The following is a 71,236-nucleotide window of genomic DNA, read 5'->3' on the forward strand; positions in this document are numbered from 1 at the left end:
CCACATTCTCTCGGCACTCGCTTTCCCACCCCGCCTCCAGAGCCAAACTGCTCAAAACTCATCCCTTTCTATGGAATTTAAAAAATCACTCAGTGCTGCAACATCCCACTTCTTTTTCTTTGTTGAAAAGGAAACAGCCTCCAGGTTTTCTGCTGAAAAACTCCCAGTCCTCCCAGCTGGCAGGGCTGCCGCTGACTCCAGCCTTACTGGGAGGCCCGTCTTGGTTTCTGGAAGGCAGCCGGTTTCCCTTTGGAATCGTTAAGGGCTAGATAAAAACGTTCCTTTGAGGTTTATTTTGAAAAATACAAGCCTTGAGAAGCCCAAGGAGAACGTTCCCACACGCCTTCTGCTTTGGGGACAGGAGTTTATCGAGGCCCAGACCTGAGGATTGGTCCTTTCAAGAGAAAAACAGAACCAAAATATAGATTATTTTTCTTTCCACTGGACATGAATATTCAGCAAAAATTAAACAAAGTTATCAAAATCTGGTGGCTCGGAAACAAAAAAATCAGCCTTTTTTATACTGTTGGGAGAGACAAGATGCCTTTCTTTCCATTTCCTTCCTTCAACTAATCAAACCCTCCATGTTCCCTCCCAAATGCCATGTTAATTTATGCAAATAAGCACCAATTAATAAAATAAACATGCAACGGGTGCTTTAAATACGACCGAGATGCCTTGCCCAGAGCAAGGACTAGTCCCTGCAGAGAGCGAGCAACCAGTGCTCCCCCAAACTGACCGTCGAGTCACAAGGTCTCGCTTGTGTCTAGAGATCCAGCCGTGGTTGCTACCCGGTCGAAGGCTGCTGTTAAAAAAACTGTGGGCACCCAGACAGAGGCCCCACGCAAACATATGGGCAGCCAGGCCTCTGGCTGCAAAGAGTGCCGGAGCCTGGCACTCGCCATGGAGGGCAGCAGAGACAACACTTGTGTCAGATGTGAACAGGTAAATGATCTGCTCATTCTGGTGGCTGAGCTGAAGGAAGAAGTGGAGAGGTTGAGGAGTATGAGAGAATGCGAGAGGGAGAGTGACTGGTGGACCCGCTCCCTGAGAGAAAGGGAAGAGGGTGAGGCCCCACACAAGTCAGAGGACCCCCTCCCCTCTCGTCACCAGGCAATAGGAGGGGATCGCAGAGACGAGGGGGAATGGAAACCGGTCCCTGCGCGGGGAAGCAGGAGAATGCCCTCCCGGCCCCTCCCACCTTCCCAGTTACCTTTGCAGAACAGGCATGGAGTCCTGCAGGAGGAACTGGCTGTTGGAGAGGAGGATGATACACCCAGGCCAGGAACGTCAGAAAGACCAAGTCGCCATGGACCCAGCATCACAGCTGGCTCCAAAAGGAAAAGCAGACGGGTCATTGTGGTGGGTGACTCTCTATTGAGGGGGGCGGAGGGGCCAATATGCCGTCCAGACCCACTTCACAGGGAAGTCTGCTGCCTCCCTGGGGCACGGGTCAGGGATGCGTTAGGCAAACTTCCGGCCCTAGTAAACTCCTCTGACTACTACCCCCTCTTAGTATTTCAGGTGGGTAGTGACGAAGTGGGTAGGAGGAGCCCAAAATCGATTAAAAGAGATTTTAGAGCCTTGGGGCGACGGCTTAAGGGGTCAGGAACACAAGTTGTATTCTCCTCTATCCCTTCAGTGGCAATCATGAATGAGGAAATTAACAGGAAGAGGCAACAGGTCAACCCGCGGCTCCGGGACTGGTGTTATTGGCAGGGCTTTGGGTTTTTTGATCACAGGCTGCTATATGAGTCACCTGGCCTGCTGGTGGCAGGTGGGACGCACCTGTCCCAGAAGGGGAAAAGAATTTTGGGGCAGGAGTTAGCAAGGCTCATTGACAGGGCTTTAAACTAGATATGAGGGGGGAAGGGGAGACAACTGGGCCTGTCAGGAATAAATCCAAGGGAGGCATGCCAGGGCTTGAAGGATGGTGGGCTAGCGAGGACTCTCACTCTGACATTTCATTGGAGAGAAGGGATAGACGCTTAGAAATCATGGAAGCACCTGAAAGGGGTCTGGTGGGAAATGGGGCCCACACTCACAAAAAGGTGCTGGAGTCATTAGCACATCTGAAGTGCATCTATACCAATGCACGCAGTATGCGCAACAAACAGGGGGAGCTTGAAGCCATGATGCACCAGGGAAACTATGACACAGTGGCTATCACAGAAACGTGGTGGGATGCCTCACATGACTGGAGTGCCACAATCGATGGCTACAAGCTCTTCAGGAGGGACAGACAGGAAAGGAGAGGTGGAGGAGTGGCCCTGTATATTAGAGAATGCTACGAGAGCTCAGAAATCGAGTATAGTGATGACGGGGTGGAGAGCGTTTGGATTAGGTTAAGGGCCGATAAAGCTGCTATCGCTGTGCGAGTCTGCTATAGACCTCCCAACCAAAGCAGTGAGGCGGACGAAGCTTTCTATAAGCAGCTGGGGGAAATCTCGCGATCACTTGCCGTTGTTCTTGTGGGGGACTTTGACCTCCCGGATATCTGCTGGCAATACAGCACAGCTGAGAGGGAACAATCCGGGAGGCTCCCGGAATGTGTGGAAGATAACTTCCTCACACAGCTGGTAAGTGAGCCCACCAGGGAAGGTGCCCTCCTGGACCTGCTTCTTGTGAAGAGGGAAGAACTTGTAGGGGAAGTAAAGGTTGGTGGCCGTCTAGGGCACAGTGATCGTGAGATGATTGAGTTTCTGATTCTTGAGGAAACAAGGCGAGGGGTTAGTAAAACTGCCACCTTAGACTTCCGGAGGGCAAATTTTGACCTGTTCAGAAGACTGCTGGACAAAGTCCCTTGGGAGGCTGCCCTGAAGGATATAGGAGCCCAGGAAGGCCGGACGTACTTCAAGAGAGAAGTCTTAAAGGCACAGGAGGAGGCTGTCCCTGTGTGCCGAAAAACAAGTAGGCGGGGAAGGAGACGGGCCTGGCTAAATAGGGACCTTTGGCTGGACCTCAAGAACAAAAGGAGAGTCTATGACCTCTGGAAGAGGGGGCAGGTCTCTCATGAAGACTGTAAGGATATAGCGAAGCTATGCAGGGAGAAAATTAGGAGAGCCAAAGCGCAGCTCGAGCTCAACCTCGCTACAGCTGTTAAGGATAACAAAAAATGTTTCTATAAATTCATTAACAACGAAGGGAGGATTAGGGAAAATCTCCCTCCCTTACTGGATGCAGAGGGAAACATAGTCACAAAGGCTGAGGAGAAGGCTGAGGTGCTCAATGCGTACTTTGCCTCAGTCTTTAGCAGTGGAACTAACTGTTCCCTGGGCACCCAGCCTCGTGAGCTGGGAGACAGGGAGGGGAAGCTGCACGAGGCCATCGCAATGAAAGAGGAAGTGATCTACGACCTGCTACGCCGCTTGGATGCGCACAAGTCTATGGGACCGGATGGGTTACATCCAAGAGTGCTGAAAGAGCTGGCAGACGTGCTCGCCAAGCCACTTTCCGTGATCTACCTGAAGTCATGGCTAACTGGGGAGGTCCCAATGTGTGGGAGGATTTTTAGTACAAAGGGGTCATCCTGTGAACACTCCAAGCACCGAAGAATTGTTAACAACTGTGTAGGCCTTGTAAGTTTGAAGGTTATGTGAAAACATTGTAGCGGTGTTAGAAATGCTGAGACAAACAAGATAGGAGAAAGTGTGCTGAACTCAGCGTGCAAAATGCAGAACTTCGCCCAGGATATAGGAGGGGTGATTGTTCGCGTGGACAGATGTTCTAAGGCAATTATACTACGTTGCTTACTGCATGTACAGCTGATGCAACCAATCAGCAAATTGTCGGCGCGTGATGCGGAATCAGAACATCTGTAATTACTGAGCTATCTGTGCAATAAAGTGGCATTAACCTGATCATATTGGTCGTGGTGTTACTGTCCGAGCCTTCTGCGTCGACAAGTGGCGCCCGAACAGGGACCCTCAGATCAGTGTTGGGATCAGCGAATACCCGATGAGCAACCAACGGACGGAGGGGGCAGAAGAAGCCGGTCGATAGGTGAGTGCTGCCCCGGCACTCGGGAAGACGCTAGCGCATCAAGTTAGGGAATCTCACTCTGGCCAAGCGAGCGGCCGGGGAGGAGATGTGGTCTATGCACTCCAAAGAAGAAGAGGCGGTAGTTAAGCTCCTCCAACATATACTCTCTACGAGAGGACTGAAGTATGATACGCCTACCTTGAAGGCGCTCTTAGCATGGGCGTGGGATAAAGGACTTATCCCCACTGTTGCTGCCGCTTTTGCTCAAGATACGTGGGCTAAAATAGGAGCGGTGTTGTGGGATGAAGTAAGTAAAGGATCCAAGGAGGCACAGAAACTCTCCACCGTGTGGAGGTTAGTATCAGAGACTTTGAAAACAATGCAGGCAGAACGTGCTGCGGCCGCCTCTGCCTTTGCAGCATTAACACCCAGAGTTAAGGATGTTTCCCCCACGAGCCTTTCTTTTGGGGGATCGCCAGAAGCTGTCGTCCCTCAACCCCGGGGCTGCAGAATAACACAGGGGAATGTAGTGAGTCATGCCGTTACTGCCCCGAGCCAGCCTACTCCCGCTACAGACCCTCTTGAGACGCCTGTTTATGAAAGTGGAAAAGAGGAAGAAACTACGTTTCCTCCTCCCCCTCCCAAAGACACTGTTGTCGAAAGTACCGAAGGAGACCGCCCTGAGGATTCCAGGGATCAGCCAACGCCGTACCCTCCTCTGCCGCCCTCTACTCCGCCATCACCTGGCAGCAGCACTAGAGTACCACCTGGTGGACTGACAGACCTTCAATTCTGGGAGTTGTTAAAAAAGTTGGAAGCGTTGGAAGCTCGTCTAGACGATCAATCCAGTTCACGAGCTCCTCCAGCTTACCCTGCTCCTTTGCCACTGCCTCATCATGCCTTGTCGTGGCCGCCATTGTCGGGATTTGAGGGGCATGGGGGAGCGGTAGGAGGGGAGGAAGGATTGAAAAACCGATGGAGGGGAGAAATTAGAGACGCGGCAATTGAGGGCGTGTTTCTTGAGCCTATGGCGTTTCCGGTGTTTGCTAATGCTGGGGGTGGAAAGGATTGGGAACCGTTTGATTGGAAATTGTTAAAGGAGGCGAAACAGGCTGTTAGTTAATATGGACTAGGCTCTCCCTATACTAGGGCTATAGTGGAGCATTTATTTACTGCAAATTTACTCACACCACATGATTCAAAGCAGATTTCTCAAATGTTGCTCACCCCTTCTCAGCAGTTGCAGTTTTTCAGTGTGTGGCAGAACCTATGTGATCAGGCTGCTGCCACCCGGCGTCCTCAAGGTGATCCTTTGTATGGGGTACAGACACAGATGTTAATGGGGACGGGACCTTACGTTCGAACTGACTGGCAAGCTAATTTTGCTGTGGAGGTTTTGCAACTCAGTCAACAGCTAGCTCACAGGGCTTTGTTGGGGATTAGAGGGGAAAAAAACCCTCCTGCTTTTACAAATGTTCGCCGAGGACCTACGGAGCCTTATTCTGGGTTTGTTGATAGATTGCATGCAGCTATTTCTGCTCACCCTGACCTTGATGAGACCATGAAAGCTAAGTTTTTAGACTTACTTGCTTTTGATAATGCGAACGATAAAACCAAGAAAGCTCTTAGTACCCTACCTCGAGGCAGTACCACTGCTCAGCTGCTGGAAACAGCAGAACGGGTGCTTTCCCAAGAACAGGCTACCGTTATGGCTGCTGCTGTTGGAGCGGCGGTACGTCCGTTGGTGCAACAGCAATCAAAAGGAAAATGTAATAATAATGATAAGAAATGTTATAATTGCGGAAAATCAGGTCATTTTCGTAAAGAGTGCAGAAACGCAAGTAAGGGACAAGCGAGCGGGCAAGTAAGCTCCCCACGTCAGAGTGGAGGTAGATGGTGTGTGAATTGTCGAAGCGCCACCCATAATTCTGCGGAGTGTAGGCGATCGGGAAACCGGGTACCAAGCGCGATGCGTCCTCCTCGCGCTATGACACAAGTACAGGAGGCGGTATAGGGTGCCTGGACCGTTGCGCCAGCGCCACTGCAGGAAGCGTGGGAATGGACCTGGCAACAGCAGTAGATACCACTTTAGTCACAACGGCGGTCACTCTAATTGATTCAGATCAACGAGGACCGCTGGGCCATGGACTGAGTGCTCTGTTAATTGGGCGCTCCTCCGTGTCCCGTCAGGGCATTTTTATTGTATCGAGCCTTATCGATGCTGATTATACAGGGATTATAAAGATTATGGTATATACGCTGACCCCCCCGATTACCATTCCTCAGGGGTCAAAAATTGCACAATTGATATTATTTCGATTAATGGTCCCAAGGTCGCTGCCAAAACAGAGGGGTGCCGGAGGTTTTGGCTCAACAGGGTCTCCTGACGTCTTGTTAGCTATTGATATTGCACGAGGCAAGCCTGAAGAAAAGGTGGTTGTGACGCATCCTTCAGGATCGTCTATTACCCTGACTATGTTGATAGACACAGGTGCTGATGTTACGATTGTGCCTATTTCTAGCTGGCCATCAGCGTGGCCCCTTGTTCCTGCTGCGACGAGTGTAGTCGGGGTAGGGGGTCCACAAAGGACAATGATCAGCCAAACTTTAGTTTCTTTTACATTTATGGATGGAACCGTAGTCTCAGTCAAGACATACGTGATGCAGCTACCTGTCACCTTGATAGGTAGAGATGTGCTTTCTCAGCTTGGGGCTCGACTTGTGACATCGCCTTTTTAGGAGCGGTCACGGTCGAGCAGCCAACATTGAAGCTCACCTGGACCACTACAAGTCCTGTGTGGGTGGACCAGTGGCCGCTAAAAGAGGATCAGCTGCATATTGTTCAAATGTTAGTACAGGAACAGTTGGAGGCAGGTCATATTGTACCCTCAACGAGCCCTTGGAATACCCCTATTTTTACTATTCCAAAAAAAAATCAGGAAAATGGCGCCTATTACATGATCTCCGAGCCATCAATGCGGTAATGCAGGATATGGGGGCATTACAGCCAGGTTTACTATCACCTGCGATGATACCAAAAGAATGGAACTTGTTTATTGTAGATTTAAAAGACTGTTTCTTTACTATACCGTTGCATCCGGAAGATGCAGAAAAATTTGCCTCTTCCGTGCCATCAACAAATAAGAAAGAACCAGCTAAGCGGTATCATTGGGTTGTTCTGCCACAAGGAATGAAGAATTCTCCCACCTTGTGTCGAATGTTTGTGGCCTGGGCCTTACGTCCGTTTAGGGAAAATAATCCATTTTTGCTTGTATATCATTATATGGACGATATTTTAGTGGCAGGCCCAAATTTGGATGTTGAAGCAACCTTGAAGGAGTTAACTGAAACCATAGAGCAAAAGGGTCTGAAAATTGCTCCTGAAAAGGTACAAAAGAATGCACCATGGCACTATTTGGGTTGGATTATTACTCAAAGTACTGTTAAGCCTCAAAAGATTCAGCTAACGACCAAAATTAAAACTTTAATGGATGTACAGAAATTAATAGGAGATATTCAATGGGTGCGATCCGTATCCGGTATCACCAATGATGACCTGGCTCCTCTGATGGCATTGCTAGGCACCTCTACACAGGCTGAAATTTGTCGGCAACTCTCACCAACTCAAGAAAAGGCTTTAGATTTCATTGTTCAAAAAATCATGACTGGGTGCGTGCAACGCTTAACAGGAGTTCCCCTACAATTGATTGTGATAAATTCTGGGTCTGGCAGAGAACATTTGATAGGTTTGTTAGTACAACAGGTCAATTGTACGGTGTCTATAATAGAATGGGGTTTTCTATCTTACCAACCTAAGAATACTGTCTGCACTCGTATATAAATGTTTGCAAACCTTATTATAAAGGGCAGATGTCGTATCGTTGACTTAACTGGACATGAGCCAGAGGTTATATACGTTCCAATTACCCAGAGTTATCTGGATTGGCTTCTCTCTTCCTCAGAGGTTTTACAATATGCATTAACGGATTTTTCCGGACAGATAACTAATGCCTACCCACTAATGAAATTTTTGCCATTAATTCGAAATCAAACTTTTGAAGAGACTCCACGACGTTCGAATTCTCCGGTGTCTGGACTCACGGTATTTACAGATGCCGGAAAGAAATCAAAAAGGGCAGTGGTTACCTGGTGCCTTAACGGACAATGGCACTCCAAAGTACTAAATGGTGTTTTACAAGATTCTTTACAGACTTTAGAACTACGGGCAGTGGTGTGGGCTTTTCAAAACTGGCAGAATGAACCGATTAATGTTGTTTCAGATTCTATGTATGTGGTCGGTACTGTTATGAGACTGGAACGATCGATGCTTCGATCTCTTCGAAATTCTGTCTTATATCAGTTATTGTTACAATTGTTACATTTGTTAAATCAGAGAACGTATCCTTATTTTATAGTGCACATACGTAGCCATCAGCCTGATTATGGCCTGGCCATTGGTAATAATCGTGCTGACCATTTGGTTGCAGCAACCTGGGAGAACCGTCAAACCAACTTATTTGAACAAGCTCGAGTGTCTCATGAATTTTTTCATCAATCGGCTAGAGTATTAGCAAGGCAGTTTAATTTACCTATTTCTGAGACATGTGGTATTGTGCAATCCTGTCCGGATTGCCAAGGAACTGGTTTTGGGCTTGGCCTGGGCGTGAACCCACGTGGGTTGCATTCCTTGCAATTATGGCAAACGGATGTTACCCATGTTCCTGAGTTTGGAGGGCTCAAATATGTCCATGTAAGCATTGACACCTATTCGCACGCCATCTGGGCCACAGCACAAACTGGAGAAATGGCCAAACATGTTATTAAGCATATGTGTGCAGCTATAGCAGTTTTGGGGGTACCCCAGGAAATTAAAACCGATAACGGACCTGCCTATGTTTCTCAACGATTTGCTAAATTCTGTACTCCATGGGGTATACGTAAACATACTGGAATTCCTCATTCTCCCACGGGACAGGCCATAGTCGAGCGTGCACACACTACGCTGAAGGCGCTTTTGCAAAAACAGAAAGGGGGAGAAATTACCTCTTCTTCTGCAGAACGCCTTGCAAAAGCTTTAGATGTATTGAACTGTTTGCGGTTAACTGGAGAACGTGACTCACCTCCAATAGTGATTCATCACATGTCATTACGGTCTGGTTTGCAAGCAACCACACCAGGACGGGTACAGTATAAGGACTGGCAATCAGGGCAATGGAAGGGTCCAGTGGAGATAAAAATGATTGGTCGCAGATATGCTTGTGTTTTGACAGATCAAGGTCCAAGATGGGTACCAGCACGTTGGATTAAGCCGTGGAGGGAACCTAAAATGCAAGAGAGTGGAACGCGAGACGGTGATATGACCACGTGAACTCACCACTCTGGCTCTCGCAGGCTTGGCAACTGTCATATGTCCAGCTTGTAGAGGGTGTGAACCGTGCGTTCTTTGCGAGTGTAACGAGTGCAAGAAGCAGCTCTATCAACGTGCCGGATTAGCAGGGTTTTGGTGTTCGGCTTGCCTGGAAGTTCAGTATGCAAGGATACAACAGGCTGTTCGTATAGCCATTTTAACAGGGCATGACGTCGACGAGAATCATAATCGTCGGTTAGCTTGGGAAACACATTGTTGTGTGAGAGCAATTTGGAAGTATCAGGATAACTATGATCCTTTAGTAGTCAAGTGTAGCAAAGATGTTTTAATACCCCGCATTTGGAAGGTAAAACCGGAAGAGTGGGAGAAAACGAAGAAAAAGTGTGCAAGGCGATTTGGTTGGAAGCAAAAGGGAAAACCATAACGGCAACATGGGTTGGATAATTGGGATAATGATTATTGGTTTAGTGGGACCGGGAGTGGAAGGTATTACAAACATATCCCCTAGGCAGAACGTATGGGTAACATGGGCAAATCAGACAGGCAACTCGGCCTTTTGCTTATCCATGGCCACTCCATCAGATCCTTTCCGAACATGTTTGATTGGTTTTCCATTCCTGCGATTGGAGGATTTTGAAGGCTATGTATCCCAAGTCAATTTAACAAATAGTTTGCTGTTAGAATCAGAGCAGGTTAACGTCACTTGTAACCTGTTGTGAGGATCTGCAGACAGCTATTGGTGTCCAGAAGGAGTAGGACCCCTATTTCAAGGTCATCTCATTAATCATTTAAACCGATCATTTCCTCTCCCTTTGCAGGAATTGGATCTTTTGGGGTCACTTCCAGCAGTGGGACATCATGCTGGAAATAATACTGGCAGGCATATTGGCAACTTTAGCTTAGGATGTATCGAATTGGGAGGGCAAAATCCAGTATTATATAGAGGTTATGGGTTTAATATGACAGGTGCTCTCACTGGTATGCAAAATGTTACTCCCACTGTTTCATTTATTAAGAGTAATTATTGTCAAAACGGAGGTGCTGACCTAGGACTGTCGTATGGAGGGATTTGGAATAATGCATCTTTTCCTAAGCTACTTCCACCTGGGTATTTTTTGATATGTGGTGACCGAGCTTGGGGAGGCATCCCTAGTCGTTCAGTAGGAGGACCGTGTTATTTAGGCGGACTTACCTTGTTTGCTCCTGACAGGATTAGTCTTATTAGTCTTAGGAACCAGTCACGGCGATCGCGACGAACGATTACCGATTTTACCCCTGAGTGCAGTGACCGCATCGAGTTTTGGCATCGCCCGTCAAAAATTTTTGCAGGCTTTTTAGCTCCAGGTGTGGCTGCAGCCAAGGCTTTAACGGATCTAGAAAAGCTAGCCTGTTGGAGTATAAAACAGTTTAACCTGACTTCTGAGATGATTTCTGCTTTATTAACAGATGCTGAGAGTATACGACATGCTGTGCTGCAGAATCGTGCTGCTATTGATTTTTTGTTAGCACAAGGCCATGGTTGTGAGGATTTTGAAGGGATGTGTTGTATGAATTTGTCTGATCGCTCACGCTCCATTCATGACCACTTAGCCCAGTTACAGCACAATATGCATAAGCTCACTCAGGGTCATTCGTGGTTGGAGCAATTGTTTAATTCTTGGGGACTGGCTGGCTGGGTACAAGATTTGTTGAAACAGGGCCTTGTAATTTTGATTGTTGTAATGATATTGCTGATCATTTTACCTTGTTTGTTTTCTTGTCTACAAAGATCTTTAGAAGTGTCTATAGAAAAAATGTTTTCAGGTGCTTGGATTGTTCAAAAACAAAAAGGGGGGTCTGTGGGAGGATTTTTAGTACAAAGGGGTCATCCTGTGAACACTCCAAGCACCGAAGAATTGTTAACAACTGTGTAGGCCTTGTAAGTTTGAAGGTTATGTGAAAACATTGTAGCGGTGTTAGAAATGCTGAGACAAACAAGATAGGAGAAAGTGTGCTGAACTCAGCGTGCGAAATGCAGAACTTCGCCCAGGATATAGGAGGGGTGATTGTTCGCGTGGACAGATGTTTTAAGGCAATTATAATACGTTGCTTACTGCATGTACAGCTGATGCAACCAATCAGCAAATTGTCGGCGCGTGATGCGGAATCAGAACATCTGTAATTACTGAGCTATCTGTGCAATAAAGTGGCATTAACCTGATCATATTGGTCGTTGTGTTATTGTCCGAGCCTTCCGCGTCGACACCAATGGACTGGAGGGTAGCAAATGTAGCGCCCATCTACAAAAAAGGCAGAAAGGAGGATCCGGGAAACTATAGGCCTGTCAGTCTGACCTTGGTAGCAGGGAAGGTCATGGAGCAGATCATCTTGAGTGCCATTACAACTCATCTAATGGACAAGCAGGGGATCAGGCCTAGTCAGCATGGGTTTAGGAAAGGCAGGACCTGCCTGACAAACCTGATCTCCTTCTATGACAAGATGACCCGATTATTGGATGAGGAAAAGGCTGTGGACATTGTCTACCTAAACTTTCGAAAAGCATTTGACACTGTCCCCCATAGAAATCTCATGGAAAAACTGGCGGCTCATGGCCTGGATGAGCATACGATCTGCTGGGTCAAGCACTGGCTGGATGGGCGGTCCCAAAGAGTGGTGGTCAATGGAGTTAAATCCAGCTGGCGGCCGGTCACAAGTGGTGTCCCTCGGGGCTCAGTGTTGGGACCGTTTCTGCTCAACGTCTTTATTGATGACCTTGATAAGGACATAGAGTGTATCATCAGCAAGTTTGCAGCTGACACGAAGCTAAGCGGGAGTGTTGATCTACATGAGGATAGGGAGGCTCTACAGAGAGACTTGGATAGATTGGACCGATGGGCCAATGCTAACGGTATGAGCTTCAACAAGGCCAAGTGCCGGGTCCTGCACTTGGGCCACAACAACCCCATGCATCGCTACAGGCTTGGGGAAGTGTGACTGGAGAGCTGCCTGGCAGAAAAGGACCTGGGGGTTCTAATTGACAAGCGGCTGAACATGAGCCAGCAGTGTGCCCAGGTGGCCAAGAGGGCCAAAGGCATCCTGGCTTGTATTAGAAATAGTGTGAGCAGCAGAAGGAGGGAGGTGATTGTCCCCCTGTACTCAGCACTGGTGAGGCCGCACCTTGAGTATTGTGTCCAGTTCTGGGCACCTCAATACAAGAGAGATATCGAGGTGCTGGAGCGAGTGCAGAGGAGGGCAACGAAGCTGGTGAAGGGCCTGGAGAATAAATCTGATGAGGAGCGATTGAAGGAGCTGGGACTGTTTAGTTTGAGGAAGAGGAGCCTGAGGGGAGACCTCATCGCTCTCTACAACTGCTTGAAAGGCCATTGCAGAGAGGTTGGTGCTGGTCTCTTCTCACAGGTAATTAGCGATAGAACAAGAGGGAATGGCTTCAAGCTGCAACAGGGTAGGTTTAGGCTGGATATAAGGAAAAAATTCTTCACGGAAAGAGTGGTCAGACACTGGAATAGGCTGCCCAGGGAGGTGGTGGAGTCACCATCCCTGGATGTGTTTAAGGCTCGTTTAGATGTGGTGTTAAGGGATATGGTGTAAGGGAGAACTTTGTAGAGTGGAGATGATGGTTGGATTCAATGATCCCAAGGGTCTTTTCCAACCTAAATGATTCTATGATTCTATTCTATGACCCGGGGGTTTGGGGGGGACACGGGTGTTTGGGGAGTCGCGTTTTGGGGGGACGCAGGGGGTTGGGGACAGGGGTGGTTGGGGGGACTGAGGTGTTCAGGGGGGACTCAGGAGGTTTGGGAGGACCGAGGAGATCGGTGAGTTGGATTGTGGCCCCTCACGCACCATCCCCCACCCATCTCCACGCTGTACACCCCACCTCTGCCCCCGCGCCCCCCCCCAATCTTCCAGCCCCCCACAAACCCTCGTGCAAGACCTCACGTGAATCTTCATGTGAGTCTCTGTGCGAGCCCTCGTGCAAACACCCTCGTGCACTACCACCCGTCCCCTCCGCACTCCCCCACCCCCAAGCCCAACCCTCGACCCCTCCCCAAAACCCCAACCACCCCCAGGGACCCTTGTGTGAATCCTTGTGGAAATCCTCGTGTGAATCCTCGTTCAGGACCCCCGCACGCACACCCCCCGGCACTCCCCCTCCCTCCAAATCCCCCTTCAACCCCCTCCTTCATCCCCCAAATCACTGCTCCCCCCCAGCACCCTACAACAAGCCCTCGTGGAAGTCCTTGTTGAAGGCCTCGTGCAAAAATGCCTTGCACAACATCCATTCCCTTCCCCACCCCCAAATACCCCCTCAAACCCATCCCCCACCCACAAATCCTTGTGCAAACCCTTGTGTGAATCCTTGTGTGAGGCCTCGTGCGAATCCTCCTGCAAAACCCCCTCATGGGCCACCGTCCATCCCACTCCCCCCTCCCCCACGCCCTAAGTCCCCCCTCAACCCCCTCCCCAGCCCCTACAAACCCTCGTGCGAATCTTTGTGCGAGCCCCCTCGTGCCTCACCCCCAGCTCCCACACCCCTCCCCCACCCCCAAAGCCACCCCACCCCGTCCCAATCCCCTCTAAGCCCCTCCCCCAACCCCCCCAGTCCCCTAGGAACTGCCATGTGAGTCCTTGTGCGAGGCCTCGAGCAGAATCCCAATCCCACGCCACCAGTCCTGCTACGAACCCTAGTGCAGGGTCTCGTGCGAGCCCCCCCGTACCCCACGTCCTACCCCTCCCACCCCAAATCTCCCCTTCCACCCTCTCCCCCACCCTTGAAACACCCCCAGCCCTACAAACCCTACAAACTCTTGTGCGAGTCCATGTGCAAAATACCCTAAATGCCACCATCCCCCATCCCCCCTCCCCAGCCTCTGAACCCCCCCAAACCCTTGTGCAAACCCACCACCCACACCCCCCAAATTCCATCCAAAAACCTCCCCCAGCCCCCTACAAACCCTCGTGAAAATCCTCCTGCGACCCCCTCATGTGCCAACCCCCAACCTCTGCCCCCACCCCCCGAATCCACAGTGAACCCCCTGCCCCACCCCTTCAAGCGCCTTACAAAGCCTCGTACAAATCCTCGTGCAAACGCTCATCTACCATCAGACTCCCCCACCCCCTCAAAATCCCCCTCAAATCCCTCCCTCACCCCTCAACCCCCCCAGCCCCCATGAACTCTTGTGCAAACACTCGTGTGAGACCCCTGCCCTACCCCCCAATCTTCCAGCTCCCCACAAAACCTTGTGCAAACCCTCGTGCGAACCCTTGTGCAAGCCCCTCCTGTGCCACCCTCCCCAAATCCCCCCTCACCCCCTCCCCCCCCACCACGAACACTTGTGCAAACCCTCGTGCAAACCCTCGTGCAAACGCTCCTGGGAATGCTCCCCCAGCCTCTCAACCCGCCCGAACCTTCGTGTGAACTCACCACCCCCCTCACACGTGTCCCCCCTCAACCCCCTCCCCCACCCTCTACAAACACTTGTGTGAATCCTGCAAGGGCTTGTGTGAATCCTCGTGCGAGCCCCCCTCACGCGCTTCCCCCCCTACTCACCCCCACCCCCCGCCCCCTCCCAACCCCCCAAACCCCTCCCCCACCCCATCAAGTGTCCCCTCAGCCCCCGACGCACCCTCGTGCAAACCTTTGTGCAATACCCACCACGCATCAACGCCCACCCCACCCTGTGCCCCGATCCCCCTCCACCCACCTCCCCCGCCCCCCTCATTTCCCCCCAGCCCCTGAAGAGCCCTCGAACAAACCCTGGTGTGAGGCCTTGTGCAAATCCTCGTGCCAAGTCCTGGGGTAAGAAAGGCAGGTATTGCTTTTGCAGAGGAGAAAAGCCGTTGCCATCAGAGGTGACACGATAAGGGAATGACTAAGACAACGAGGCTCCAGCAAAGGCTTGTAGAACATCTCTTATCACACAGACAAAAGGACAAACTCATTCCTACTGCATTAGTGTCTAGAAGGGCAGTCAAACATTCAACCAGGGCTAATGACATTGAGCAAGTTTTTTGTTACCAAAAAGGAAGGAAATAAACTAGTCAGATAATCCCTTTGGGTGTAGCATAGAGGGAAGTAAACAGAGGCAGGACACCCGGGAAGAATTTTAGGCGCCTTGGACAGACTGTGAACCCTGCAGTACCCAACCAAGGGGAAACAGGGGAGGGAAAAATTCGGCCGGGATTAGGAAATAAAAAGGTGTGTTTCAAGAACTGAAAGTGTGCCTACTTGCTAGGTCACCCGCTCTTGCAAGAACGTGAATAAAAACGTGCTTCACAGAGGATTCTGCCTGAGCCTATTTCATTCGGACCGGAACTTATTTCTCACAATCTGGGGGCTCATCCGGGAGCAGAAGTCATCTTCTTGGGAGTCCCTGTCGCCGAAGGATGGGAAGACGCGCCCCGTTGATTTCAATGGTCTCATGGATCGTCGGCGGGGATTCCGGGAGGAATCGACTAAGATCTCAAGACCCAGTTGGACGGCAGACTCTGTGAAGCACAGGGGCAAAAGGGATAGGTGCAGTAGGCACAGAGAGTATGACCATGACCAGGCAACTCCGTGCACGGACCAAGGTAAGGAAAATCGGACTGTTAAAGTATTGCCTTGGTGGTCGGGACATTCTAAGAGACTTGTGTGTGAGTGACTGAGACGTACTGCGGTACGAAGCGGGTGTGGAGTCCGGATCCGCGGTTCTGTAGTCCCGCGAGGGGCGCAGCCGGAGAAGGACGAAGCGAAAGGAAGGGGTGTAAGAAAAGTCTCTGTTCAGAATGGGAAATAAGGGTTCTAGGCCTAGGGATGAAAAAGGGGATACTAAGAAAGACCCCGGGAACATTCCCCCAGACAGTCCTTTAGGGGAGAATGTTGAGGTTTCAAAATGATTCTTCTTGTACAAGGGATAAAGATAAAAAGAAAATGATTTGTTCTGTTTGGACCGCATCGTGGAGGGGCCAGGGGTGGATGGGGGGGCCGTGGACATCCTGGGAAGGGTCTCAGGGGTGTCCTAGGGGTCCTGTGTCTGTCTTCGAGGATCCCAGAGGTGTCCCAGGGGGGACATGTTTGCATTTGCATTTGAATTTGTTTGGACCAAAGAACCCATAAGATCTCCTAGTGTATTTTGGCCCAAATTTGGATCTGATGAAGACTGGGTCTGTCAGACTTTAAACATGTATGTGAATAATAAGGAATAATAAGGAATTAGAAGAAGGTGAATATGCTTTTTGCCGGGTCAAGATGAATAGATTCAGGATTCAGGGATGCCCAAATCCATTTTATATGTTCCCAGCCCGGGCTGTCGCTGATGTTTCAATCGACAAAGAAATTGAATCCCCGAAGTGGGACCCCTTAGACTATTACTTGGGGGCGAGGAAGAGGGGTGAATAACAGGGGACGAGGACTGCCCCGACCACTCCTACCAGCAGCTCGGGGTTCACCGGCAGGGTGTTATCATTGTGGGAAAATAGGCCATTTGAGGCGGGAGTGCCCTGACTTGAGAAGGGAGGAACGAGTGTTGTCGTTGATGGATTTCGATTATGTAGCATAGGGAAGTCAGGGGTTCCCCAGCTCGAGGTCCCACCGGGAACCCTTGATAAATTTAAAGGTGGGACCTCGGGAAGAGGAAGCAGTCGTCTTAGTCGATACTGGAGCTTCTAGAACTTCTTTGAATTTTATACCCCAAGGGGCAAAATTGTCTAATCAATGAATAGTTGTGTCAGGAATAAAGGGTGAAGGTCTCTCAGTCCCTGTTTTTGAACCCATGATTGTGGGAAGCGAAACTGAAAAAGTGATGGGAACTCTGCTATACATACTGGAAGCTGGGAGTAACCTCCTAGGTAGGGATCTTATCACTGGTTTAGAATTAAAGATAGAAACTTTAAGAGAACAGATAATGGTACCTATGAAGTTGCTAACAGAACAGGATGAGCAAAAGATAAGTCCCGAGGTATGGGTGAGTGAAGGGAACCGAGGAGGGTTAAAAATAGAACCCCTCAGGGTAAAACTCATTCTGCATTCAAATGTGATTCGACAAAAGCAGTACCCAATTCCCCTTGAGGGAAGGCGAGGGCTGCAACCAGTAATACAAGCACTAGCCAAAGATGGGTTAATAGAACCCTGTATGTCCCCTTTTAACACTCCGATCCTGCCAGTACGAAAAACGGATGGTTCATATGGCTTAGCGCAAGACTTGAGAAAGATTAATGAAATAGTGCAGGCACGACATCCGGTGGTCCCGAATCCCTATACGCTAATGAGTAAAATTCCTCCTCATCATAAATGGTTTAGTGTAGTGGATTTAAAAGATGCTTTTTGGGCTTGTCCTCTAGATGAAGGGAGCAGAGATCTATTTGCATTTGAATGGGAAGATCCAGATACAGGGAGAAAGCAACAATATAGATGGACAGTGCTACCACAGGGATTTACAGAATCTCCTAATTTGTTTGGGCAAGTGTTAGAACAAGCGCTTGAACAATTCAAACATCCATCGGGAATAGCCCTGCTTCAGTATGTGGATGATTTGTTAATCTCGGGAGAAGAAGAAAACAAAGTAAAAGAAGCTACCAATGAGTTATTAAATTTTTTAGGTCAGCAGGGGTTAAGAGTCTCAAAACCAAAATTACAGTATGTAGAATCAGAAGTGAAATATTTAGGAGATTTGATTAGTGAAGGAAGCCACAAGATAAATCCTGAAAGGATTAAAGGAATAGTGGAATTACCCTTGCCTGAGACCAAAAAGGAATTGAGAAAGTTTTTAGGATTAACCGGGTACTGCAGGCTGTGGATAGAAGGGTATGCACAAAGGACTGAAGGACTGTATTCTAAATTATTAGTAGATGAACCAAATATATTAAGATGGACAGAGGAAGAGAAAAATTTGATATGCGAATTAAAGCAAAGCCTAATAACTGCTCCAGTTTTAGCTTTACCATCCTTGGAGAAACCATTTCAGTTGTTTGTGACTGTAGAAAAAGGGGCTGCACTGGGAATATTAACTCAAGAACGGGGGGATAAACGACAGCCAGTAGCATATTTGTCAAAGCTTCTAGACCCAGTTTCTCGAGGATGGCCCGAATGTGTGCAGGCAGTAGCCGCTACTGCTTTATTAGTAGAAGAAAGCAGGAAGCTTACCTTTGGGGGAATGATAGAAGTTAGCACCCCCCACCAAGTCAAAACCATTTTAGCCCAAACTGTGGGAAAATGGCTAACTGATTCAAGAATACTGAAGTATGAAGGAATTTTAATTGAAAAGGATGATTTGATTTTAACTACCAGCCCTTGCCTTAACCCAGCGAGCTTTTTGTGAAAAAAAAAAGAGGCAAAGGATGAAGAACTTACACACGAATGCATAGATGTAATTGAGTACCAGACTAGGATACGGCCTGACTTAAGGGAAGAACCCCTATCTGGGGGTCTTCATTTGTTCGTAGACGGTTCTTCAAGAGTGAAAGAAGGAAAGAGGTGTAATGGATATGGGGTGGTGCATGGAGTGAGTTAACTGTGGAATTTGGATAATGAGGTGAAGTGTCTGTGCTCAAAGAGAAATCAAGACTGACTGGCTTTGCTATCTCTTGTGCAGCCCAGGGGAGTGAAGGCCTGTCCGGCTATCACAGGATACATAAATGGTAGTCTTGGGGAGCCAGGACAGCCCTGCTTTTCGTCAGCAGAGACAGTAAAATCAAGATAACAGAGCCACCCCTGTCCCCACTACGAACCCTCGTGCAAACACCCACCATCATCCATCCCATCCCGCAACCCCCAAATTCCCCTCAAATCCCTCCCGCAACCCCCATCCCCCATGAACCCTTGTGCAAACACTCGTGTGAGCCCCCCTCCCCAGCCCAACACTCCCAGCCCCTGACTCTTTGCACGAGGGTTTGCACGAACCCTGATGTGAATCCTCGTGTGAGTCTCCTCACCCACCCCACCCCCAAATCCTCTGCAATTCCCCCCTGAAACCCCTCCCCCACCCTTTCAAACCCCCTGCGAACCCTCGTGCAAATCCTCCCGCAAAAGCTCCTCATGTGCCACCCCCTCCCCACCTCCAAAATCCCAAATCCCCCTTCAAAACCCTCCCCCACCCTTCAATCTCCCAGCCCCCCACAAACCCTTGTGCAAGCCCTTGTGCAAGGTCTCGTGCGAATCCCTGAGTGAATCTTTGTGCGAGCCCTCCTGTAAATCCTTGTGCGAACTCCTGTGCAAGTCCTCGTGAAGGCCCTTCATGTGCCACCCCCAAATCCCCCCTTTTCCCACACCTCCAACCTCCCCCACCTGTACGAGCCCCTGTGCAAACCCTCGTGCAAATGCTCGCGTACCACCCTCCACTCCCTCCCCAACCCCTAAGTCCCGCCTAACCCCTCCCCAGCCCCCTGCAAATCCTTGTGCAAATCCTCGTGTGAGCCCCCTTGTTCCCAACCCCCAGCTCCCCCACCCCAAAATCCTGTATCTCTCCAACCTGCCACCCCCCCAGCCCCCTACAAACTCTTGTGCGAGTTGTCGTGCAAGACCTTGCACAAATTCTCATGCGAATCCTTGGGAAAGTCCCCTCATGTCCTGCCATCCACCCCCATTCCCACCCCCGGAGCCCCCTTAACCCCTCTACCACATCCCCCCACCCCCCATGAATCCTCGTGCAAATCCTTGTGCGAGCCCCCTCCTGTGCCACCACTCACCCTGTCCCCCCTCTTCCTCCCCTCGAACCCACCCTCAAACCTCTCCCCCACACCCCCTGAAAAACCCTCATGCGAACCCCCATGCAAAACCTGCTCGTACGCTCTCCACACCCCTCCCCCACCCCTAAAATCCCCCCCAAACCCCTACCCACCCCCAAAACCCCCTCATTCCTCTACGAACCCTTGTTTGAAGCCTCATGCGAATCCTTGTGCAAAATGCCCTAAAGTCTCACCACCCCCTTCCCCCCTCCCCAGCCTCTCAACCCCCCCAAACCCTTGTTTGAACCCACCACCCACCCCCCCATTCCCCAAATCCCCCCAAAGCCCCTCCCCCACCTCCAACCCCCCCGACCCCCTACAGACCCTTCTGTGAACCCTCCTGCAAATCCTTGTGCGAGCCCCCTCATGTGCCAACACCTGACCTCTCCCCCTCCCCACCCCCAAATCCCCCGTGAAACCCCTCCCCCACCCCTTCAAGCCCCCTGTGAAGCCTTGTGCGAACCCTCCTGCAAACCCTCACGTACCATCATCCACCCCTTCCCCCACCCTCAAATCCCTGCCAGCCCCTCCCCCCCTCCACCTCCCCATGAACCCTCCTGCAAACCCCCGGCCCAGCCCCCACCCCACCAGCCTCCCTGCCCCCTCCCCCCACAGCCCCTCGCCCAACCCCCATCAACCCTCGTGCAAACCATGGTGGAAGGCCTTGTGTGAACCCCCGCACACCATCATCCGCAGCCCTGCCCCTTCCCCCCACCCTCCAAATCGCCCTCAAACCCCTCCCCCAGCCCCCTGCAAGGCCTCGTGCGAATCCTCGTGTGAATCTTTGTGCAAATCCTCATGTGTAAATCGTAGTGCACCACAGCCTGTCCTCCTCTAAGGTCACGCCCCCCAAAACCCCCCCAACTCCTCCCCAAACCCCCCTGTCACCACGCACAACCCCCCACCCCACTCCCCAAATCCCCCCTCAACCCCCTCCCCCACCACCCCACATGCCCACTCCCGTCCCCCCAGCCCCCTGCAACAAGTCATCGTGGAGATCCTCGTGTAAACCCTCGCGCAAAACCCCCTCGTATGACCCCCCTGTAATAAATAAAATCATGTTTGTTAATCAAACCAGGCTTTCTTAAAGGCTGGTGAAAAATTACAATGTTTTGACCCTTCACATACTTAAATCACAGGCATCCGCTGCGCTATCTGGTGCGCTTTGACACCTCAATACCTAAATCGCAGGCATCTGGTGTGCTTTACCACTTCAAAGGGAAGAGCTAAGTTGTGCGATAAGCTGAAAAGAGTCACCCAAAGGACACCGATAAAGATGAGGAGCCTTCAGCCTCACGACCACCAGGAGGCGGACAAGACCGACCCCCTAGCAACACGTCGCTCAGACACAGAATATACCAGGATTGACACATATACGGGAACCAGAAGAGTATAGAATCAGCTACTTTCGGGAAGTGGGTGCGCGCCGTTGGCGGAGCAAAGACTCCCCGGCCGCCCAGCGCTGTTTTGCTTGCTGCCGTTTGCTTAATAAACTAATTTGATTAATTGGACTGGTTCCTGTCAATTATTGGGCCACAATCTATAACAAATTTGGTGCCGTGACTCGGATAGAGGCAATTTGGCTGTAAACCGCTGAGTAAGCGGCCCCTGTTGGGGGTTTTTACACCCAAAACCTCTACCGACGAACTCGAAATTCAGCAGCAAGCAAATAAAAGCCGGCAACCCGTAAACTTTGTGCACCGAATGAAGACTCAGGAGTGAGTAAGTATGGGCCGGTGATCCGTTCGGTTGGGGTTGGGTATCCCGGAGTGTGCCTGTGTGAGACGTCCACTTGAGGACGAAGCAAGTGCGGACCCCTTAGTAGTGCGGTTCCCATCTCCCGCGAGGGACTGGGCCACGAACAGGGGGAAAAGATTGTGTGTGTGTGTGAAGGCACTCCGGAAGATGGGACAGAAGAAAAGCAAGCCTTCTGATCCCATGGGTGGGTCGGTGCCTGAGGTTAGGTTACCCCAGATACCGCCAGACAGTCCGTTAGGATTAATGATTAAATATTGGGATGATTACCCTTCTAGGCAGGGTAAGGATAAAGCAAAAATGATACATTATTGTATGGAAGTTTGGGGTGGGAAACAAATTAGAAGTGACCACCTGTATTGGCCCGTTTTTGGGTCCTTTGAAGATTGGATATGCCAGGCTTCGCATATTAATGTTAATTCTAAGGAACCCTTTAGCCTGGAGGAGAGTGAATATGCACACTTGTGGATAAGGTCAGAGACTAGAGTAAATCTATATCACTTGAGAGAGAAGAAACAGGGGGGTAGGAAAAAACCCCGGGATGAGGATGAAATCCCTACCTCACCCCCCTCTTATGTACCACCAGCACCACCGCCACAGCCTTCACCGCCCCCAACAGCGCCAGACTTTTTCAATACAGATTCTCCCTCTGGTTCTTCTGAAACTAGACGAGTAACTCGAAGTCAAACTAGGATGGGGGAGGATAAAAGTAACTTATATCCGCTTAGAGAAGTTGCATTGGGGGGAGCGCAACCTGGCATGGGATATGTTTCTGTCCCTCTGAACTCCGGGGACGTTAGGGAATTTAAGAAAGAAATGGGAAACTTGTTAGAGGATCCCCTAGGAGTTTCAGAACGGGTAGACCAGTTCCTAGGACCCAACATTTATACCTGGGATGAACTGCAGGCCCTATTGGGCATATTGTTCACTGCAGAAGAAAGGGAAATGATCAGGAGAGCTGGGATGAGGATTTGGGACCAACAACACCAGCAGGGTCCTGCGGCAGATATCAAATGGCCTCTTCAGAGACCTAATTGGAATAACCAAAAGGAAATAGACAGAGGCCATATGCAAGATCTGAGGACCATAATTGTCCAGGGGATAAGGGAATCTGTCCCTAGGGGACAGAATACAAACAACGCCTTTAGTGAACATCAAAAGAAAGATGAAACCCCTACAGAATGGTTAGAGAGATTGAGAAAGAACCTCCAATTGTATTCAGGGCTGGACCCTAGTACACCGGTAGGGCAAGCCTTGTTAAAAACCCAATTTGTAGCTAAATCATGGACGGACATTAGAAAGAAGCTGGAGAAAATGGAGGATTGGCAGGATAGGGGTTTGGATGAATTGTTAAGGGAAGCCCGGAAAGTGTATGTCCGCAGGGAGGAGGAAATACATAAGAAACAAGCCAGAATGTTGGTAGCTGCAGTCAGAGAAGGGCAAAGGACGTCAACCCCTGGAAAAGGGTTTGAAGCTCGCCAGATAAGACAGGAGACCCGAAAACCTTTAAGAGGGAGAGAATGGGGAACTGTGGTTTGTTTTTATTGTGGAGGAAAAGGGCATGTTAAAAAGGACTGCAGAAAGAGAATGATGGATGAGAAAATGTTCAAAGAAGACTAGGGGTGTCAGGGGCTCTATTTGCTGGGAACCCGAGAAAAAACAGAGCCCTTGATAAAACTAAAAGTGGGTCCCCAGCAACAAGAAATTGAGTTCCTAGTGGACTCGGGAGCAGAAAGATCTACCGTTCAAAAATTGCCCCAAGGATGTAAAATATCCTCGGCGACTATACAGGTTATTGGAGCAAAAGGAGAACCTTTTGGAGTACCCGTAATAAAGGATGTTGTTATAGTTGAATTTAAAATAAATCAAGTCCGAAATAGATTCAATAAATATTTATTGAGGTAGGAAGGCAAAAGCAGCGCTGGGCGGCCGGGGAGTCGCAGCTCCACCAAAGGCTCGCAAATTCAAGCAAGCTGAGCAGCTCTTTTTATCTTCACGGAGGTCGGTTTCGGTTTCGACATCTTCGGTACGCCCCTCTGTAGCTTCTTGCTTGAGGTAGTTTAGATAAAATGTTGGTCACAGAATCAGCTTAAAACAATACATTCTGATAACATTGTGGTTAAGCTTTTTGTCAAACAGGAGTTCCCATGTTGGTGTAGCAAGATAACATTGTGGACATGTCTCTTCTGGTTAAACAGGGAGTTCTCAAGACTGCCACAATGGGTTCGTTCCTCTTGCTTAACTTGTTCGATCAGCAAATCATCTTTAGTTACTTATTACAATGTGTTTTTTGAAACCCATTCTAAGGAAGGGATGGGGTCCCTGCTACTCATGCCTGAAGCAGACTATAATTTATTGGGCCGAGATTTGATGATTGAATTAGGAATTGGCTTAGAAGTAAAAAATGAAACACTAAGAATTAAACTGTGTCCCTTACGAGTAATAGATGAAGAGAAAATAAATCCTGAAGTCTGGTACACCCCGGAAACAGTAGGTAAGTTAGATATTGAACCCTTTTCAGTAACAATAAGGAACCCAGAAATACCAGTCAGGATAAAACAATACCCCCTTCCTAGAGAAGGGAGGCTAGGTTTGAAACCTGAGATCCAAAGATTACTTGAAAAGGGCTTGCTAGAACCCTGTATGTCTCCTTTTAATACTCCCATCCTGCCTGTAAAAAAAAAAAGCCGGATGGAAAATATAGGTTAGTACATGACTTACGAGAAATTAACCAGAGAACAATAGCTAGATTCCCGGTGCTGGCGAATCCACACACCCTCCTGAGTCAAATAGGGCCCGATAATCAATGGTATAGTGTAGTAGATCTGAAGGATGCATTCTGGGCATGCCCTCTCAAAGAAGATTGCCGAGATTACTTTGCTTTTGAATGGGAAGACCCAGATAACCATCGGAAACAACCATTACGGTGGACGGTATTGCCCCAAGGGTTTACCGAATCTCCGAACTTCTTCGGACAAGCCTTAGAACAAATCCTGAAGGGGTATGAGTTAAGTGAAGGAGTCACACTGGTCCAATATGTGGATGATTTGCTCCTAGCTGGTGATAGCAAAGAAAAAGTGAGGCAGGAGAGTATTAAGTTACTAAATTTTTTGAGTTTACAAGGATTGAAGGTATCAAAATCAAAACTACAATTTGTTGAGAAAGAAGTAAAATATCTGGGACACAGATTAAGCGAGGGAACTAAGAAATTAGACCCCGAAAGGGTGAATGGCATATTGTCATTACCGGCCCCTAGAACTAAAAGACAGGTTAGGCAATTATTAGGTCTCTTTGGCTATTGCAGGCAATGGATTGAGAACTATAGCAAAAAGGTGAAGTTCCTCTATACCAAATTAACTAAGGATGGATTATTGAAATGGTCGGAGGATGATGATAAACAATTAGAAACACTAAAAACTGATTTAGTAAATGCCCCAGTTTTGAGCCTGCCAGATGTAAAGAAACCATTTTATCTATTTATCAGTGTTGATGAAGGGACCGCATTTGGGGTATTAGCACAAGAATGGGCAGGAAGAAAGAAACCTGTGGGATACTTATCTAAACTCCTGGACCCCGTAAGTAGGGGTTGGCCTACCTGCCTTCAAGCAGTTTTACAGTGCAGGAAAAAGATAAGCTGACTCAGATGGGAATCAGGGAGACAGAAAAAGGAAAGCGGAAACTCCCGGATGGCCGGGAAGTTCTCCCAAAGCCTCTGGCTTTGAAAATCATGCAAAAATTTCATGAGAACACCCATTGGGGAACTCAGGCGTTAGTGGATCAGTTTGCCACAAAGTATATGTGCATTGGTGTATACAATATAGCAAAGAGAATAGTTAGCGAATGTATGACATGCAAAAGGTCAATAAACATCAGTTACGGGAAAAAGCCCTGGGGCGAAGAGAACTGGCTCACAGACCATTTGCTAAAATCCAGCTAGACTTCACTGAACTTCCAAAGGTGGGACGATATAAATACTTATTAGTAATCATAGATCACCTAACCCATTTTGTGGAAGCATTCCCGACAGCTAGAGCCACCGCTCAAACCGTAGTGAAGACTTTGCTGGAAAATATAATCCCTAGGTATGGATCCATTGAGGTAATAGACTCTGATAGGGGCTCCCATTTTGTTTCAAAAATAGCAAGGGAAGCTCTCTCCTCTTTGGGGACAAAATGGAAATATCATACTCCCTGGCATCCACAAAGCTCGGGAAAGGTAGAAAGAGTAAATGGGGAAATAAAGAAACAGCTCACAAAATTGATGTTAGAAACTAAGATGTCATGGGTAAAGTGCCTCCCCTTAGCACTATTGAATATAAGAACACAGCCCCGAACTGATGTAGGAATTTCCCCCTTTGAAATGTTATATGGGATGCCATACAATTTAGAAATTCCGCAGGACCACCCCCAACTTGAAAATTCACAAATTAGACCTTATATAATTCAACTCATGGCTAGGAGAGTAAAGCTGCGGAATAAGGGCTTAGTAGTACAGAGACCCCCCTTGGATGTAGCCATGCATAACATAAAGCCAGCAGACAAAGTGCTAATCAAATCATGGAAAGAGTCCTCATTAACCCCCCCCCCCCGTTGGGAAGGGCCCTATCTCGTTTTACTCACCACAGAAACAGCCATCCGGACAGCAGAGAGAGGCTGGACCCATGCGAGCCGCGTAAAAGGACCATTAAAAGACTATTCTTGGGAAGTGACAAGCCCGCCTGGAGATCTGAAGATTGCCTTCCGGAGGTTGTAAATGGACACACGTATAACTGTGGTACAAGTGAGCGACTACAGCATATCGGTGGGGTACGGTTATGGTGATACAGGGGACATAAGAATCAAGTGTGACATTCTGAGCTGTAACTGTTATCCTTTTTATTTGTTTTATTTGTAAAGGGTGTCGAGAACGGAGGGGGACCCATTGCCGTTACGGGATACCCCCTCGAGGGGTTTGCCAACCTTGTGGGGACAAAGAGCGTGAGCTCACCAAATTGGCTCTAGACATAAAAATATTTAATGGTGAAATCCAGGAGCAATCTAGTGAATGGCGGTAGATTATTTGCATGGGGTATTAAACCCGAGTACTATTGCTATCACCCTAGCGAGCCTGCTCCATTTGTAATTGACATTATTAAAGTGTGTTGTCGCAAGGTGTCCTCGCACAAGGATTTGCAGGAGGGTTCACAGAAGGGTCTGTAGGGGGTCGGGGGGGTTGGAGGTGGGGGAGGGGCTTTGGGGGGATTTGGGGAATGGGGGGGTGGGTGGTGGGTTCAAACAAGGGTTTGGGGGGGTTGAGAGGCTGGGGAGGGGGGAAGGGGGTGGTGAGACTTTAGGGCATTTTGCACAAGGATTCGCATGAGGCTTCAAACAAGGGTTCGTAGAGGAATGAGGGGGTTTTGGGGGTGGGTAGGGGTTTGGGGGGGATTTTAGGGGTGGGGGAGGGGTGTGGAGAGCGTACGAGCAGGTTTTGCATGGGGGTTCGCATGAGGGTTTTTCAGGGGGTGTGGGGGAGAGGTTTGAGGGTGGGTTCGAGGGGAGGAAGAGGGGGGACAGGGTGAGTGGTGGCACAGGAGGGGGCTCGCACAAGGATTTGCACGAGGATTCATGGGGGGTGGGGGGATGTGGTAGAGGGGTTAAGGGGGCTCCGGGGGTGGGAATGGGGGTGGACGGCAGGACATGAGGGGACTTTCCCAAGGATTCGCATGAGAATTTGTGCAAGGTCTTGCACGACAACTCGCACAAGAGTTTGTAGGGGGCTGGGGGGGTGGCAGGTTGGAGAGATACAGGATTTCGGGGTGGGGGAGCTGGGGGTTGGGAACAAGGGGGCTCACACGAGGATTTGCACAAGGATTTGCAGGGGGCTGGGGAGGGGTTAGGCGGGACTTAGGGGTTGGGGAGGGAGTGGAGGGTGGTACGCGAGCATTTGCACGAGGGTTTGCACAGGGGCTCGTACAGGTGGGGGAGGTTGGAGGTGTGGGAAAAGGGGGGATTTGGGGGTGGCACATGAAGGGCCTTCACGAGGACTTGCACAGGAGTTCGCACAAGGATTTACAGGAGGGCTCGCACAAAGATTCACTCAGGGATTCGCACGAGACCTTGCACAAGGGCTTGCACAAGGGTTTGTGGGGGGCTGGGAGATTGAAGGGTGGGGGAGGGTTTTGAAGGGGGATTTGGGATTTTGGAGGTGGGGAGGGGGTGGCACATGAGGAGCTTTTGCGGGAGGATTTGCACGAGGGTTCGCAGGGGGTTTGAAAGGGTGGGGGAGGGGTTTCAGGGGGGAATTGCAGAGGATTTGGGGGTGGGGTGGGTGAGGAGACTCACACGAGGATTCACATCAGGGTTCGTGCAAACCCTCGTGCAAAGAGTCAGGGGCTGGGAGTGTTGGGCTGGGGAGGGGGCTCACACGAGTGTTTGCACAAGGGTTCATGGGGGATGGGGGTTGCGGGAGGGATTTGAGGGGAATTTGGGGGTTGCGGGATGGGATGGATGATGGTGGGTGTTTGCACGAGGGTTCGTAGTGGGGACAGGGGTGGCTCTGTTATCTTGATTTTACTGTCTCTGCTGACGAAAAGCAGGGCTGTCCTGGCTCCCCAAGACTACCATTTATGTATCCTGTGATAGCCGGACAGGCCTTCACTCCCCTGGGCTGCACAAGAGATAGCAAAGCCAGTCAGTCTTAATTTCTCTTTGAGCACAGACACTTCACCTCATTATCCAAATTCCACAGTTAACTCACTCCATGCACCACCCCATATCCATTACACCTCTTTCCTTCTTTCACTCTTGAAGAACCGTCTACGAACAAATGAAGACCCCCAGATAGGGGTTCTTCCCTTAAGTCAGGCCGTATCCTAGTCTGGTACTCAATTACATCTATGCATTCGTGTGTAAGTTCTTCATCCTTTGCCTCTTTTTTTTTTCACAAAAAGCTCGCTGGGTTAAGGCAAGGGCTGGTAGTTAAAATCAAATCATCCTTTTCAATTAAAATTCCTTCATACTTCAGTATTCTTGAATCAGTTAGCCATTTTCCCACAGTTTGGGCTAAAATGGTTTTGACTTGGTGGGGGGTGCTAACTTCTATCATTCCCCCAAAGGTAAGCTTCCTGCTTTCTTCTACTAATAAAGCAGTAGCGGCTACTGCCTGCACACATTCGGGCCATCCTCGAGAAACTGGGTCTAGAAGCTTTGACAAATATGCTACTGGCTGTCGTTTATCCCCCCGTTCTTGAGTTAATATTCCCAGTGCAGCCCCTTTTTCTACAGTCACAAACAACTGAAATGGTTTCTCCAAGGATGGTAAAGCTAAAACTGGAGCAGTTATTAGGCTTTGCTTTAATTCGCATATCAAATTTTTCTCTTCCTCTGTCCATCTGAATATATTTGGTTCATCTACTAATAATTTAGAATACAGTCCTTCAGTCCTTTGTGCATACCCTTCTATCCACAGCCTGCAGTACCCGGTTAATCCTAAAAACTTTCTCAATTCCTTTTTGGTCTCAGGCAAGGGTAATTCCACTATTCCTTTAATCCTTTCAGGATTTATCTTGTGGCTTCCTTCACTAATCAAATCTCCTAAATATTTCACTTCTGATTCTACATACTGTAATTTTGGTTTTGAGACTCTTAACCCCTGCTGACCTAAAAAATTTAATAACTCATTGGTAGCTTCTTTTACTTTGTTTTCTTCTTCTCCCGAGATTAACAAATCATCCACATACTGAAGCAGGGCTATTCCCGATGGATGTTTGAATTGTTCAAGCGCTTGTTCTAACACTTGCCCAAACAAATTAGGAGATTCTGTAAATCCCTGTGGTAGCACTGTCCATCTATATTGTTGCTTTCTCCCTGTATCTGGATCTTCCCATTCAAATGCAAATAGATCTCTGCTCCCTTCATCTAGAGGACAAGCCCAAAAAGCATCTTTTAAATCCACTACACTAAACCATTTATGATGAGGAGGAATTTTACTCATTAGCGTATAGGGATTCGGGACCACCGGATGTCGTGCCTGCACTATTTCATTAATCTTTCTCAAGTCTTGCGCTAAGCCATATGAACCATCCGTTTTTCGTACTGGCAGGATCGGAGTGTTAAAAGGGGACATACAGGGTTCTATTAACCCATCTTTGGCTAGTGCTTGTATTACTGGTTGCAGCCCTCGCCTTCCCTCAAGGGGAATTGGGTACTGCTTTTGTCGAATCACATTTGAATGCAGAATGAGTTTTACCCTGAGGGGTTCTATTTTTAACCCTCCTCGGTTCCCTTCACTCACCCATACCTCGGGACTTATCTTTTGCTCATCCTGTTCTGTTAGCAACTTCATAGGTACCATTATCTGTTCTCTTAAAGTTTCTATCTTTAATTCTAAACCAGTGATAAGATCCCTACCTAGGAGGTTACTCCCAGCTTCCAGTATGTATAGCAGAGTTCCCATCACTTTTTCAGTTTCGCTTCCCACAATCATGGGTTCAAAAACAGGGACTGAGAGACCTTCACCCTTTATTCCTGACACAACTATTCATTGATTAGACAATTTTGCCCCTTGGGGTATAAAATTCAAAGAAGTTCTAGAAGCTCCAGTATCGACTAAGACGACTGCTTCCTCTTCCCGAGGTCCCACCTTTAAATTTATCAAGGGTTCCCGGTGGGACCTCGAGCTGGGGAACCCCTGACTTCCCTATGCTACATAATCGAAATCCATCAACGACAACACTCGTTCCTCCCTTCTCAAGTCAGGGCACTCCCGCCTCAAATGGCCTATTTTCCCACAATGATAACACCCTGCCGGTGAACCCCGAGCTGCTGGTAGGAGTGGTCGGGGCAGTCCTCGTCCCCTGTTATTCACCCCTCTTCCTCGCCCCCAAGTAATAGTCTAAGGGGTCCCACTTCGGGGATTCAATTTCTTTGTCGATTGAAACATCAGCGACAGCCCGGGCTGGGAACATATAAAATGGATTTGGGCGTCCCTGAATCCTGAATCTATTCATCTTGACCCGGCAAAAAGCATATTCACCTTCTTCTAATTCCTTATTATTCCTTATTATTCACATACATGTTTAAAGTCTGACAGACCCAGTCTTCATCAGATCCAAATTTGGGCCAAAATACACTAGGAGATCTTATGGGTTCTTTGGTCCAAACAAATTCAAATGCAAATGCAAACATGTCCCCCCTGGGACACCTCTGGGATCCTCGAAGACAGACACAGGACCCCTAGGACACCCCTGAGACCCTTCCCAGGATGTCCACGGCCCCCCCATCCACCCCTGGCCCCTCCACGATGCGGTCCAAACAGAACAAATCATTTTCTTTTTATCTTTATCCCTTGTACAAGAAGAATCATTTTGAAACCTCAACATTCTCCCCTAAAGGACTGTCTGGGGGAATGTTCCCGGGGTCTTTCTTAGTATCCCCTTTTTCATCCCTAGGCCTAGAACCCTTATTTCCCATTCTGAACAGAGACTTTTCTTACACCCCTTCCTTTCGCTTCGTCCTTCTCCGGCTGCGCCCCTCGCGGGACTACAGAACCGCGGATCCGGACTCCACACCCGCTTCGTACCGCAGTACGTCTCAGTCACTCACACACAAGTCTCTTAGAATGTCCCGACCACCAAGGCAATACTTTAACAGTCCGATTTTCCTTACCTTGGTCCGTGCACGGAGTTGCCTGGTCATGGTCATACTCTCTGTGCCTACTGCACCTATCCCTTTTGCCCCTGTGCTTCACAGAGTCTGCCATCCAACTGGGTCTTGAGATCTTAGTCGATTCCTCCCGGAATCCCCGCCGACGATCCATGAGACCATTGAAATCAACGGGGCGCGTCTTCCCATCCTTCGGCGACAGGGACTCCCAAGAAGATGACTTCTGCTCCCGGATGAGCCCCCAGATTGTGAGAAATAAGTTCCGGTCCGAATGAAATAGGCTCAGGCAGAATCCTCTGTGAAGCACGTTTTTATTCACGTTCTTGCAAGAGTGGGTGACCTAGCAAGTAGGCACACTTTCAGTTCTTGAAACACACCTTTTTATTTCCTAATCCCGGCCGAATTTTTCCCTCCCCTGTTTCCCCTTGGTTGGGTACTGCAGGGTTCACAGTCTGTCCAAGGCGCCTAAAATTCTTCCCGGGTGTCCTGCCTCTGTTTACTTCCCTCTATGCTACACCCAAAGGGATTATCTGACTAGTTTATTTCCTTCCTTTTTGGTAACAAAAAACTTGCTCAATGTCATTAGCCCTGGTTGAATGTTTGACTGCCCTTCTAGACACTAATGCAGTAGGAATGAGTTTGTCCTTTTGTCTGTGTGATAAGAGATGTTCTACAAGCCTTTGCTGGAGCCTCGTTGTCTTAGTCATTCCCTTATCGTGTCACCTCTGATGGCAACGGCTTTTCTCCTCTGCAAAAGCAATACCTGCCTTTCTTACCCCAGGACTTGGCACGAGGATTTGCACAAGGCCTCACACCAGGGTTTGTTCGAGGGCTCTTCAGGGGCTGGGGGGAAATGAGGGGGCGGGGGAGGTGGGTGGAGGGGGATCGGGGCACAGGGTGGGGTGGGCGTTGATGCGTGGTGGGTATTGCACAAAGGTTTGCACGAGGGTGCGTCGGGGGCTGAGGGGACACTTGATGGGGTGGGGGAGGGGTTTGGGGGGTTGGGAGGGGGCGGGGGGTGGGGGTGAGTAGGGGGGGAAGCGCGTGAGGGGGGCTCGCACGAGGATTCACACAAGCCCTTGCAGGATTCACACAAGTGTTTGTAGAGGGTGGGGGAGGGGGTTGAGGGGGGACACGTGTGAGGGGGGTGGTGAGTTCACACGAAGGTTCGGGCGGGTTGAGAGGCTGGGGGAGCATTCCCAGGAGCGTTTGCACGAGGGTTTGCACGAGGGTTTGCACAAGTGTTCGTGGTGGGGGGGGGAGGGGGTGAGGGGGGATTTGGGGAGGGTGGCACAGGAGGGGCTTGCACAAGGGTTCGCACGAGGGTTTGCACAAGGTTTTGTGGGGAGCTGGAAGATTGGGGGGTAGGGCAGGGGTCTCACACGAGTGTTTGCACAAGAGTTCATGGGGGCTGGGGGGGTTGAGGGGTGAGGGAGGGATTTGAGGGGGATTTTGAGGGGGTGGGGGAGTCTGATGGTAGATGAGCGTTTGCACGAGGATTTGTACGAGGCTTTGTAAGGCGCTTGAAGGGGTGGGGCAGGGGGTTCACTGTGGATTCGGGGGGTGGGGGCAGAGGTTGGGGGTTGGCACATGAGGGGGTCGCAGGAGGATTTTCACGAGGGTTTGTAGGGGGCTGGGGGAGGTTTTTGGATGGAATTTGGGGGGTGTGGGTGGTGGGTTTGCACAAGGGTTTGGGGGGGTTCAGAGGCTGGGGAGGGGGGATGGGGGATGGTGGCATTTAGGGTATTTTGCACATGGACTCGCACAAGAGTTTGTAGGGTTTGTAGGGCTGGGGGTGTTTCAAGGGTGGGGGAGAGGGTGGAAGGGGAGATTTGGGGTGGGAGGGGTAGGACGTGGGGTACGGGGGGGCTCGCACGAGACCCTGCACTAGGGTTCGTAGCAGGACTGGTGGCGTGGGATTGGGATTCTGCTCGAGGCCTCGCACAAGGACTCACATGGCAGTTCCTAGGGGACTGGGGGGGTTGGGGGAGGGGCTTAGAGGGGATTGGGACGGGGTGGGGTGGCTTTGGGGGTGGGGGAGGGGTGTGGGAGCTGGGGGTGAGGCACGAGGGGGCTCGCACAAAGATTCGCACGAGGGTTTGTAGGGGCTGGGGAGGGGGTTGAGGGGGGACTTAGGGCGTGGGGGAGGGGGGAGTGGGATGGACGGTGGCCCATGAGGGGGTTTTGCAGGAGGATTCGCACGAGGCCTCACACAAGGATTCACACAAGGGTTTGCACAAGGATTTGTGGGTGGGGGATGGGTTTGAGGGGGTATTTGGGGGTGGGGAAGGGAATGGATGTTGTGCAAGGCATTTTTGCACGAGGCCTTCAACAAGGACTTCCACGAGGGCTTGTTGTAGGGTGCTGGGGGGGAGCAGTGATTTGGGGGATGAAGGAGGGGGTTGAAGGGGGATTTGGAGGGAGGGGGAGTGCCGGGGGGTGTGCGTGCGGGGGTCCTGAACGAGGATTCACACGAGGATTTCCACAAGGATTCACACAAGGGTCCCTGGGGGTGGTTGGGGTTTTGGGGAGGGGTCGAGGGTTGGGCTTGGGGGTGGGGGAGTGCGGAGGGGACGGGTGGTAGTGCACGAGGGTGTTTGCACGAGGGCTCGCACAGAGACTCACATGAAGATTCACGTGAGGTCTTGCACGAGGGTTTGTGGGGGGCTGGAAGATTGGGGGGGGGCGCGGGGGCAGAGGTGGGGTGTACGGCGTGGAGATGGGTGGGGGATGGTGCGTGAGGGGCCACAATCCAACTCACCGATCTCCTCGGTCCTCCCAAACCTCCTGAGTCCCCCCTGAACACCTCAGTCCCCCCAACCACCCCTGTCCCCAACCCCCTGCGTCCCCCCAAAACGCGACTCCCCAAACACCCGTGTCCCCCCCAAACCCCCGGGTCATAGAATAGAATCATAGAATCATTTAGGTTGGAAAAGACCCTTGGGATCATTGAATCCAACCATCATCTCCACTCTACAAAGTTCTCCCTTACACCATATCCCTTAACACCACATCTAAACGAGCCTTAAACACATCCAGGGATGGTGACTCCACCACCTCCCTGGGCAGCCTATTCCAGTGTCTGACCACTCTTTCCGTGAAGAATTTTTTCCTTATATCCAGCCTAAACCTACCCTGTTGCAGCTTGAAGCCATTCCCTCTTGTTCTATCGCTAATTACCTGTGAGAAGAGACCAGCACCAACCTCTCTGCAATGGCCTTTCAAGCAGTTGTAGAGAGCGATGAGGTCTCCCCTCAGGCTCCTCTTCCTCAAACTAAACAGTCCCAGCTCCTTCAATCGCTCCTCATCAGATTTATTCTCCAGGCCCTTCACCAGCTTCGTTGCCCTCCTCTGCACTCGCTCCAGCACCTCGATATCTCTCTTGTATTGAGGTGCCCAGAACTGGACACAATACTCAAGGTGCGGCCTCACCAGTGCTGAGTACAGGGGGACAATCACCTCCCTCCTTCTGCTGCTCACACTATTTCTAATACAAGCCAGGATGCCTTTGGCCCTCTTGGCCACCTGGGCACACTGCTGGCTCATGTTCAGCCGCTTGTCAATTAGAACCCCCAGGTCCTTTTCTGCCAGGCAGCTCTCCAGTCACACTTCCCCAAGCCTGTAGCGATGCATGGGGTTGTTGTGGCCCAAGTGCAGGACCCGGCACTTGGCCTTGTTGAAGCTCATACCGTTAGCATTGGCCCATCGGTCCAATCTATCCAAGTCTCTCTGTAGAGCCTCCCTATCCTCATGTAGATCAACACTCCCGCTTAGCTTCGTGTCAGCTGCAAACTTGCTGATGATACACTCTATGTCCTTATCAAGGTCATCAATAAAGACGTTGAGCAGAAACGGTCCCAACACTGAGCCCCGAGGGACACCACTTGTGACCGGCCGCCAGCTGGATTTAACTCCATTGACCACCACTCTTTGGGACCGCCCATCCAGCCAGTGCTTGACCCAGCAGATCGTATGCTCATCCAGGCCATGAGCCGCCAGTTTTTCCATGAGATTTCTATGGGGGACAGTGTCAAATGCTTTTCGAAAGTTTAGGTAGACAATGTCCACAGCCTTTTCCTCATCCAATAATCGGGTCATCTTGTCATAGAAGGAGATCAGGTTTGTCAGGCAGGTCCTGCCTTTCCTAAACCCATGCTGACTAGGCCTGATCCCCTGCTTGTCCATTAGATGAGTTGTAATGGCACTCAAGATGATCTGCTCCATGACCTTCCCTGCTACCAAGGTCAGACTGACAGGCCTATAGTTTCCCGGATCCTCCTTTCTGCCTTTTTTGTAGATGGGCGCTACATTTGCTACCCTCCAGTCCATTGGTGTCGACGCGGAAGGCTCGGACAATAACACAACGACCAATATGATCAGGTTAATGCCACTTTATTGCACAGATAGCTCAGTAATTACAGATGTTCTGATTCCGCATCACGCGCCGACAATTTGCTGATTGGTTGCATCAGCTGTACATGCAGTAAGCAACGTATTATAATTGCCTTAAAACATCTGTCCACGCGAACAATCACCCCTCCTATATCCTGGGCGAAGTTCTGCATTTTGCACGCTGAGTTCAGCACACTTTCTCCTATCTTGTTTGTCTCAGCATTTCTAACACCGCTACAATGTTTTCACATAACCTTCAAACTTACAAGGCCTACACAGTTGTTAACAATTCTTCGGTGCTTGGAGTGTTCACAGGATGACCCCTTTGTACTAAAAATCCTCCCACAGACCCCCCTTTTTGTTTTTGAACAATCCAAGCACCTGAAAACATTTTTTCTATAGACACTTCTAAAGATCTTTGTAGACAAGAAAACAAACAAGGTAAAATGATCAGCAATATTATTACAACAATCAAAATTACAAGGCCCTGTTTCAACAAATCTTGTACCCAGCCAGCCAGTCCCCAAGAATTAAACAATTGCTCCAACCACGAATGACCCTGAGTGAGCTTATGCATATTGTGCTGTAACTGGGCTAAGTGGTCATGAATGGAGCGTGAGCGATCAGACAAATTCATACAACACATCCCTTCAAAATCCTCACAACCATGGCCTTGTGCTAACAACAAAAAATCAATAGCAGCACGATTCTGCAGCACAGCATGTCGTATACTCTCAGCATCTGTTAATAAAGCAGAAATCATCTCAGAAGTCAGGTTAAACTGTTTTATACTCCAACAGGCTAGCTTTTCTAGATCCGTTAAAGCCTTGGCTGCAGCCACACCTGGAGCTAAAAAGCCTGCAAAAATTTTTGACGGGCGATGCCAAAACTCGATGCGGTCACTGCACTCAGGGGTAAAATCGGTAATCGTTCGTCGCGATCGCCGTGACTGGTTCCTAAGACTAATAAGACTAATCCTGTCAGGAGCAAACAAGGTAAGTCCGCCTAAATAACACGGTCCTCCTACTGAACGACTAGGGATGCCTCCCCAAGCTCGGTCACCACATATCAAAAAATACCCAGGTGGAAGTAGCTTAGGAAAAGATGCATTATTCCAAATCCCTCCATACGACAGTCCTAGGTCAGCACCTCCGTTTTGACAATAATTACTCTTAATAAATGAAACAGTGGGAGTAACATTTTGCATACCAGTGAGAGCACCTGTCATATTAAACCCATAACCTCTATATAATACTGGATTTTGCCCTCCCAATTCGATACATCCTAAGCTAAAGTTGCCAATATGCCTGCCAGTATTATTTCCAGCATGATGTCCCACTGCTGGAAGTGACCCCAAAAGATCCAATTCCTGCAAAGGGAGAGGAAATGATCGGTTTAAATGATTAATGAGATGACCTTGAAATAGGGGTCCTACTCCTTCTGGACACCAATAGCTGTCTGCAGATCCTCACAACAGGTTACAAGTGACGTTAACCTGCTCTGATTCTAACAGCAAACTATTTGTTAAATTGACTTGGGATACATAGCCTTCAAAATCCTCCAATCGCAGGAATGGAAAACCAATCAAACATGTTCGGAAAGGATCTGATGGAGTGGCCATGGATAAGCAAAAGGCCGAGTTGCCTGTCTGATTTGCCCATGTTACCCATACGTTCTGCCTAGGGGATATGTTTGTAATACCTTCCACTCCCGGTCCCACTAAACCAATAATCATTATCCCAATTATCCAACCCATGTTGCCGTTATGGTTTTCCCTTTTGCTTCCAACCAAATCGCCTTGCACACTTTTTCTTCGTTTTCTCCCACTCTTCCGGTTTTACCTTCCAAATGCGGGGTATTAAAACATCTTTGCTACACTTGACTACTAAAGGATCATAGTTATCCTGATACTTCCAAATTGCTCTCACACAACAATGTGTTTCCCAAGCTAACCGACGATTATGATTCTCGTCGACGTCATGCCCTGTTAAAATGGCTATACGAACAGCCTGTTGTATCCTTGCATACTGAACTTCCAGGCAAGCCGAACACCAAAACCCTGCTAATCCGGCACGTTGATAGAGCTGCTTCTTGCACTCGTTACACTCGCAAAGAACGCACGGTTCACACCCTCTACAAGCTGGACATATGACAGTTGCCAAGCCTGCGAGAGCCAGAGTGGTGAGTTCACGTGGTCATATCACCGTCTCGCGTTCCACTCTCTTGCATTTTAGGTTCCCTCCACGGCTTAATCCAACGTGCTGGTACCCATCTTGGACCTTGATCTGTCAAAACACAAGCATATCTGCGACCAATCATTTTTATCTCCACTGGACCCTTCCATTGCCCTGATTGCCAGTCCTTATACTGTACCCGTCCTGGTGTGGTTGCTTGCAAACCAGACCGTAATGACATGTGATGAATCACTATTGGAGGTGAGTCACGTTCTCCAGTTAACCGCAAACAGTTCAATACATCTAAAGCTTTTGCAAGGCGTTCTGCAGAAGAAGAGGTAATTTCTCCCCCTTTCTGTTTTTGCAAAAGCGCCTTCAGCGTAGTGTGTGCACGCTCGACTATGGCCTGTCCCGTGGGAGAATGAGGAATTCCAGTATGTTTACGTATACCCCATGGAGTACAGAATTTAGCAAATCGTTGAGAAACATAGGCAGGTCCGTTATTGGTTTTAATTTCCTGGGGTACCCCCAAAACTGCTATAGCTGCACACATATGCTTAATAACATGTTTGGCCATTTCTCCAGTTTGTGCTGTGGCCCAGATGGCGTGCGAATAGGTGTCAATGCTTACATGGACATATTTGAGCCCTCCAAATTCAGGAACATGGGTAACATCCGTTTGCCATAATTGCAAGGAATGCAACCCACGTGGGTTCACGCCCAGGCCAAGCCCAAAACCAGTTCCTTGGCAATCCGGACAGGATTGCACAATACCACATGTCTCAGAAATAGGTAAATTAAACTGCCTTGCTAATACTCTAGCCGATTGATGAAAAAATTCATGAGACACTCGAGCTTGTTCAAATAAGTTGGTTTGACGGTTCTCCCAGGTTGCTGCAACCAAATGGTCAGCACGATTATTACCAATGGCCAGGCCATAATCAGGCTGATGGCTACGTATGTGCACTATAAAATAAGGATACGTTCTCTGATTTAACAAATGTAACAATTGTAACAATAACTGATATAAGACAGAATTTCGAAGAGATCGAAGCATCGATCGTTCCAGTCTCATAACAGTACCGACCACATACATAGAATCTGAAACAACATTAATCGGTTCATTCTGCCAGTTTTGAAAAGCCCACACCACTGCCCGTAGTTCTAAAGTCTGTAAAGAATCTTGTAAAACACCATTTAGTACTTTGGAGTGCCATTGCCCGTTAAGGCACCAGGTAACCACTGCCCTTTTTGATTTCTTTCCGGCATCTGTAAATACCGTGAGTCCAGACACCGGAGAATTCGAACGTCGTGGAGTCTCTTCAAAAGTTTGATTTCGAATTAATGGCAAAAATTTCATTGGTGGGTAGGCATTAGTTATCTGTCTGGAAAAATCCGTTAATGCATATTGTAAAACCTCTGAGGAAGAGAGAAGCCAATCCAGATAACTCTGGGTAATTGGAACGTATATAACCTCTGGCTCATGTCCAGTTAAGTCAACGATACGACATCTGCCCTTTATAATAAGGTTTGCAAACATTTATATACGAGTGCAGACAGTATTCTTAGGTTGGTAAGATAGAAAACCCCATTCTATTATAGACACCGTACAATTGACCTGTTGTACTAACAAACCTATCAAATGTTCTCTGCCAGACCCAGAATTTATCACAATCAATTGTAGGGGAACTCCTGTTAAGCGTTGCACGCACCCAGTCATGATTTTTTGAACAATGAAATCTAAAGCCTTTTCTTGAGTTGGTGAGAGTTGCCGACAAATTTCAGCCTGTGTAGAGGTGCCTAGCAATGCCATCAGAGGAGCCAGGTCATCATTGGTGATACCGGATACGGATCGCACCCATTGAATATCTCCTATTAATTTCTGTACATCCATTAAAGTTTTAATTTTGGTCGTTAGCTGAATCTTTTGAGGCTTAACAGTACTTTGAGTAATAATCCAACCCAAATAGTGCCATGGTGCATTCTTTTGTACCTTTTCAGGAGCAATTTTCAGACCCTTTTGCTCTATGGTTTCAGTTAACTCCTTCAAGGTTGCTTCAACATCCAAATTTGGGCCTGCCACTAAAATATCGTCCATATAATGATATACAAGCAAAAATGGATTATTTTCCCTAAACGGACGTAAGGCCCAGGCCACAAACATTCGACACAAGGTGGGAGAATTCTTCATTCCTTGTGGCAGAACAACCCAATGATACCGCTTAGCTGGTTCTTTCTTATTTGTTGATGGCACGGAAGAGGCAAATTTTTCTGCATCTTCCGGATGCAACGGTATAGTAAAGAAACAGTCTTTTAAATCTACAATAAACAAGTTCCATTCTTTTGGTATCATCGCAGGTGATAGTAAACCTGGCTGTAATGCCCCCATATCCTGCATTACCGCATTAATGGCTCGGAGATCATGTAATAGGCGCCATTTTCCTGATTTTTTTTTGGAATAGTAAAAATAGGGGTATTCCAAGGGCTCGTTGAGGGTACAATATGACCTGCCTCCAACTGTTCCTGTACTAACATTTGAACAATATGCAGCCGATCCTCTTTTAGCGGCCACTGGTCCACCCACACAGGACTTGTAGTGGTCCAGGTGAGCTTCAATGTTGGCTGCTCGACCGTGACCGCTCCTAAAAAGGCGATGTCACAAGTCGAGCCCCAAGCTGAGAAAGCACATCTCTACCTATCAAGGTGACAGGTAGCTGCATCACGTATGTCTTGACTGAGACTACGGTTCCATCCATAAATGTAAAAGAAACTAAAGTTTGGCTGATCATTGTCCTTTGTGGACCCCCTACCCCGACTACACTCGTCGCAGCAGGAACAAGGGGCCACGCTGATGGCCAGCTAGAAATAGGCACAATCGTAACATCAGCACCTGTGTCTATCAACATAGTCAGGGTAATAGACGATCCTGAAGGATGCGTCACAACCACCTTTTCTTCAGGCTTGCCTCGTGCAATATCAATAGCTAACAAGACGTCAGGAGACCCTGTTGAGCCAAAACCTCCGGCACCCCTCTGTTTTGGCAGCGACCTCGGGACCATTAATCGAAATAATATCAATTGTGCAATTTTTGACCCCTGAGGAATGGTAATCGGGGGGGTCAGCGTATATACCATAATCTTTATAATCCCTGTATAATCAGTGTTAATAAGGCTCGATACAATAAAAATGCCCTGACGGGACACGGAGGAGCGCCCAATTAACAGAGCACTCAGTCCATGGCCCAGCAGTCCTCGTTGATCTGAATCAATTAGAGTGACCGCCGTTGTGACTAAAGTGGTATCTACTGCTGTTGCCAGGTCCATTCCCATGCTTCCTGCAGTGGCGCTGGCGCAACGGTCCAGGCACCCTATACCGCCTCCTGTACTTGTGTCATAGCGCGAGGAGGACGCATCGCGCTTGGTACCCGGTTTCCCGATCGCCTACACTCCGCAGAATTATGGGTGGCGCTTCGACAATTCACACACCATCTACCTCCACTCTGACGTGGGGAGCTTACTTGCCCGCTCGCTTGTCCCTTACTTGCGTTTCTGCACTCTTTACGAAAATGACCTGATTTTCCGCAATTATAACATTTCTTATCATTATTATTACATTTTCCTTTTGATTGCTGTTGCACCAACGGACGTACCGCCGCTCCAACAGCAGCAGCCATAACGGTAGCCTGTTCTTGGGAAAGCACCCGTTCTGCTGTTTCCAGCAGCTGAGCAGTGGTACTGCCTCGAGGTAGGGTACTAAGAGCTTTCTTGGTTTTATCGTTCGCATTATCAAAAGCAAGTAAGTCTAAAAACTTAGCTTTCATGGTCTCATCAAGGTCAGGGTGAGCAGAAATAGCTGCATGCAATCTATCAACAAACCCAGAATAAGGCTCCGTAGGTCCTCGGCGAACATTTGTAAAAGCAGGAGGGTTTTTTTCCCCTCTAATCCCCAACAAAGCCCTGTGAGCTAGCTGTTGACTGAGTTGCAAAACCTCCACAGCAAAATTAGCTTGCCAGTCAGTTCGAACGTAAGGTCCCGTCCCCATTAACATCTGTGTCTGTACCCCATACAAAGGATCACCTTGAGGACGCCGGGTGGCAGCAGCCTGATCACATAGGTTCTGCCACACACTGAAAAACTGCAACTGCTGAGAAGGGGTGAGCAACATTTGAGAAATCTGCTTTGAATCATGTGGTGTGAGTAAATTTGCAGTAAATAAATGCTCCACTATAGCCCTAGTATAGGGAGAGCCTAGTCCATATTGACTAACAGCCTGTTTCGCCTCCTTTAACAATTTCCAATCAAACGGTTCCAAATCCTTTCCACCCCCTGCATTAGCAAACACCGGAAACGCCATAGGCTCAAGAAACACGCCCTCAATTGCCGCGTCTCTAATTTCTCCCCTCCATCGGTTTTTCAATCCTTCCTCCCCTCCTACCGCTCCCCCATGCCCCTCAAATCCCGACAATGGCGGCCACGACAAGGCATGATGAGGCAGTGGCAAAGGAGCAGGGTAAGCTGGAGGAGCTCGTGAACTGGATTGATCGTCTAGACGAGCTTCCAACGCTTCCAACTTTTTTAACAACTCCCAGAATTGAAGGTCTGTCAGTCCACCAGGTGGTACTCTAGTGCTGCTGCCAGGTGATGGCGGAGTAGAGGGCGGCAGAGGAGGGTACGGCGTTGGCTGATCCCTGGAATCCTCAGGGCGGTCTCCTTCGGTACTTTCGACAACAGTGTCTTTGGGAGGGGGAGGAGGAAACGTAGTTTCTTCCTCTTTTCCACTTTCATAAACAGGCGTCTCAAGAGGGTCTGTAGCGGGAGTAGGCTGGCTCGGGGCAGTAACGGCATGACTCACTACATTCCCCTGTGTTATTCTGCAGCCCCGGGGTTGAGGGACGACAGCTTCTGGCGATCCCCCAAAAGAAAGGCTCGTGGGGGAAACATCCTTAACTCTGGGTGTTAATGCTGCAAAGGCAGAGGCGGCCGCAGCACGTTCTGCCTGCATTGTTTTCAAAGTCTCTGATACTAACCTCCACACGGTGGAGAGTTTCTGTGCCTCCTTGGATCCTTTACTTACTTCATCCCACAACACCGCTCCTATTTTAGCCCACGTATCTTGAGCAAAAGCGGCAGCAACAGTGGGGATAAGTCCTTTATCCCACGCCCATGCTAAGAGCGCCTTCAAGGTAGGCGTATCATACTTCAGTCCTCTCGTAGAGAGTATATGTTGGAGGAGCTTAACTACCGCCTCTTCTTCTTTGGAGTGCATAGACCACATCTCCTCCCCGGCCGCTCGCTTGGCCAGAGTGAGATTCCCTAACTTGATGCGCTAGCGTCTTCCCGAGTGCCGGGGCAGCACTCACCTATCGACCGGCTTCTTCTGCCCCCTCCGTCCGTTGGTTGCTCATCGGGTATTCGCTGATCCCAACACCGATCTGAGGGTCCCTGTTCGGGCGCCACTTGTCGACGCAGAAGGCTCGGACAGTAACACCACGACCAATATGATCAGGTTAATGCCACTTTATTGCACAGATAGCTCAGTAATTACAGATGTTCTGATTCCGCATCACGCGCCGACAATTTGCTGATTGGTTGCATCAGCTGTACATGCAGTAAGCAACGTAGTATAATTGCCTTAGAACATCTGTCCACGCGAACAATCACCCCTCCTATATCCTGGGCGAAGTTCTGCATTTTGCACGCTGAGTTCAGCACACTTTCTCATATCTTGTTTGTCTCAGCATTTCTAACACCGCTACAATGTTTTCACATAACCTTCAAACTTACAAGGCCTACACAGTTGTTAACAATTCTTCGGTGCTTGGAGTGTTCACAGGATGACCCCTTTGTACTAAAAATCCTCCCACACATTGGGACCTCCCCAGTTAGCCATGACTTCAGGTAGATCACGGAAAGTGGCTTGGCGAGCACGTCTGCCAGCTCTTTCAGCACTCTTGGATGTAACCCATCCGGTCCCATAGACTTGTGCGCATCCAAGCGGCATAGCAGGTCGTAGATCACTTCCTCTTTCATTGCGATGGCCTCGTGCAGCTTCCCCTCCCTGTCTCCCAGCTCACGAGGCTGGGTGCCCAGGGAACAGTTAGTTCCACTGCTAAAGACTGAGGCAAAGTACGCATTGAGCACCTCAGCCTTCTCCTCAGCCTTTGTGACTATGTTTCCCTCTGCATCCAGTAAGGGAGGGAGATTTTCCCTAATCCTCCCTTCGTTGTTAATGAATTTATAGAAACATTTTTTGTTATCCTTAACAGCTGTAGCGAGGTTGAGCTCGAGCTGCGCTTTGGCTCTCCTAATTTTCTCCCTGCATAGCTTCGCTATATCCTTACAGTCTTCATGAGAGACCTGCCCCCTCTTCCAGAGGTCATAGACTCTCCTTTTGTTCTTGAGGTCCAGCCAAAGGTCCCTATTTAGCCAGGCCCGTCTCCTTCCCCGCCTACTTGTTTTTCGGCACACAGGGACAGCCTCCTCCTGTGCCTTTAAGACTTCTCTCTTGAAGTACGTCCGGCCTTCCTGGGCTCCTATATCCTTCAGGGCAGCCTCCCAAGGGACTTTGTCCAGCAGTCTTCTGAACAGGTCAAAATTTGCCCTCCGGAAGTCTAAGGTGGCAGTTTTACTAACCCCTCGCCTTGTTTCCTCAAGAATCAGAAACTCAATCATCTCACGATCACTGTGCCCTAGACGGCCACCAACCTTTACTTCCCCTACAAGTTCTTCCCTCTTCACAAGAAGCAGGTCCAGGAGGGCACCTTCCCTGGTGGGCTCACTTACCAGCTGTGTGAGGAAGTTATCTTCCACACATTCCGGGAGCCTCCCGGATTGTTCCCTCTCAGCTGTGCTGTATTGCCAGCAGATATCCGGGAGGTCAAAGTCCCCCACAAGAACAACGGCAAGTGATCGCGAGATTTCCCCCAGCTGCTTATAGAAAGCTTCGTCCGCCTCACTGCTTTGGTTGGGAGGTCTATAGCAGACTCGCACAGCGATAGCAGCTTTATCGGCCCTTAACCTAATCCAAACGCTCTCCACCCCGTCATCACTATACTCGATTTCTGAGCTCTCGTAGCATTCTCTAATATACAGGGCCACTCCTCCACCTCTCCTTTCCTGTCTGTCCCTCCTGAAGAGCTTGTAGCCATCGATTGTGGCACTCCAGTCATGTGAGGCATCCCACCACGTTTCTGTGATAGCCACTGTGTCATAGTTTCCCTGGTGCATCATGGCTTCAAGCTCCCCCTGTTTGTTGCGCATACTGCGTGCATTGGTATAGATGCACTTCAGATGTGCTAATGACTCCAGCACCTTTTTGTGAGTGTGGGCCCCATTTCCCACCAGACCCCTTTCAGGTGCTTCCATGATTTCTAAGCGTCTATCCCTTCTCTCCAATGAAATGTCAGAGTGAGAGTCCTCGCTAGCCCACCATCCTTCAAGCCCTGGCATGCCTCCCTTGGATTTATTCCTGACAGGCCCAGTTGTCTCCCCTTCCCCCCTCATATCTAGTTTAAAGCCCTGTCAATGAGCCTTGCTAACTCCTGCCCCAAAATTCTTTTCCCCTTCTGGGACAGGTGCGTCCCACCTGCCACCAGCAGGCCAGGTGACTCATATAGCAGCCTGTGATCAAAAAACCCAAAGCCCTGCCAATAACACCAGTCCCGGAGCCGCGGGTTGACCTGTTGCCTCTTCCTGTTAATTTCCTCATTCATGATTGCCACTGAAGGGATAGAGGAGAATACAACTTGTGTTCCTGACCCCTTAAGCCGTCGCCCCAAGGCTCTAAAATCTCTTTTAATCGATTTTGGGCTCCTCCTACCCACTTCGTCACTACCCACCTGAAATACTAAGAGGGGGTAGTAGTCAGAGGAGTTTACTAGGGCCGGAAGTTTGCCTAACGCATCCCTGACCCGTGCCCCAGGGAGGCAGCAGACTTCCCTGTGAAGTGGGTCTGGACGGCATATTGGCCCCTCCGCCCCCCTCAATAGAGAGTCACCCACCACAATGACCCGTCTGCTTTTCCTTTTGGAGCCAGCTGTGATGCTGGGTCCATGGCGACTTGGTCTTTCTGACGTTCCTGGCCTGGGTGTATCATCCTCCTCTCCAACAGCCAGTTCCTCCTGCAGGACTCCATGCCTGTTCTGCAAAGGTAACTGGGAAGGTGGGAGGGGCCGGGAGGGCATTCTCCTGCTTCCCCGCGCAGGGACCGGTTTCCATTCCCCCTCGTCTCTGCGATCCCCTCCTATTGCCTGGTGACGAGAGGGGAGGGGATCCTCTGACTTGTGTGGGGCCTCACCCTCTTCCCTTTCTCTCAGGGAGCGGGTCCACCAGTCACTCTCCCTCTCGCATTCTCTCATACTCCTCAACCTCTCCACTTCTTCCTTCAGCTCAGCCACCAGAATGAGCAGATCATTTACCTGTTCACATCTGACACAAGTGTTGTCTCTGCTGCCCTCCATGGCGAGTGCCAGGCTCCGGCACTCTTTGCAGCCAGAGGCCTGGCTGCCCATATGTTTGCGTGGGGCCTCTGTCTGGGTGCCCACAGTTTTTTTAACAGCAGCCTTCGACCGGGTAGCAACCACGGCTGGATCTCTAGACACAAGCGAGACCTTGTGACTCGACGGTCAGTTTGGGGGAGCACTGGTTGCTCGCTCTCTGCAGGGACTAGTCCTTGCTCTGGGCAAGGCATCTCGGTCGTATTTAAAGCACCCGTTGCATGTTTATTTTATTAATTGGTGCTTATTTGCATAAATTAACATGGCATTTGGGAGGGAACATGGAGGGTTTGATTAGTTGAAGGAAGGAAATGGAAAGAAAGGCATCTTGTCTCTCCCAACAGTATAAAAAAGGCTGATTTTTTTGTTTCCGAGCCACCAGATTTTGATAACTTTGTTTAATTTTTGCTGAATATTCATGTCCAGTGGAAAGAAAAATAATCTATATTTTGGTTCTGTTTTTCTCTTGAAAGGACCAATCCTCAGGTCTGGGCCTCGATAAACTCCTGTCCCCAAAGCAGAAGGCGTGTGGGAACGTTCTCCTTGGGCTTCTCAAGGCTTGTATTTTTCAAAATAAACCTCAAAGGAACGTTTTTATCTAGCCCTTAACGATTCCAAAGGGAAACCGGCTGCCTTCCAGAAACCAAGACGGGCCTCCCAGTAAGGCTGGAGTCAGCGGCAGCCCTGCCAGCTGGGAGGACTGGGAGTTTTTCAGCAGAAAACCTGGAGGCTGTTTCCTTTTCAACAAAGAAAAAGAAGTGGGATGTTGCAGCACTGAGTGATTTTTTAAATTCCATAGAAAGGGATGAGTTTTGAGCAGTTTGGCTCTGGAGGCGGGGTGGGAAAGCGAGTGCCGAGAGAATGTGGCCCATGTTCTCCGGCGCCAGGACGGCTCGCCGATGCTCCAGGCCGCTCTGGCCGGTGGCAAAGGCCTGCTGGGGCGAGACGGCGGTGGCCGGGATGGCCAGGTACTGCCGGCTCTGCCACCCCCACCATTCCCCCTCCGCCCACCTCGTCTCTCCCTGTCTCTCCGTCCCCCGGCCCACATGGCGGAGGAGCAGGCGAGGGGGGAAGTGCGGGTTATGCTGAGTTCCCCCCAAAAGAGGTGGGTCACAGCCCCAAAATGTCTGGAAGTTGGGCGGGGGTCGCAGTGTTTAAAAAACGTTCAAACCTGTAACTCTGGGTGTGAGGCACTGGAATAGAGAACAAGCTCTTCTTTTGATAGCTATTGAAAAATAATATTAATTTCTGTATCTAGAAGGAGACGAAAATAAAAAGCTCTCTCTCTAAGGATGAAATTATTTCATGGTATGAAATTATTTCGTGGTATGAAATAATGCTGTGGGCCAGCCTGGGTCAAGTGCCTCAAGTCCTCATTTCTACACCTGGGAAGGCTTAAAAGCACCGAGACCGCTAATCCCCCATAGGCTAGCTGGCTATGAAGTACATATTTTCCCAAATTCAGACAAGAGAGTTCTAGAAGTGCAGTTTTCCCCAGCATTACAAGAGAAGTTAGTGCTGTGTCGCTCACAGCAAGACACCGGGTAATGGCGGTGACAGACGGAAGATGTCACTGCGAGCCGATTGTGATGCGTGAGGTGAGTTGCCGGGCAAGCGATGACCTGCAGAGGAGGCCGCCGCCTGGTGACTGTGACCACCCCGGGAAGGCGGAGGGCTAGTCGCCCCGCACAGAGGCCCCGGGCTCAGTGTGCAGCTTGCACTGTGCAGTGAGGTCCTCGTCCTCCTCCCGGCTGGGCACGGCCGTCTTCTCCTGAGGTACCCCGTGTGCCGCAGGGCGCTGACGATGGCTTCTGCCTGGGAGAGGAATCGTCACTACGGGGACCTGCAGAAAGCAGTCGCTTTCCTCCCCTCGCTCCTTGCTGATAGCTCCCTCAGGAGCAACGACACCGCTCAGAGTGTCCACGGAGTGCTGCTCTTTGCGGATATCTCAGGTGGGGGGAGCAGGGAGGAGCAGCCACGGACATGAGCCATGTGGGGACACAGCAGGCCCTTTGGAGCCCCTCAGACAGAGTGGTCATCTTGTCACTGCTGAGGTCTTCTGTTGGGATGCCCACAGAGAGCGGGATGGGTGACCTTGGGCGGTCCATCATGGCTGCCACCAGTGCGGAGCTGGCACGGGAAGGTGTCCCCTACAGGCTCTCGGGCCGGGCATCGTGGAAACAGCTGCCAGGTCTTTTGGCCCACATGGGCATTTCCTGATTTCTGGATGTCCCTGTTCCAGGTTTCACTGCGTTGACCGAGAAATTCGTGCAGAGGAGCGGCGTGGACAGAGGCACTGATGAGCTGGCGCAAACGCTCAATGAGTACCTGTGCGACATTTTGCAGGGTAGGAGCCGTGCTGCAGGACTGTGTGGCATCGGGCCGTGATGGTGGAGGGTGGAGGCAGCCTGGTCCTGCCTCCTTGGAAGGGCTGGGGCTTTCTGTGAGGAACAGTGAGCGCAGCCAGGGTCTGCTGGCGGGTCAGCACCAGCACGGGTCCTTTCTGCTCCCCGCTGCGGCCGAGGAGGCACCCACTTTCTTAGCAGCCACCTCGGTGCCTCTGGCGTGAACAGCCGTCTCAGTGCTGCGTCAGGGCCCAGAGCAGGCTGAGGGCATCCAGCAAGTGCTCCAGGGTCTGGAGCGTCTGTGCTATGAGGAAAGTCTGAGAGAGCTGGGCCTGGTTTGCCTGGAGAAGAGAAGGCTTGCGGGGGGGACCTTAGAAACGTGCCTACAACCTGAAGAGAGGGTGCAAAGAGGACAGAGCCAGGTTCTCCCCAGTGGTGCCCAGAGTGGAACAGGAGGTTCCCTCTGTGCATCAGGAAACACTTTTCGACTGTGAGGGTGACTGAGCACTGGCAGAGGTTGCCCAGGGAGCTTGTGAAGTCTCCCTCCTTAGAGCTATTCTGAAACCATCAGCCACCGTCCTGGTCAGCTGGCTCTGTGCAGCCGGGCTTGAGCAGCGGGCTTGGACCAGATGGACCCCAGAGGTACCTTCCAGCCTTCACCTTTCTGAGGTCTGGTGGCATCTGGAGGCCCTGCCTCCCTGCCTGCTGTGCGGGTACAAGGGCTGTGACCACCATGAGCCTGGGAGAGAGGCCGGAGCGGTGCTTTCCTGAGCTGTGCCCCACAGTGCACCCTTGCCCCGGTGCTCCCCTCAGGCAGAGGGCCTTGCTCGGTGGCTTCTGGAAGAAGGTGTCCACATGACTCTGCCTTTTCTTCCCTCTGTCCACAGAGTTCCTGATTTTTGGAGGAGACATCTTGAAGTTTGCTGGTAGGTTCTTGGGACGACGATGACCTCGGGCACTGAGCTGTAGCATTTAACTCCTGTGGCGGCCGTTTGCTCTGCGCTCCTTCTCAAGAGGCTCTGTGCAGCGCCTTGAGCCAGCTCTTTGGCCACGCACGCACCCCTCCAGCAGTGCCCTCTCTCCAGTGCTGCAGCTGCAGAGGAGCGCTCGGGACAGGGGGTGTCACCGCTGCCAGCCGTCTGCTGCTGTGGCTGGCCCGGGATAGGAGAGGTGTCCCGGTGCCCAGGACATGGTCCCCCAGGACGATGGCCTCCCACAAGCCCATCTTCCTCCGCACGGCAGCTGGTTTCTGCTGTCTCTGCAGAACCAGACCGTAGGTCAGGGAGAGTCAGGTCTCGGCAGAGCCTTTACTTTCCCTCCCTTTCCCCAGGAGATGCTGTGCTGGTGCTGTGGAGAACACCACCCCAGGAGGTGGCCAGGACCATCAGCCTGGTGCTGCACTGTAGCCAGCAGATCCAGAAGAAGTACGGAAGGCGTGACACAGATGTGGGGCAGAAGATCCAACTGAAGATAGGTACGGGCGCTGTGCCAGACGCAGCTGTGTGGCACTCTGCCATGCCACAGGGTGCTTCTGGTTTGCTGGGCTTCTGGGGCAGGCAGCTGGGGATGACGCCTGGCGCACTCAACACATTCTCAATGTCAACTCGGTTCGTCTATTTCTAGACGCCTGTTTTAGGGACTCGTGTCAGCGTCTCCCCCAGGAGGAGGGAGGATGCTCTACCCCTCCGTAATGCCCGTCTCCCCGCTGGGCTTCAGAGGAGCTTCTGAGCAGCCGAGATGCTGGGGGCTGTGGAGTTCCAAATGTTCCTGTGTCAGTTCTGCTTCTCCTTCTCCCCAGGGGTCTCTGCAGGGACCATGAGCCTCCCGGTTTTCGGAGATGAGAGCTGGCAACACTTCTGCATTTTTGGCCCGTGCCTGGCTGAAGTTCGTGACGCCGAAGAGGTTGCGGGTGCAGGTGAAGTTGTCCTCTCGGCAACCTGCTGGGAGCTCTGTGAGCAGCACCGGCTGAGGACCAAGCATCTCGCAGGCACAAGAGCTGTGCAGGCAGGTGGATGGGACGGCCTCGAGAGCCATTCTGAGGGCCTGGGCCTGGCCATGAAGGAGGGAGGTGTCGGAAGGCTGAGGAGATGAATGTGGAGAGAGTTGTAGGTGGGAAAGCGGGCAGGCAGGGGAAGGTCTTGTCCTTCCATCTCAAGGGTAACCGTGGGCTGGGCTTTCTTGCTTTGAGGGGTCAGGAGGCGCTGGGAGGGTTTGAGCCCCAGCAGCAATGTCCTCTGTGGGCCATGGAGCTGTGGTTGCTTGGAGATGGGCATGCTTGGAGAATGGCTGTCCAGCTCCGGTGCTTCTGAGGAAGCACTGCTGTCCCATCCAGCCAGGTGGGCTACTTCTCCCCTTCTCTGGGCAGTGACGGTGGAGGGCAGGCTCTGTCCCCTGGGAGTCCTGGGGAGGCCAGTGGCAGTGCTTTCATTCTGTGTGTCTTCAGGTGACGGGCATGGATCCGATGCCTTGGTCCGAATGCCAAGACGCCTTACGCAAGCTCGTACAAGACCCAGTGAGACACCGCTCAAAAAGGGAAGGTGAGTGCCCACTTCCCCTTGCTCTGTGATTGTCCCGAAAGGTGGGGCTTTGCTGCTTCAGGGGCCAGAGAGGAACCACCTCCTCCCTCTTCCCTCTGTCCGTTAGCACTCAGGCTGTTGGGCCTCCCAGGGCGGTGGCTGCTGCCGCCTCCTCCTTCCAGGGGAGAGCTCTGCCCTCAGCATCTGGAGGTGGCAACATGAGCAAGCGCAGAAGACTCTTTCTCCCCCGGTTCCAGGGCCAGGCCCTGCTTTGCAACAGCTCGTAGTCCCGTCCGCCCAGCGACCACCTGCCTTTTCTCTCCTCAGGTGCCATGAGGCCTGCTCTTCTCTTGCCCAGTGACCTGAACGCCAAGGATGTGCTTAGGAAGTACATACCAGTCGCTGCTCTCGGGAAGGTACGGCAAGGCCACCGCTGCTGGGGGCTGCATTTTCGGAGGGCAGAAGAAGTGGTGCCTTGCAGAGATGGAGCTCTTACGGGAACAGACCAATCAAAGAAAATGCGCCCTGCGATGACAACGCAGGGAAACTGAGCCCGGGGGCACCGGTGCTGCACCATTGTCTGCGTTGTCCTCAGAGAGACATGGGTGGCAGGAGGAGGACTCCTGTCCCTCTGTCTTTTCCGTGGCTATGGTTCTGGGTGTGCCGCGGACACGATGGTGGGATAAAGGGGAGATTCCCCTGAAGTCCCTGGAGCATCCCTGAGGGTCTCCCCTCATGTCCGTACCGGTCCCCAGATGGCGTGTTAGCGGAGCAGCCTTCTCTCCTTTGTCATTTGTGTTATGACTCGGCGTCTGCCTGCCGCAGGCTGGGCGGCCTGCCCGCCCTTTTGCACTGAGAGGAGGATTTATCCCTTCCTCTGCTATTACCCGCTATCGCCAGCACGCCTGCTCTCCCTCGGTACTGGTGTGGGCAGTAAGAGCCCGGGAGAGCAGGCTGGTGAAGCCGTCGTGCTCTTGTCTTCCAGCTCGATGCAGGACTGCCCATGGACCTCCTCTCTGAGCTACGGCCAGTCACCTGCATCTTTGTCCAGCTGCAGCTTGCTGCAGGTACCAGCTCGGAGCATCTCAGCACCGTCCTCAAGGAGGCCAGCAGGGTGATGCTAGAAATCCTCTCTCCTCACAAGGGCCACATCAACAAAGTCCTCCTGTGTGATAAAGTGAGTGGGGGGGAACGGTGGCCTCCCCCAGCGCCAGAGGGTGGGCAGTGAGCGCGAGGGAGAGACTCCCTCTTAGGCGCTGTAGCAACATGTTCCACATCTGTCCTGGGCAGGGCTGCACGTTCCTCTGCGTGCTGGGACTCCCTGGAAACAAGCTGCCCTGCGAGAGCCTTCACGCCCTGCAGAGTGCTCTGGAGATCTTCAACTCGTGCTCCACCATGCTCAAGGAAACAGAGTGAGTGTGTGGCGGGGGTCGGCGGGGTGCATGCTGCCTGGGACGGCGCAAGGGGGCTTCCCAGAAAGAGATGTGCCTTCTAGCTTGCTCTCCCTTGTCCCTGGCAGGAAGGAGGCAGTGCCCTGAGAGGTGCAGGCAACCCCTGGGCTCAGCCCACGGCAGCCAGACGGAGTCCCTCCAAGCACACTCTGCTGGCCACCGTGCTGGAAAGAGCCCTCGTGAGGGCCAGAGGCCGCTGCGGCCAGAGGCAGGCCCTTCTGGGCCACTGCTCCATGAACGGGGATGGGGCCCAGCCACCTGATCCCAAGTGGCTGTCATCGCCAGGCGGTGACATGGCGGGCGCCTTCTTCCCTCTCTCTTTGCTCACAAGAGGGCTGTGGCCCTGCCCGTGCTCTGCCCCTGCCCCTTGTCCCTTGCAACCTGCAGATGTTGCACCCCTGAGCTCTCCACGTCCCCGAGACCCACGCTGGCAGGGCAGCACAGCCGGTGGCCCAGGCTGGCACCGAGGGGAGGTGTGGGAAGGGATGAAGCCAGGCGGGCAGGACTGCGCCTGGGGCGCTGCTCAAGCCCTGCTGTTTCTCTGTGTGCCAGGACAATGTCTGTGGCAGTTACCAGAGGGACGATGTTCTGCGGAGTCACTGGCCACCCGCTGAGACACGAATACACAGGTATTGGCCTGGAAGGGTGCCGCGGGGCTGGCGGCACGGGCCACACCGACGCATGCTCTCTCTCTCTAACGCGTGCTCTCCCTCTGGCAGTCCTTGGCCAGAAGGTGAACTTGGCTGCCCGGATGATGGTGCACTACCCTGGGCTGGTGTCCTGTGATGCAGTGACCTACGCCGCCTCCCGGCTGCCCGCTTCCTACTTCAAGGAGCTGCCGGAGAGAGAGATGAAAGGCCTCAGGCAGCCTGGCCCTGTCTATCAATACGTGGGGGTCACCGAGGAGAGGTGAGTGTCCTCTGAGACGGTCGGAAGCCCTGGCGTGGCAGGCTTTTTGCCCCTCTCCCCTGCTGTCTCCAGCTGCTGAGAGAGCAGGAGTGAAACCACAGGGATGGGGAAGGTTTGTCTGTCTTGGTAGACACAACCTGGCCTTGTGGGCTGGGTCTAAAGGGCTTTGGGCTGTGCTTTCCGTGCTGTGCTTGCTCCACCACGTGCCCTGGGAATGCTGACCCAAGGAGTTTTCTGTCCCAGCTGCTCCGAGCAGGAAGCTTTGGGCCAGTCTGGTCCCCATGGGGAAACGTGGACCATCGGGACACTCTTCCTCAGGTCTTCCTGCAGAAATCTCAGCTCTTCTGGGCCAGGATTTCACCTTCCCTTTAGAGGACGGTTTGAAGGTTACCACTGCCGTCTCTTTGAGACTGCGGGAAGACTTGAGCCAAAGGTGCCAGGTGCTTGGCGTCCCAAGCCCTTCAGGGACACAAGTCCCCCTTTCAAAGACGCTTGGTGTTCTTGGCCAAAGTGGTAAAGCTGTCTCCCAGCCAACAGCACGCCCTGGCTTCTTTCACGTGTCTTCTCCTGTTTCTCTGGGTTTGGCCTCTGGGGATGGACTCTTGATATGTTCTTCTGTCCCACCGTGGCCGCTGGGCTTCTTTACGCTTGAAGCTGTCGTAGCGTGTCAGCTTGAACTTTGGCTGGGAAAGCGTGCAGGGGATAACAGCCTGCTCCAGAGAAAAGCCGGTACCCGAGGAGCACCTCCTTCCCTACCACGCCAGGCTGCTTCTCTAGGTCCCCTGGCTTCTCACCATCTCATTGACTTGTGTTGTCTTTTCCCCTGCTTCTAGCATCTTTGGCGTGGGTCTTACCAAGAAGAGGTCGGAGTACGTCCCCTTGCTGGGTAGGTGGAGAACGCCTTGCTCTTCTGAAGCCCAGGTTCTTCCCCTTGGTAACTTTTAGTGCCTTGCTGGGAAGGGAGAGGCTTTTACCAGGGATGGTGTTGCCTGCAGCAGCCCTAAGAAAGCGCCGCCTGTCTTGGTCTCTGCTTGCTTGATATCTTTGGGTGGAAAACGAGGTGGGGCGCCTGCTGCTCCCTGCTGTCTTCCAGAGCTGGTAGGAAGGTTGCTTTCAACTGTGGAGCTGCTCACAGCCTGGGGGCTAAACTGATCCCTGTCTTTGGGGTCAGGAAAGAGATTTCCTTCTGCCAAATCGATGGAGAGTTTTGACGGTGGGTTCTCCTCCTTCTACTCCTCAGAGCTGCTTTCTTGGCAGCATCTGGGCGAAGACACGGAAATGTCAGGAGGCAGGGGATGCCTGTATTCACTCGGGGTCTTGCCGAATGTTTTGGGCCCTGTTGTGGGTTAACCCCGCTTGGCAGCTCAGCCCCACAGAGCCACTCGCTCCCCACAGTGGGATGGGGAAGAGAATCGGAAGGGTTAAAGTGAGAGCACTGGTGCGCTGAGATACAGACAGCTTAATAGGGAAAGCAAAAGCTGCACACACGCCCAAAGCAAAATCAGGCATTCATCCACTGCTTCCCATGGGCGGGCAGGCGTCTTGCCATTTCGAGGAAAGCAAGGTTTCATCACGTGTGACGGTGACTTGGGAAGACAAATGCCATCACTCCGAATGTCCCCCCTTCCTCCTTTCCGCCGGATTTTCTTGCTGAGCACGGCGTTGTATGGTCTGGAATAGGCCTTTGGGCAGTTGGGGTCAGCTGTGGCGGCTGTGGCGGCTGTGCCGCCTCCCAGCTTCTTGTGCACCCCCAGACTGTTCGCCAGCGGGGCAGCGTGAGCAATGGAAAAGGCCTCGACGCTGCGCAGGCGCTCTTCAGCCATAACTAAAACCTGGTTGTGTTATCAACAGCGATGTTTGGTCACAAATACAAAACATAGACCTGTACAGGCTATTGCTGAATAAAATTAACTCTAGCCCGGACCAAACCAGAACGGGACTGGCGACGCTGCCTTAGCTACTGGGAGGTGCTGTGCAGCTCACGGCACAGCGAGGAGATGCTTTGAGTCTGTTTGGGACGCGGCTGCCTGAACCGGCTGCAGTCATCCCTTACAGTCTCGTGCTGGATCGCTGCGGGGAGTCGCATGGGGCCGGCAGAATCTCCGTGCCTGTGGGATAGGGGAGAGGGCGAGGGGGCTGCGCTGTGGGGCAGGCAAGCAGGTGGCCCCGTGACTGCTCTGAGGAAGGCAGAGGTGCCCAAGCGTGGACGAGCAGGTGGGAAGGAGGCCTGGGTGCCGGCAGGCTGGCCGATGTGGTAGCGGGGAGGGAAGCTGCGGTGGAGGGTGCCCGCAAAAGGGACGGCTCTTTGCTTTTCAGCACGCCCCCAGCAGCTCGTTCTCTGGTTTGTCTTCGCAGGTCGGAAGCAGGAGACTGACCTCTTTGTCAGCTGCTTGAACGCCTATAGGGATTCAGGCCAAAGGAACATCCTGGCGGTTGAGGGCACGATGGGCTGTGGAAAGAGCCACTTACTTGCTGAACTGGCCTCTCTAGGCCAGGATGCTGGCCACAGGTACAGGTTTTCCACCTGTAGCTTTGCGACGCTGCCCCTGCCCATCCCCTGACAGCTGTGGAACGCTCCAGCCCCTCTGCCAGGGTACCTGGCCCTTGGACTGCAGCCTCCCGACAGAGCCTCCTGGAGACACTGCCTGGGAGCACCTGCGTGCTCCGCTCCCGCCTCTGCCTCTTTGGGGAGTTGGAGGTGGCTTCTGGAGCCACGGCCTTTCCTCCTTCCCCCCTGGGTCAGGCGCAGATAGAAGGAAAGAGCCCAAGCTCAGTGCTTTTCATCCCACTCCAGACCCCAGAGACAGCAGGGCTGCCTGTCTCAGAAGCCCTGCTCGCCCTCGGCGTGTTTCCCAGGAGGAGCACGGGGGCCTGTGCTCTGGCAGGCAGACCGATAAGGTCTGGAGCCCAAAGGCAAACCCACCACTTGCTCCATTCTTGCCTCTCAGCCCCGTGAGTTCCTCTGCAGGGGGCACGTAGGGAGACCTAGGCCGGCGCTGCAGAGACACAGGCTCTGGACCCGGCTCTCCCGCTGGCTTGGCAGCAACTGCCCCTCTGTGCCCTTTCTCGTACGAGGAGGGAAAGGCTTGGCCTTCTGTGGGAAGCGCTTGGAGATGGGGGGCTGAAGAGCTCCCCCCAAAGGGCACCTCCGCCCCTCTTGTCTTAGAAGGCTGGGGCTGTGGGGAATCTCAGTGCCTTTTGCTTTTGCACCGCAGGGTGGTTGCCCTGGAACTGCTGGAGATCGACATGAGGCAGCCCTTCTCTGCCATCCGCATGCTGATGGCCAGGGCCCTGGGCCTCCAGGACTGTGAATCGCGCGGCGACAGGCAGCGCGTGCTGAAGACAAAGCTGCAAGGGACAATCGAAGAGAGCAGCTACTGCCTCCTCAATGACATTTTCGGTGTCAAGGTGAGAGCCAGAGGCCCCTGTGGACGTTGAGAAGGCCTTCTCCTGAGCTTGTCTGGGTCTGACCTTGAGTGGGCACGCTGCTGGGAGTGCCTTAGCTCCGGGGTGGGCATTGCGGGGGTCACAGTGTGCATTTGCCATGCCTGGGCCCGGGGGGCTCCCTGTCTGTGGGGCTGGTGTCCTGCGCCGCATCCGCAGTGCCCGGTGCCTTGTTCGGCACCCTGGAAGTGGCACTGGAGAGAGGCTGTTCCTGACCTCGTGCTGAGGTCACCGCTGTGCGAGGGGTCTGCCCCAGCCAGCCCATGATTCCCACAGCCAGAGAACCGGCTCAGCCCAAGCCCCAGCTCTGCAGAGACCCTCAGCAGAGGGCCTTTGCTTTAGGCTCTGGGTGGAGTCCCCGCTGCGGCTCCCTGCCCCTGTGCTGGGCAGAGGTGAGGTGCTGAGGCTGTCAGAGACGGTGGGCTCTGCGGTCTTGCGTGCTGGGTAGGTGTGCCGAGCCCCGGAGCCGTGTTTCTCCCTGACTCTGCTTTTCTGGCCAGTTCCCCATTTCGGACAATGTTCGCGAGATGGATGAAACTCAAAGAAAACTGGAATTGCACTCGACTCGGGTGAAAGTGCTGGAGAAGGTGAGCATTTCTCCTTCCTTCCCCCTGGGTCAGAGAAGGAAAAACCCTGCCGTCTGCGGGCTCTGTACCACTGAGGTGTGAGCAGGCGGGATGACTGCGCACCTGGGTCATGGCCCGTCAGAGCCCGAGAAAGCCCTCGACCCCCACTTCCCCCCGCAGCCCCACAAACACACCCGAGGACTTTCCTCCCGTAAAGTGTGCCCTGGAGGAGGAACAATGTCTTCTGGGTTCCCTTGCCCGAGCTCCCTCCTTCTGCAGGGCAAGTGATGTTAGGTATGACCCTCCAGTCTCAAAGAGTCAGTAAGCTTCCGAGCGGGAAAGTGGCTGGGGAGAGACTTCAGAGCATCCTCTCAAGAGACGGAGGCTAAATCTCGTCCCCTGCAAGACAGCTGAGAATCCACTGGATTCCCCTCAGAGCAACCTGCTTTTTTTCAGACCCTTACAGGAGATTTTGGCATATTTGTCATCGACAATGCCCATTTCATCGACCCTGACTCCTGGTTCATCATGTCACCCGTGCTCCAAAAGGTCTCCCTCTTCATGGTCATGAGCTTAGCCCCAGGCTACGAGATAACAGAGAGCTTTCGCAAAGCCGCAGCAGACAACGCCACGTCCCAGAAAATCACTTATCTTCATCTGGACAAGCTGAAAGCTTCAGTTGTGATGCAGAAAGTCTGCAAGGAGCTCGGAGTGGTCAGCATCCCCAGGGATCTGGTGAGGTAAGTTGGAGGCAGGGGAGCTCTTCCTGAGGGCCTGAACCTCTGCTGACCGTGGTAGGGAATCAGCCCCCCAGGCAAGGGAGCGCAGGGCCGCTAGAAGCATCCCGGACTCTAGCGAGTGCCAGGCGTGGGCGGCTTGTTATGCCTCACCCTGGTGGGTGTGCGCTGAGAGCGGGCAACTCCCGAGACACCCAGCCTGGGAGGTGTCAGCCTTGGCTGCCGCACAGGGAGGAAGGGAGGAAGAGTCCTGAGCCCAGCTGTGTCTGGGTGTGAACAGAAAAGGCCTTGGTCTGGGTGGCTGGGCTGTGGGGGAGATTCCCCGGGGCAGAGGTCCATCCTCTCCAGGCTCCTGAGGAGAAGAAAGGCAGGGCTCGCTGCTCTGCGCTTTGGGCATTGTCCGCAATTCTTTTCCCGTGGACTTCGGCAAAGGCTGGAGGGTTCAGGGGGCACAAAATCCCAAGGCAGTGGGAGGACGATCCCTTTCCAAAGTGAGGTGTAGCTGTGATGAAGATGCTGGCTACCCTGGTATGCCTGAGTGACTGGCCGCCCACCTGAACTGTGTTTCACCTTACTTTCCTTGTGCTGGTCCCCGACGGGTCTGCTCCTGTGCAGGTTCCTGATCCGAACCAGCTCAGGGATCCCATATTACTGCGAGGAGCTGCTGCGCTGCCTTCGTGCCAACGACATGCTCCAGTTCTGCACCCGGAGGCAGTCTGGAAAAGCAAAGGACAACTGGGAGAGCCTGATCAGTAAGCACCTTGGCTGCGACTAGCGAGTTGCTGTGGCGTGTTCTCCACAGCAGAGTCTTGCCCCGTTGTTCCCCCGTGGCTCTGGGCAGAGTCAGATCTTGGTCTGGCGGAGGTGCGGGCTCCTGTGCGCCTTGCTGTTGGGACAGGCAAAGCAGGGGCAGTGAGTTCTGGTGGCTCGGAGGGACCTACATTCTTGGGGCGGGGGTTGTGGGGCTAAAACACAGGGGAAATCCTTCCGAAGCACATGTGCTTGTGGTGTTTCTTAGGCATTCCAATGGGCATGCAGTTTAACTTGGCCAAAGGCTAGCTCACTTGAGAACAAACCCCAGCTTGAGGTGAGGGACGAGCCCAGGAAACTTGAATGCCAAACCATAAATCCCCACAAGAGTGCCGGTAACGGAAGAAAACGGTGGTAATGCCATCCGAGAGAGCAATGCCAGCCAGAGTGCCGCGGCCTTGGGAAGAGCCAGGACTGAGGCCACGTCTTGCATTAGCACCAGCAGTTTCCCTGGCTGGGAACTGGTGGGAACTGTTTTGCTCTGCTTCATGACCACCACATTCAGGGCAGGCACTGGACCATGTCGGGGGCGACTTGTCCCATCCCAAGTGAATCGTGAAGCGCTCGCGAGCTGCGAGTCGCTTTGCGAACTGCCTTATCGGTGCTCTCTTGCTCCGCCCAGCATCTGCAGCCGAGGCTTCATCCCTCGCAGCAACCTGGAGCTCCGAGGCGGGGAATGACGGGAGGGTCTGCCTCCTCAGGCCAGGCGTGACCCTGGAGAACACCGCGCTGCCCATCCCCTTGAAAGGTAAGGAGCCGAGCGCCGCTCTGCCGGCTGTCGGCTGTGCTGGGGCTCCTTCCCGGGGCAGGGGCTGGAGGGAGGCCGGGCATCCGTGTGCTGCAGAGTCACCCTCTCAGCGTGGGGGCTCTGCTGGGAAGGCGGCTCCGGTCCCACCAGAAACAGGCCTGGGGCTGCAGGCAGCCGCTTTCCCCTCCTGTGAGCCTGCTGGCTGCTCTCCGTCAGCAGGTAGGAGAGAAAAGGTTATCCGTGCAACACTGAAATGGCTCCCTTTTCTCACCAAAACAAATACTTTGCTGGGAAAAGGCTTTGACTTGCCTCTGTTCCAACTTTGACGCAGCATCTGTGTTGCTGTTCTCTTTTTAAGTTCCCCAGCTAATGCTGGTCTCAAGGCACTTAATCCAAACCAAACCTCTCTGGCCATAGACATTTGTTATGAATTGTGAAGAAACATCATGCTAAAGTATTCCTGCTGTGAAGTGGCTTTGTCCAAAAAAAAAAAAAAAAAAGAAAACCAAGAGAAAGGAATAGTATTGTCTGGCCAAGTTAAGGCAAGCGTTGTGGGGAGCTCTGTGTCCACCTGTGATGTGGGGAAAGTTCTCTGTGTGCGCTGTTGGGCAAAAGCCTACTCCAGATCTGGTAGGGCACATCATGGGATGCGCATACCTGCTGGGTCCTGCCCTCCCTGCCCTCGGTGGGGGAGCATTTGTTTGAGCATCTGGCTTTTCCCCAGGCCTCATGGCCTGCGATTCCATCAGGAGCGGAGCCAGTTTGAAGATGCCTACCCTGGGTTGCGATTGCCCAGTAGGTGCAGCCGCAAGCAGAGGAGGCCAAAGTCTACCCCATCTCATGGGTTGAAACTTTCCAGCCTCTCCAGCCTCAGCATGGGGAAGAGGCAAGAGAGACGTGTTGTTTCTTCTTGACAGAGATTGCGCTGACTCAGCTGGATCGGATGCAGCCGCTGACGCGGATGGTTGTGAAGTTTGCAGCCATCATCGGGCCGGTGTTTACCACCCAGCTCCTGTTGCACATCCTTCCCACTGGCCTCAGGACCCATATGAATTCCTCCTTGGACGAGCTGGTGAGCGACAACATCCTGAGGTGGCTGAAAAACACAGAGGTGCCAGAAGATGTGCAAGATCCTACCGAGGGGCCAGCCACCTCTTCGCAGGTGGAGAGCAGTAAGTGGTAGCGGGCAGGTGGACAAGGGAGCTCCCAGCTGTGTCCCGGCAGGGCTCCCCAGGGCATGGTGCGCTTCCCCTGCCGTGAGGGGTGGCTGGGGCTCAGGCAGGCACGGCTCTTTGCGATGGGTTGTTCAAAGACCTTACGGGTCAGTCTCAAAGCCCGCTAGCTTTGCGCTGGAGGGAGGTTCCCACCAAGTGCCATCCCGAGTGCTGCTCGTAGCGCAGGCACGGGAGGGCGTGTGGAGTCCCTGACATCCTCTCCCAGCCACCTGATCAAAGATGCTCTCCAGGTTGCCCCGGGGCCCTTGACGGGCTTTTATTCAGCTTTGACTCCCCTGTGGCGCAGGAGGAAGCTCAGGAGGCTGGGGACTGCCTTGCCAAGAGCAGGGAGAAAGTGCTGGACGGGGCTTGCTTGGGCTGGCGGTGACATGCCCAGCTCCTGCCTGGAGCGCAGCTGAGCGCTGTGTCCGCGGGGCTGGGCTAGCGTCAGCAAGGCAAGCTGGGCCCTTTTGCCCCGTGCTGCAAGGCTCGGTGTGCAGCAGTGCTGGTTGGCTGGCAAGGGTGCACGCCAAGGCATGACTCTCGTGCCCCGGCTGCGACGGCCCTGAGCTGGGGCTGATGCCAAGGCCCTTTGCCTTGCAGGTGTGCAGAGGCCCTCTCCCAGCACGAGGACCGAGGAGCAGCAGCCTGGCGTCTTGGCCTTCTGCGTCCCACTGCTGCAGAAGGCTGCGTACGAGCTGTGGCCCGAGAGGCAGCGAGTCGCCTTGCACGGCAAGTGTGCCGCCTTCCTGGAGCAGCACGCGCACAAATGCAGGAGCTGCGGCCAAGGGGAGTTTGTCGCCTTCCACCACTTCGCCGTCACCAGCAGCCAGGACGGAGGCAGCTGTCGGGACCCTGCCGACGGAGGCGACTCATGCAGCTGGGAGGCCTTGGTGCTGGCTGGAGAAGAGCTGAAGCAGGATAGGACCCACGCCACTGGGGGTACGCTGTGCACCGTGCTCCACAGCCCGGGCCCTCCAGGAGCCCAGGGGTGTATGCTGGGGATCGGCTGGGAGGAGGTCTGCCGGGGACGAGCCCAGGAGCTGAGGACAACCACCGCAGACTTTGCTCAGCGTGTCGGCACCCTCGCAAGGGTCCTTGAAGCCCAGTGGGAGAGCGAGAGCAGCTCTTCCCCTGGGGCAGGCGAGGAGGTGTCTAACCCCCTGTTTTCTTTGCAGATGCCGCAGAGCAGCAGGCTTTCATGGAGGAGGAAACTGGGTGAGCAGACAAGGGTTTGATTCTCTGTAAAGGCAGGGGCCTCAGGGGTCTCCAGAGGAGACCAAGGAAGCGCTGGCATTTGCCTGCCGGTTGTGACTCTAGCTTAAGGAAGAGGCTTTCTGTGAGGTGGGAGCGGGGAAGAGATGGCCACGGAGGTGAGACAGTGCTGGAGGAAGCCCGTGGGCTCCTAGTGATGGTCACACTACCCTGGAGCAGGCCTTGCTTTCCAGTTCCTCGAGAGGAGGGCTACAAAATCTGCAGGCGAAAAGCCACCACAGGGAGCCGGGTGGTTTGCCTGGGGGAGGTGACAGAAAGCCCAGCTTGTCTTCTTCTCCCTGGCTACAAAGCAGCTGTAGGAGTCATGCCTGCCCGTGGGCTCGCGCTCTCTTTTGAACAAAGGGCTTTTGATGGCCTCTCTGTGGGGCAAAAGACCAGTGTAGGTGATGCCTGTGCATTCTTTGCTCTCTTCTTCCCCTGGGAACGGTGCTCTGACTAGTGTGGCGGAGCGGCTTCTGCCAGAGGGCGAACAGACAACTGAGCTGCCCGACGAGACCGACAGGCAGCACAACGGCACACACTGGTGTGAATGCCGAGCCATCGTGGAATCGGTGCTTGTGCCTTTGGCTCGCCACTACGTGGCAATGGGCGATGCCGACCGAGCCTTTTACTACCTTCTGGAGTGTGCTGCTGCCTACCTGCATGTCTCCAACAGCTACATGGTGAGTTGCCTCGCTCGCCAGTGCCCACCGTGCACGGAGTCCTCTCAGTCAGCTGGCTCTGGGCAGGACAACTTCACCGCTGCAATAGGGCATGCCTTGACGGGGCCTTGGAAGGGACATGCTGGGGTCAGAGCCTGACTTCTTCCTCCGGCTTGACTCTTCTGTGGACGGAGACACAGGCCACCGTGCCCATAGCAGGAGGGGAATTAGCAGGGAGGGGATCTGAAGGAGCACTGGTGCCTGTGCTCTGAGCCGGCGTGACTGTGTTGGGGCGGGCATCAGCAGGGGGAGAAACGGGCCCTCTTAAGACAGATGCCAGAGGCAACAGGGGAGGACGAGGCCGGCCATGGGCTCTGCATCACGCTCGCCTGCTCTCTCTGTGCTTGCGCAAAGGCCCTCATGAAGCTGAACGAAGCGGAGGTCCTGAGGAAGATGAAAGCCACTGCGATAGCCTGCTTTGAAGAGGCCACCTTCTTCAGCCTCAAAGGGGAGGTAAAGAGATGGGGAGGTCTGGAGGGGTGTCCTGGGGGATGGAGCTGGATGCTTTCCCCGGCTGCAGGGGCTATCCCTGGCATCACAAGCCACCGGCAGACTCCGGCAGTCTCTTGGCCGACTCGAGCAGATCAGGGTGTTTCCCTTTTCCTCTGCAGGTTTGCTGGTGTATGCAACGCCTTCAGCTGGCAGAGAAAATGATGAGGCAGGCTTTGAGCTTGCTCAGAAGGAACTTCCCCGAGACCTTCCTTGGCGCCTTTGTCAAGGCTCAGGTGGAAAAGTTGCCTTGTGTCGCTTACGTCAGAAGAGCAGCCTGCCTTCTGCAGAAGGGCCGGTAAGGAGCAGAACTGAGAACCTAGGGGAGGAAGAGCCATTTCCTACCTGGTCCCAGACCTGCCTGGGCTTGAGGCCACACGTGACCTGACGCACGGCCCTTACAGGACCGAGGGGTTAAGGAGCGATATGCGGGTGGAATGGGGAACGACAGAGCCCCACACTCCCTCCCCCCTGCACGCTCCTTCCCCCCTGGGTAAAAAGCAGCTCACAGCCGGGGCTGTGCCTGCCGGCACGCGTCGACGGCGGCAGGGCCTTGGTGGTGGCTGGGGACAGAGAGCTGCAAACAGGGAGTAGAGGCTGACGAGGGGTAGGGCTCAGGAGACTGGGAAGGAGCAGTGGGTGGGGGTCAGGTGTGAGAGCGAGGAAGCTCAGAGGGCGATAACCCTTTTCTTGCCGGTTCCCAGCTTTGCTTGGGCCCCCGGGCGCTGTAGCGCCAACGCGCCCTCTCGAGCGGTCAGCTTCCCCTGGCGGCACTGCTTTGTTTGCCCCCTTCCTCTCCATCAGCTCCCTTTCCTCCCAGGAGGTGCGACTGGCTTGTCCGCCGCCCTGCTTTCCCCCAGCCCTGGCTGATTTAGCGCTGTACAGCGAGAGCCTCTGGGCCCAGCAGTTTCTCTCGTGCAGCAGGATGAAGAGGCTGGCCTGGCTGCTGCAGCAGAGCTGCTGCCTTTCCTTACTGGAGCGCCTCTTCAGCCTGGAGGGCACTTCCAGCGGACGGAGGTTCTCCCGCCTGGCAGCGCGCATGAAGGCCAACACGGACAGGGCGTTGGACTCCTGTTGGACAGCAGAACTCCCGCCACGCACAGACTTAGGACACAGACAGATGCCAGCACAGACGCAGACACAGGTACAATTGGGCACACAGGCACCGTACAGAGACCTTCACAGACGCCGGCACCAATACAGGCAGGGACACCCGTACTGATACCATCAGAGATACCACCGCCCATTCCGTTGCAGGTGCAGATGCCGTTGTAGAGGCCGTGGCAGACACAGATACCGCTGCAGACGCCCTTGCAGAAACCAGGTAGTCTTTCAGATGCAACTGCAGACGGAGATGCCATGGGAGAGACAGATGCCACACCAGATACCCTTTCGTGCGCCACTGCAGATGTAGACAAGACTACATCAATGATGTAGACATCCGATGTAGACAAGACTACTACTCTGTCACCAGAGCTGTATATTTGTTTTCCAAATAAAATGGTTCTTATTAAAACTCAGGAGTTCTGTTCTCCGCCATACAACTCTGCAATGACCAAGTCAAGTGGTATCGCCAGAGCGTTTCAACCTACTAGACTTCAGGAGACATTGATTAGCATTTGTAAAGCAACTTGACAGTGTTTTGGAGGGCTACAAAAGTAGAATTTGTAATGGCATGTTGCAGTTCCTTCTTTGTTGGATGGAGGAGTCAATATTAGTACAATTAGCCACTTCCCATCCCAAGCAGTTTTGAAAGAATCCAGCGTGTTTTGAAAGAATCGGGGAAGGAAGGCGCTTCCTTGTGTTTCAAGCCTCTTCTGTCAAGGTACATTGGTACTGAAGTTCAAAAATAAGCACACGTATTATGTGAGTTATCTCTGAAATAAGTCCGTTCACTGACAGAGAGCCGCCACAGTTTCTATTGTAATTTCACCAAAGACACCAAAGAGTAAGACATTTGTCAATGTCAGGCAGAGTTTGCCTTTGGTGAAGCCAAACTGGTGAAGCTGTCACCAATCACCTCCCTATTTCCCATGTGCCTTAGTAGCGTTTCCAGGAGGATCTGCTCCATGACCTTGCCAGGCACAGAGGTGAGACTGACCGGCCTGTAGTTCCCTGGGTCTTCCTTTTTTCCCTTTTTGAAAATGGGCGTTCTGTTTCCCCTTTTCCAATCAGCAGGAACTTCACCAGGCTGCCACGACTTCTCAAATATAATGGAAAGAGGCTTGGTGACTTCATCTGACAGCTCCCTCAGGACCCGTGGATGGATTTCATCTGGTCCCATGGACTTATGCACCTTCAGGTTCCTCAGATGGTCCTGAACCTGATCTTCTCCTACAGTGGGCGCTGCTTCATTCTCATAGACCCTGCTTTTGCATCCTGCAACTTGGGTGGTGTGGGTGGAGCCCTTGCTGGTGAAGGCCGAGGCGAGAAAGTCATTCAGCATCTCAGCCTTCTCCGTGTCCTGGGTGACCAGGTCTCCTGTGTCCTTCCTGAGAGGGCCCACACCTTCCCTAGTCTTGCCTGTACCCGTGACGTACTCATAGGAGTTTTTCTTGTTATCCTTGATGCCCCTAGCCAGATTTAACCAGGCTGGGAAGTTTTCAAGTGACGTCCCTGACCCCGGCCCCGGGGAGGCAGCATACCTCCCTGTCAAGAGGGTCTGCGCGGCATATTGGGCCTACTACTATAACCCGCCTCTTCTCCCTTGCAGAGGCAGTTTTTAAACTGGGGGTAGGCCTTGCTGGTCCCGGCATCTCTTCTGGTGTAGCCAAACCATCTTCCATGCCATCCATGGGCTGGCCTCCCTCCTCAAGAGCCTCATACCTGTTGTGCAGAGGCACCTGGTCGGGGGATGTGGGCAAGGAGGGAGTTCGCTTCCCTCCCCTCGTAGGGACTAGCCTCCATTCACTGGCCTCCTTTTGGCCACTGCCTTCAGTGGCAGGGCGAAGGGACCAGATCTCCTTCAGCTCGGGGTTTTTTTGGGGGCTCTTCTGGTTTTTGACTCAGGGAGGTCAGAGTCTGCTTCCACCAATCCATTCCTTTCTCACTCTCCCTGATGCTCCGCAGCCCTTCTGTTTCCTCTTTCAGCTCTGCTGCCAGGCTGAGCAGATCATCCCCCTGGTGGCACCTCACGCAGCTGTCACCTCTTCTACCACCCACCAGCCCTGGGAGATTAAGGCACTCTCTGCAGCCGGCGACCTGGGGGGCTGCGTGCTTCCAGGGGAGCTCAGTTGGTACGGCCACGTCTGCTCTGGCAGGTGCAGCAGATGCGGGAAGCTGCGTCCTTCAGTTGGAGACCATGGCTGACCTTCCCCCCCGAGCGTCCTGCGCCCTTCCACGCGAACTGACGCGCCATGCCCTGTCTGCCCGCCCTGTTCCCCGCACTCCCTTGGGCCGCCTTTGAAGGGGCTGGGGGCTGGCCGCTGCTGCTGCAGGCTCACTTGCCTCAGCCAGTGACCGTTGGTGGCGGTTACGCCTCCTTTAAACCTGCCGCTGCTGCTGCAGGCTCCGCCCCGGCCTCGTCAGACGCTCTCGCATCAGCTGTCAGCTGCGGGCTCCCTGCGGGTCCCTGCCACTGCCCGGTCTTCTCCCGGCCTCAGAAAAACTCGGAAAAAGCCCCTTTTCGCCACCATTGCCCGGCTCTGCTGCCGACGTGCCAGCACCGGAGCTGTTTGCCTCGGCGAGTGACCTGTGCTTGTAGATTTGCTGGCTTAAACCCTGTTTTTCATTTTACTGAGCCTCCACTGCACCAAGTGAAATTAAATTTCCAGTATTTCAAGTACTCTTGAGCGTCTCCCTGTGAAGCTGTGAAAGTTACTGCATTGCTCAAAGCAATGATGAGAAGCTCTCTGTGGTTCCAATTTGTAGCTACCACATGCTTGGTGACTTGACATTTCAAAAAATGGGTCTCAGCTGACCCATCCCCACCTGTTTGGCTTCTGAAGGAAAAACACTCATTTTTTAAAAACGCGACATGACGAGGAGAGTATCTTCTCCGTTGTTTTTGGTCCTAGATACAAACATTGGGCTTTTTGTCCTCGAGGTGAGACTGACCCGGAACATCCCACACAGAATCTCAAATACAAGGTTGCCGACTTCACGCCAAAGGCAATTAGCAAGAAAGAAATACAGTCTCCTCTGTTGACATTCGGGGACAGGTAGAGGAGAGTACTTCATTACTTACCAATGAAGTAATGAAGAAAAAAAACCCAAGGAACACAACACGCGTATTTATGCATGTATCATCACATACTCATCCTTCAGCCCTCGGGTTTGGGCTTTCTGATTCTCGGCACAGTGCTGGATGGTTTGTTTGCCGCACACTACGTTCTCCTCCTCCACAGGAATTCGTAGTTAGTACCAACCGTTTCATTACAGAACCAGAGCACAACACAGAGGGCAGTCAATAAGTAGCGGGTTTTGGTTTGTTACTTAGGATCATAGGTAAGGCATTCTTACCTATGGTAAGAATATAATAAGGTATAAAGAAGAGAACGGTATAACTCCCAAGAGAAATTGTGATCTACCAAGGTATAGATATATATACATATAAAAGTATATATATATCTCAATTAATGTGGAAACATTCTTTGTTTTTATGGGACTGTTGAATTGGGTCTCTAAAGAGTCTCTTCTATCCCTACGGGACAGGAGAACAGCATGAAAGGAATAGGTTAGGGAAAACTGTTTGGGTTTTTCCTGCCTCAGGCAAGGGCAAACCCATTCGTGGGACTGTTTTTGCTCAAGGACCTGGAGGTACTTGGTGGGTGATGCTGGAGAATGGGGAAGCTCAATGTGTACCCCAAGGAAATTCGACCCTGGGTGAGAAGACTTAATTCCGAGCTGCGTGATATTAACCGTTATATGATACTAACAGTGTTCTAGAAGTGTTCTTCAGGATAACACAGTAGTGATGAAACCTGAATGTTGTGGTTTGGCCTCAGACGGCAACAAAGAACCATGTGCCGCTCGCTCGGGCCTTCCCAATACAGGACTCTTGGGTTGAGACAAAGGCAGTTTAACAGAACGGCAAAGGGAACAAGCAAACAACAACAATCACACGGACAGAGGAATATACAAACACGATTACGGAACCGCCGCTCCCCGCCGCTCACCGACCGGACCCGGGACGCCCCAGCCTGCTCCAAACGGTGACTTCCTGCCCCCTCCGCCAGCAGCTCAGGGTGGGCATGGCTCACATGGCATGGAATGCCAGGAAAAATTAACCCTATCCCCGCCGGAACCAGGACATCATCCACCCCTTATTCCATACCATCTATGCCATGCCCGGATCTTACAGGTTCCAATGAATTGCCACCACTTTCCCCTGTCATATATATATATATACACATGTATATTCATGCGGATATAATGCCCTTAGTTTATGGGCCATCCCTCCAAAGCGTCCGTTGAGTTCTTTTAATCCATGGCTTTGGGCTCCACCTGTTAGAACAGTCTCTCAGGGCAGGTGAGATGCTGGGTGGTGCTGGTCTGTTGCATGCTGTATTTTCGGAGGTTGTGACTGGTGCACCCGGTGTGGCTCATGCACACAATCCGTGGGCTGAAGACGTAGATCTTGAGGAAGTTGCTGGGCGCCAGCTGCTGAGGTCAGTTCTTATCCCATCACCCCTGTGCCTTACTCATAGTACAACTGATAGCAATTATAGTAATGAGCACATACAGTGAGAGTGTTACTTAGCAATTAACAGCACACAATTTGATTCATTGGCTATTCTCACCCAAAATCAGATCCCCATGAGGTATACGTCGGACTTCCCCATGCTGCCACATCACGCACCAAGTGCACCCAGGTCCTTGGGCAAAAGCAATCCCACGGATGGGTTTGCCTTTGCCCGAGGCAGGACTAACCCAGACTGTCTTCCCTAGCGTATTCTTCATGTGCACTACGGGGACTTTATCCCCTTCTACGGTACGTGGAAGTTTTGATTGGGCAGGGCCAGCCCCATTGGTAGATCCCCTGGTGTTAACTAGCCAGGTAGCTTTTGCTAGATGTGTATCCCAATGTTTTAAAGTCCCACCACCCATTGCTCTCAGTGTAGTTTTTAACGATCCATTGTATCGTTCTAGCTTCCCGGCGGCTGGTGCGTGACAGGGGATGTGATATACCCACTCAATGCCATGCTCTTTGGCCCAGGTGTCTATGAGGCTGTTTCGGAAATGAGTCCCGTTGTCCGACTCGATTCTCTCTGGGGTACCATGTCACCACAGGACTTGCTTAAAAGAGCAAAAGGTGGTGGGCTGGCTGCCTGCAAAAGCAGCCCCACAGCCACAGCCTTCTGCGTGGAGGCAAGGGGGAGGAGTGGGAAAGGCTGCTCCACAACTTTTCAGCCCCCTGCCCTGAAAGCAAGGCTCTCGTGTGCAGGTGAAGGGGCTGGTGGAGTTCCTCTTAGAAAACCACTGGGGCCAAGACGTCTGGCCTTTCCAGTCCCTCAGCTGAGGAGTCGCCAGCAGCCAGGGACACATCCAGAGGTAGGAGGAGGGACTGAGGGTTCTCACAGCCAGAGCAGAAAGCTGGTGGAGGGCTTTGGGTGGGTTTTGCTTTAGGTGTTGTCCACTTCCCACAAGTCACTTGGCTACACGAGTTTTTGCTTTCCAGATTTGCCTTTGGAAGAGCAACGTGGCCCTGCTGGGGAAGGTGATGTAGAGCACCAGGCCAAAGCCTTCCTGGACGCACCACCCTCTCTGCTCGTCCTCCAGAAAGCAGCAGGGGTAGATGCGGTGAGAGGACGGGAAATGGCAAAGGTAGGGCAGGTCCACAAACCCTGGGACAAGGCGTCTCATCTAGGAGGAGGTTCCCGATGAGTTCAAGGAGCTGCTCTGCCTCTTCCTGATATTTTTGCTCTGTTGGATTTAGGTAGGGCGTCCCTTGCCACCTGCTAACGCCAACATTTCTGCTTTAGGCACCCGCCGCTTTGCCTCCAACTGCCCCAGAGACCACGGAAGATGCCCCAGGATGCGCACAAGAACTAAAGAGCCTTTCCCGGGAAAGACGGTTAAAGGAGTCAGCTTTGCTTCCATCAAGACGTGATGAATCCAGTTGATCCTGCCTTTACCTATCTAAACCCACTGGGGGATGGAAAGCTTTGCAGGCTCCCTCCAGGAAACTGAAAACCCAAAAGGAAGAGAGAAGAGGCCTGGGATGAGGAGAGGGAACGCTGGCAAGAAGAGGAAAGAAGGAAGAGCGCAAAAGATGGGGACGGAAAAAGAGGAGGGAGAAGCCCAGGTGTGTCCCAGGCTCCGCTACCCATCTTTCCCAGCTGGGGAAACTGCTCTAAGGCAGTCCAAGGGGCTGGCAAGGGAGGGCAAGGGACGGTGCTGCGCAGGGTTTGGGAAGAACTCCACGGCAGCTCCCCAGGGGCTCCCCATGGAGCCCTGCTGCGTGGCACAGGGGCACTGAGCACCTCTGCACACGCAGGGGCCTCTAAGGGCATTTCCATGGGGGATACGGTGCCAGAGCCCTCCCCTCGGCAATGCCCGCAAGAGCTCTCTCTTCTGGGC

General features: G+C 52.2%; 1 protein-coding gene across 1 annotated transcript; it reads left to right on the plus strand.

The window, feature by feature from the left end:
* Positions 1-36,721: 36,721 nt before the first annotated feature.
* LOC128917663 (adenylate cyclase type 10-like) lies at positions 36,722-53,723 on the plus strand (the record flags this gene model as incomplete). Its single annotated transcript, XM_054221012.1, has 8 exons — positions 36,722-36,755; positions 48,325-48,462; positions 48,753-48,857; positions 49,743-49,774; positions 52,519-52,548; positions 52,662-52,783; positions 53,375-53,451; positions 53,542-53,723. Coding segments are annotated over exons 1-8 (720 nt in total), but the record flags the coding sequence as incomplete, so codon positions are not given.
* Positions 53,724-71,236: the final 17,513 nt, after the last annotated feature.

Source organism: Rissa tridactyla, chromosome 14, assembly GCF_028500815.1.
Source record: "Rissa tridactyla isolate bRisTri1 chromosome 14, bRisTri1.patW.cur.20221130, whole genome shotgun sequence".
Classification (NCBI taxonomy): Eukaryota; Metazoa; Chordata; class Aves; order Charadriiformes; family Laridae; genus Rissa; species Rissa tridactyla.